The 63,949-nt window shown below is 38.6% G+C and overlaps 4 protein-coding genes across 19 annotated transcripts in view; 2 read left to right on the top strand and 2 right to left on the bottom strand.

Moving 5' to 3' along the window:
• The first annotated feature begins 3,948 nt into the window (after positions 1 to 3,948).
• LOC110828297 (tetratricopeptide repeat protein 5) lies at positions 3,949 to 23,510 on the top strand. 6 transcript variants are annotated; one of them, XR_002542621.2, is made up of 10 exons: positions 3,949 to 5,053; positions 5,484 to 5,625; positions 5,719 to 5,936; positions 6,996 to 7,238; positions 7,443 to 7,496; positions 7,782 to 7,967; positions 8,258 to 8,430; positions 9,535 to 9,679; positions 17,750 to 17,846; positions 23,435 to 23,510. XR_002542621.2 is itself a non-coding variant. In XM_087353630.1 (9 exons), the coding sequence occupies exons 2-9, from the start codon at positions 5,580 to 5,582 to the stop codon at positions 10,746 to 10,748; spliced, it is 1,185 nt and encodes a 394-aa protein (XP_087209756.1). In that variant the 5' UTR covers positions 3,949 to 4,883; positions 5,484 to 5,579; the 3' UTR covers positions 10,749 to 11,858. The 6 variants fall into 6 exon arrangements, 5 of the variants coding, with proteins under 5 accessions (XP_087209756.1, XP_087209759.1, XP_087209755.1 ...); XM_087353630.1 differs by lacking the exons at positions 17,750 to 17,846; positions 23,435 to 23,510 and adding an exon at positions 10,629 to 11,858 and having other exon boundaries at positions 3,949 to 4,883; XM_087353633.1 differs by lacking the exons at positions 17,750 to 17,846; positions 23,435 to 23,510 and adding an exon at positions 10,629 to 11,858 and having other exon boundaries at positions 3,949 to 4,883; positions 5,706 to 5,936.
• On the bottom strand, positions 13,097 to 34,836 carry tsl (membrane-attack complex domain containing protein torso-like). Of its 6 annotated transcripts, none has more exons than XM_022060893.2 (6): positions 34,393 to 34,836; positions 29,910 to 30,020; positions 26,130 to 26,362; positions 18,144 to 18,399; positions 16,342 to 16,530; positions 13,097 to 13,877 (listed from the first exon to the last, which is right to left on the bottom strand). In XM_022060893.2, exons 3-6 carry the CDS (start codon positions 26,327 to 26,329, stop codon positions 13,482 to 13,484), a joined length of 1,041 nt encoding a protein of 346 aa, XP_021916585.2. In that variant the 5' UTR covers positions 26,330 to 26,362; positions 29,910 to 30,020; positions 34,393 to 34,836; the 3' UTR covers positions 13,097 to 13,481. The 6 variants fall into 6 exon arrangements, with proteins under 6 accessions (XP_021916585.2, XP_021916586.2, XP_021916584.2 ...); XM_022060894.2 differs by lacking the exon at positions 29,910 to 30,020 and having other exon boundaries at positions 34,393 to 34,444; positions 34,593 to 34,836; XM_022060892.2 differs by lacking the exon at positions 29,910 to 30,020.
• Positions 34,837 to 36,615: 1,779 nt separating this feature from the next.
• On the bottom strand, positions 36,616 to 42,149 carry Septin2 (septin 2). Its single transcript, XM_022060828.2, has 9 exons — positions 42,017 to 42,149; positions 41,300 to 41,417; positions 41,066 to 41,208; positions 40,767 to 40,960; positions 40,380 to 40,491; positions 40,008 to 40,200; positions 39,395 to 39,522; positions 38,696 to 38,869; positions 36,616 to 38,458 (listed from the first exon to the last, which is right to left on the bottom strand). The coding sequence occupies exons 1-9, from the start codon at positions 42,044 to 42,046 to the stop codon at positions 38,276 to 38,278; spliced, it is 1,275 nt and encodes a 424-aa protein (XP_021916520.1). The 5' UTR covers positions 42,047 to 42,149; the 3' UTR covers positions 36,616 to 38,275.
• A 368-nt stretch (positions 42,150 to 42,517) lies between these two features.
• Positions 42,518 to 63,949, top strand: part of rg (A kinase anchor protein rugose) — a 400,245-nt gene continuing 378,813 nt past the window's right edge. Inside the window, exon 1 of one of the 6 annotated variants that reach the window (XM_087353730.1) lies at positions 42,518 to 42,878. In XM_087353730.1, coding sequence (XP_087209856.1) covers positions 42,720 to 42,878 — 159 coding nt within the window. In that variant the 5' untranslated portion in view covers positions 42,518 to 42,719. The remainder of the gene's footprint in view (positions 42,879 to 63,949) is intronic. The other 5 variants (XM_087353742.1, XM_087353732.1, XM_087353745.1 and 2 more) reach the window with 5 other exon arrangements.

Below are 63,949 nucleotides of genomic sequence, written 5' to 3'. Positions count from 1 at the left end.
TGACGCTTCTTGATCGTTATTCGCAAGGCGTATATGTGCAGTGCACAATTACATTTCCAGCTAAACTGATAGTGCATCATTGAATGTAACAAAAATTGTTTGTATCGCAGCTGTAGCAGTTGTTTTATTGCAAACATATTTTTACAAAGTGGTATCAATGACAAACATTCTGGCTGCCTCATATTTCATGTATGTTTGTATATTGGCAGTTATTACCAAGAAAGTAATTAGAAGTGTACTGTATCAATCAGAAAAAAGTTGCACCCTGTAAAGGGAACGTTTTTAGCCACCACTTGGTACAAAGAACTGTGCTAAGAGTAGCACATTAATGTAGCTTGCACAGGTGTTCATGAAGAAATGGTATTGCTCAAACCATAGTTCCTTTAGGCACTCTGTGGCTAGTTGCAATGATGTGTTTTTGATTGTGCTTAAATTCATGTAAATCTGGTGGCAGATTTTATTTTTAAGTTTCTACGTTCATTACAATTTTTGTTTGATTTTTAAAAAGTCATTAAGAAAATGAAGATATAACAACATTTATATTTCTATATTCCCAGGCATATGCTCAAGATGTTTAAACAATAGTTGCGGAATGATGTGGTATTCATTGCCTACAAACGATATAGTTGCTGGAAGTTTAGTAATGCGGTTTTGTTCATACTCCTTTTAATCTATCACTGGGCATCAGCTCATTATGTAATTTAATTATTTTTGCACTACATACAAATTTCACCAAAATAATAGAATATTCCTAAGTAAAATGTCTTTAGTTCATGAAAATGGAAATTCAGTACACAAAATATAAATTTTGTGGCAGCAGATTAAAAAATAATTAAGCATGCTAGTACACACAATGCACAGTGCATGAATAATGGTTATATTGATTTTATATTGTGGAACATATCTTTAATATTTTTATTTTAAATAGATGAATGATGAGTGATGACATGATACTGTCTTTATCACAGTATGTGTTGCCCAGATGTTTTGAGGCTGGATACATAACATATTCTTGAAGTGTAAAGAATCTGATGCTGTGCAAAATAGCCCCCTTATTAGCTATACACTTTTCTTAGTGGATTCCATATTATTGTAAGTCCTGTTTTATAATGTTCTTTATAGACTTGTAGTTTTTATTCTATTTCAACCACTGATTCAAAGGTTTCAGTTTATGGGTCAAATTGGGACAAATGTGGTAGTGGTTGTAAGTTAGAGATATGAAACTTTACTCCCCTCTTGAGAGAGAACTGTACATTGATGCATGGTATATAGAGAATGCATTGATGTATCTGAGATTTCAGGTTCTCACATGGTGAAGATGTCAGTATTCATCTTCTAGGTTGTAATTTTGTGTGGACTTGTAGACCAAGTTTGTCGATTCATTGGTGTATTGAAGATTAGTTTCTTTCTGCAAACTATGTACGATATATCACTACGTCCGAGTAGAATTCATGTTTTATGATTTAATCGTACTGAAAGACACATCATTCATTACCTATTTCAGATTTGTATATGTTCTTTGCATGATGCCTAAAATGAATGTATAATGGGAAGAGCACGTCTTTGTCTGTCTGTCTACATGTGTTACCTTCAGAGTTGCTTAGTGGATTTCCATTACAGTTAGTATTAAGTTTACGCTAAAGTTGTTGAACAAATTTTGCTTTGGTTATGTTGATTTTTAGAAACAGCTTGTTGTACCACAGATTGGTATGCATCATAAAAAAGATATTTCCTTAAGCTGTACAACTTTTACTTTAAGCGTTTTTTATGCAATGAACAGTTAACAAAATATGTTTGAAGTTAATTACTGAATACTCAGAGCAATTAGCTTTCCATCAGTAGGTTTATATCTTGCTCCAAGCAGGAACATCAAGTTTCTGCCATAACTTTCACATATTTATGTTTCGGTATAAAGATAGAGAATGTTTTGTGTTGGCAGAGGTTTTTATGTGGCACTGGGATGGAGGCATAAGTAAAGCTGGCGGAATCGAATTATGAGATATGTAAATGAGCTCTTAAGCAATCACATACTATAGTACAATTTTTTCCTTGACAAATTTGTATTGTGGTTGATTGTATCTTAATGACCAGAGGAGTTTGAATATGTTTATAATTTTTTTCTGTTACATGGTGTTAGCTGTAGGTTTTTTAATTCTTGTCATTTGCTAGACATTAGAGGAGGCAGTTCATGTTGTAAAATTGACAAGAAATTGCTACTGTGATTGTGGTGAATTTCCATATATGTTCAAGTGGTAATTTATATTTATGGAAGCAGCAAATATTCATGGTGTATGCTGCAAGAGGAAAAAATGCATTCTCTTTAATCAATATTACATTAAGCTGTGTAATTTTTCATAGTATTGGAGGAGGGGCTGCAGTTGCATGAGATAACACCAGTAGATTGATTTTATTCATACAGGTACTTCAGTGCTAAACGTGGGCTGAAAATCTTGTATCATGTTTTATATTCTCATATTGTTAGGATGTTGCAATTCATGGACCAGTTTCTATGTTAACCATTCATTGCAGGATAATTTTTCATTGAATGCCTTGTGTGTGATAAGACTTTAAATTAATATCCTGAACCAAAATTTCTTTCCTGATATATTTTGCTCACAGGTTACATGTCTGGGGTCTGTAAAACAAATAGAAACTAAAGATTTGTAAGGGAGTGTAAAACACTTTTCTCCTCACTGAAATGTTGAAAAAGGGGCACTGTTAGTAATACTTTGATTTTATACCAGGTATAATAAATTCATATGAAGTTTTTTCAGTCCCTTTTGAGCAGTTACAGATATTTTATAACACTGAAAAGGAAATAGGCTAGGAGAAATGTGGAAGGTAAGGAAAGAAAACGTACATATTGAACCACACCAGTAGTGATGCTCAGTACTCATACTCAGGCTTGGAGAAAGAAATGTTATTAACTTAGAATTGTTTCCTTGCCTGGTTGCAGTGGTTATGCAGAAGCTTTGATTTGTGTGGCAAGTTTTTTAGCCTGGTGTTTTGTTTCCCATTCAGATGCTTGTGTTAGATTGCCAACTTGTCGAAGAGACATGTCTTAGAATTTGTTCCTGCATTTTCCACCTTGAAATATATTATATCATCCACCTCATATTCTTCAACTTTTTGGAGTGGAAAGAAAATGAACCCCTCAGTAATTAAATTTCAAAGAAAATTATTAGTAGTATATAAAGTTTCTCATAAACAGGAGGAAAGTAGAACAAGATTTGCTGACTAACCTGTGTTGAGCATGTAGTACTCACATCATTGTTCTCTTCTTTTATTAAATGACTGATTGGGGAAATATTTTCCATAGTTTTTTTTTGATCTGGCTCTTTTAGTATATTTATCTAGTAGCTCTTCCCTCCACTACTGTTACAGATTTAAGAAGTGTGGGTACGAAGTTGTAATTTTTGTCATCTTGCAGCATATGTACATAATGGTTTGCTTGTACTTTGTACATTTGTATCCATATGGTGGATGGTTCATGGATCATTTGTCACATTGTTAGTGATAACTAATGAGTACTTGTCTAGTTTCTTACATGGTTCTTTTTTATTGGCTTCTACTTGCCAATAAATTAAAATCATTGAAGAGATGTTTTATTTCCAGAATTTGCAGTACTTCCAAACAGTCATCCACATAGTACCCTGTATTTCTCTGCAGCAGGTGTGTTGGTGGAAAGGTGAGTTGTTGGTGTAAGTATATGAAAAGCTTTTCTTTTTAGTACTTGGTATTTATTCATAGTGCTGTAACAATGTATTATTCACGCCTCATTTAATAAATCTCTTATGTACATGAATATATACTTCTGCTTATTATGTAAATATATATGATGAATTTAAATTAAGTACACATTTCAGATGCTGGACATGTTCATGTTGGGTGAAAAGTGGGGAGTACCTATTCAGAGATAGCTTTTTCTAATGGTATATTCCAATATCCTATTGCTGGATGTATGGAAATACATATGTTCTGTCTGTCAGACAACTGATTTCATAAAAACAATGACACAAGGTTATAATGTCAAGCAGACAGCTGAGTAGGTATTCCTACCTTTTTGCTTGAATACAGTAACAGGTCCCATTTCTAAAATAGTGGCACTTCACAATACAAGTTCTTGTACTAATTGTTATACACCATCATCAACCCTGTACTATTGACTAGTTATTTGTAATATATTTTAACTTTTGGAACCCTACTCATTCGTAAATAGTTTGATAACATTAACAGTTTGACTTCAAAATGCCTGTGAGATTGAATGTCCTAGTATATTATTGTCTAGAGTCATTGCTTGATCACTTTTGAACTCTTGTAAAGTGACAGCAGGCTGATTTTTGGAGTATGTTGTGAGAGTTGCTGTCTATGATATTTATCATAACTGCAGCTGTCTCAATGCCAATGGTATATCTACTTTGAGCATTTTGGATGTGTGAGGTGGTGTCTCCATTCAGAATAGCTTGCACAGCAGCCCCATATGCCATAGCCTCATCAGACTCAGCTGTTTCCCCACAGCGGTTTTATTTTTTAATTTTTAGGTCTCGTTTTAGCTATATGGATGTTGGTACTTTTAAGCGAAATGAGATTTTCAGGTTTTCAAAAACGGCGATTATGACGTGCACTGTTTTCTGGGATGTTGGGTCTTGTATCAACGTTAAGGCGAGCTTATTGCCTCATCGCTGTTGATAGAGGCGGTAGGCACCTCTGAAAAAAAACGGTAAATTTGTACTAGAGTACATGATGTAAAGATGCCAGCCATGTTTGTAACGTTGAATTGCACAAGCTTCATGTTGGTATTAATCTGCGATAATAAGTTTGAACAGCCTCGCTTCTGTGCTCAGAGGTGATACACGAGAGCTTGACGTTTGGTATGCTTGGAGGTATTTGTGATTATGATGTGGTGTTTGAGTTAAGAAGGTGAAGTTGGGGTGGTATAGTTTAAGATATTTGCATTATCTTAATTGTAAAACTTAAAGAAAATATGTCAGGAGAAGAGATCAGCACAGAGAAGAAATGTTGTGTTAGACAAGAGGCGATTGATACACTGAATGTAAGGAAAGTGCAGCATCTCAGTTGACAGTATTGTAAATACAGGAAGGTGTATAATAGCTTAGAATATTTTTATATTTCGTAGATCCTCATAACACTAAGCCAAGGATGTGGAGTATGTTGTAATATAAATAAAACTAACACAATCATTAATACCGCAACAGTTATGTTATTCCATAATTACAATCCGTTAACACTATCGGTGAAGTTACCAAGTCTAGTCACGTCTGTTTAGTACTTGACAGTTGCGTTAATTTTTTGTATCTCCAAGTATTGGTTTCTTTACCGTCTTAACAGTCCCATAAATGAGCTATTTATAAACCTGTTATCTAACCATATAGAATTTGCCACTACAGGAAGCTTAATTGTAGTATGGTGTATTTTTTGTCCTCATTTGGAATCACTATTGAAACTTGTGTTCTTTTTTACAGGAAAAATTAAATGAACTCTACATATATCGAGATCATTATTTTGAAAGACATTCTTTGGATAAAGCAGGCCAAAAGAATGATGATGTGGAAAATGAAATGAAAAATACATTGAATTGTTTTGAAAGTTTGAAAGGCATGTATGGTTAGTCTTTTGGTTGTTCATAAAATGGGTTCTGAGAACTTTTTGTCTTTAAGATAAATTGCCTTTTAAGTTTATAATAGTTTAAAATTTCAGAAAGTGCTGAGCAAGAGAATAGAACCATGTACCTATACCTAAAAGGCCGGGCTCTAAATGTGATGCCTCAGCACTCAAAAGAGGCTGAAGAAGTGTTGTCTCGTGCTGTTAAACTGGATCCTAAGCTTGTAGAGGCATGGAATGAGCTTGGTGAATGTTATTGGAAGAAAGATAACTTTGAAGAAGCCAAAAACTGTTTTTCTGGAGCTTTACTTCATGTATGCAACCCATGTCTAATAAAAATGTATTTTACTATAAAATTAGTAATTTAAGTAATAAGGTTCCGCATTATTGAATGACCTCTATTCTCATACGTCCTTTAAAGTACTGAGTATTTGAAGGCCTTTTCAAAAGGTTAAGAAATTAAGATTCTTGTTATGTATACTCATAGGTGTTTGTATGTCTCATTTTCTTTCCTGCTAAAGAAGAACTTGTATTTTTCACTTTAAGAGACTTCTTGCATGCAGTTCATTCAATGCCATCAACTCTAAACAGTAGTTGACAAGACCATCTTATTTTACTTGTATTTGTTAAGCTTGTTACCTTTGATAAGTACGTGACAGTTATGAATTCTTATGTTCCTACATTACTTTCAGAGATGGAGCATTTTAAAAAAAAATTTATATCTTAAATTGCTGAAACATTTCTGGCCCTAATCATGATGGGAAGTTTATTCATGTGCCAGTTTAAAGCTTTTAAATGGACATTCCATTTGCTATGCCTTGGGTAACTATTTTACTTTCATTTTAACCATTATTATATGAGACTAGGAGATTTAAACTCCTGTACTGGGGCTGCTGGGCAACTTTTGTTAGCAAAAGTACAAAATTAAAATATAGCAGCTTGTTACTTAGTCAGACATGGAAATTAAATATTTGTCAGAAAGCTATGTTGAGTTGACCTGGGATGACCTAGCCTCCTATTCATGTTATCAGCATATTCCACTTAATTTATCCCACATGGGCTCAAATATTTTCCTTACCACTGTGTGTTAAATTGACTGTAAGTATGTTTTTCCTTTAGAACAAGAAGTTATATTTCATAAGCACAGAAAGTGGACAAAGTAATTGTCTTAGTATCCTATGATTCTGATGGCAGATGTGATATTAACAGTTCTTTAACTTGGTGAAACACATTTCCTGAATTAAGACACCATATTTAATTATTCATAGTGGTGAATTTATAGTTTGATTCTTTGTATAAACGATGGTGTCAACATAAATTAGCTTTCGTAACTTAAGGTATTTTAAAAATCTTACAAACTCTTGTGTATGCAGGCGAGGAACAAGGTCTCACTTCGAAACTTGTCAATGATTCTGCGACAAGAGAAAGTAGCATCAGCGCAGCAGCGTTCTGACAATATTGAGAAAGGTGTGGCATATGCTAAAGAGGCGGTACAACTTGATCCTAATGATGGCACTTCATGGGCTGTGCTTGGCAATGCATATCTGTCATCCTTCTTCACACTGTCACAGAATCCTCAAGTGCTTAAGTCATGCATTTCTGCATATCAGCAAGCGGTGAGTTATATTAAGAAGCCATGTGACTAGCTGTAAACTGAATAGCTGTGGTATTCCTTTTGCATCTTTCCACCAGTTTCAGTTCCTCTGTCTGATACGAAGTTGTGACTTACTGTACTTTTCACAGGTTTAAAAACTATGTTACTCTCTCCCAATACAATGTTCTTAATTCTGATTTTAGTGATGGTATGTTTTCTTTCACAGGAGAAGGATATTGTGGCTCGCAGCAACCCTGATCTGCACTATAACAAAGCAATTGTGAGTGTCAAGAAAACTGTCATATATGCTGCAGAAATTATTCAGATATATAGTTCATGTTATTACTAAACATAGAAAATATTAATTTACAATATGAATGTAATTCCTTGTTTCCCCGTTAAATAGTTAAGGGCTAGTACATACATCAACAAACGTTTGCAAACAGTTTGCATACAAGTGTTGTCCATGTTTGCAAACTGCCTGCAGGAAAAATATTTGATTTATTGTATTTTTAATACGTAAATAATGTTACTATCAGTTATAAAGTTTTTGTTTTGTTAAAAGGCTTTGAAATATGAAGAAGAGTATGAACTGGCACTCGAGTCCTTCTCACGTGCCCAGGCCCTAGATCCAACATGGGAAGCCCCAAAGCAGAAGGAGAAGCAACTGGTCAAATATTTGGATAGTGTTCAGGAACTTTTGTCCCTGAAAGGGAAACTGAAAGGAAAAAAGTTACAACAGATGGTGCAGGTAAGATCTGGTCATGTTTCAAGCTTATTTTTTAAGCCATTGTTAGTAAGGAGAAAGAACAAAATCTTTTATTTCATATAAATTGATTTTACTCATGCACAACACTGTGTTAATTTGAGTTTCCAGTGCCTAATGGTCTAAGGGTAAGGTAAGTCCCACCATCAAAGTCTGGGTGTGCCAAAAATTATATAATAAAGGTAGAGAAATATAAAATCTTTGCAATAATGGGGTATCACTGAAACCAAAGCATGAAGAAGAATTTTATATATTTACTGCTTGTTTTGTTGCAGTCTATAGAACCAAGGCAGTTGGGACCATATGGTGGAGGGTCCTACACTACCAGAAACGAGACTGTTCAGTTGGAGCCCATCATCTTGAAAAAGCTACATTCGGGAATTAACCTCGAGAAAGTCGTTCTTGGAAAAGTAGTATGCAGTGTGCATAATGATGATGCTGTACCATTGTAAGTATGTGTATCTGGTCATTTGACCTTTGACTTTCTATTATTAAGCTATATGTTACAGTGTTTTTACACTGTAGAGCATGTTTGTGGTAAAAAAAATTCCCACTGAACTTCATGCAGGGATACAAGGTGAATGGGGCACCACTAAGTGTCATGGCATGACGTTAGTTACGTACTTTTGGGAGCTTGAAGAGTTTCATGCTGCCATGAGCTTTCATGGCATGCAATTTGTGTACAGGAACAACTTCTCCATTATCACTTCAGTTATTAGAGATTTCATTTTACAAAAATTCTCATCTTCGCGGATTAGACAATTTAATACCAGTCCCATCCTTAGAATATTTTGTAGGATTTCCTAGGTCTTCCACTTATTCTTAGCCGCTGTCCTACGTGAGCGATTAAATGTGAGCAGTGTGAGTTGCGCGGGTGGAGCGGAAATATCAAACTGGTTTGTGTGGCGCTGTCCTAGGTTCCAGCGAAGCCGTCAGGAGAGGGAAGCGGCCAAAGACCGAGATCAAATATTTTAATATTTTCGCGCGAGTTGCTGCGCTGGCCAGTAAGGCGCATGCTCAAGAAAGCTCTGACCGTGCAGTACACAGAAGGCACATGGGCGGGAAGGCCGTGTGCTTCTGTTGCAGTCTCTCATGTAGGACACAACAGGCGATTCCCCACTTCATATGACACCCCATGCTGCTTATGCAGCTCGGGTAGCTCGCTTGTTATCGCTTACGTAGGACATTGCCTTAGCTTTGTGAATTTTTTATTCCCTTTATTTTCTACCACCTGTCTTTGCCCATTAAATCTATATGTTGTTCGAGGCTTTTGCTGTACTTGCATGTAGTAATTTTTCAGTTGATCTTGAGTTTCTCTGAAATTTCAGTCAATTCATAGTTTGGGAATGTATGAAGCTGTGACTTGGTGCTTATGCACAGAGATAAGGCAATTGTTTGTTTGTTTGTTAGTGTTTAATTATTTACTTAATTTTTCTCACTTCATAAATGTACTTTGTTCTTTTGAGTTTGTTCTGTGAGGTTGAACTGCAGGAACGTGAATGTTTATTAAGTCATACTCTGTGGAATGAAGTGCGTTTTCTCTCTTCTGCAGCACATTCTGTCTGGTTGATAAAGAAGAAACCTGTATGGCTGTGACAGTTTACAATCTTGCACAAGGGAAGGGTGTCATCATTGGTGATTCAGTGGCCATACCAGAGCCTTACCTCACCGAAGTTCACTTCAAGTACAAACAAAAGGTGAGAAGTAGATGGATTTTTAATATTGGCGATTATAGTTTTGAGCATTGTCCATTTTGTGAGTTGGCCGCTTCTTTCTTCAGGTGATTGGTCAATATTGCACTGATTTTTTTTAATAAGTAACAACTCTCATACTGTGAAAAAGAGAACTTACTTTTAATATAAAAGTTGAAATATTATAAATCTGTAGTTATTAATTTAAATTACTTCAAGTAGGTGACAGCTGCACTGATATGTTAGTGATTTGAGAATTAGCTTGTACCGCGGACATTGCAGCACAGTGAATCGTCCAACTATTGTCACAAACTTAAGTTAGAATAATTACAAAGATGCTAGTGTTTGGATGTTACCTTTATAAGGTGCAAATCCTTCGTACAGAGAGGGCTTATCTTCTTGTGTATGCATCAGTCATCTCTTCTCTGAAATTGTCAAACGAGAATGATGTCCATGTTTTTCTTTCCTTGTCCATCCTACATATTCAACCCTCATTCTTGGTGATTTAATTATCATAATTTTATGTTAGGACTTTAAATTATTAAATTATTATGCCGGCCGCAGTGGCCACGCGGGCTGAGGCACGGACCTCGTGCGCCTGGCCGCTGGGACCGTGGGTTCGAGTCCCACTCGAGGCATGGATGTTTGTCCGCGTCTCTCTGTGTTTGTGTAGGTAGAGGCCTCGCGTCGGGCCGATCACTCATCCAAGGAGTCCTACCATTGTCCAAATAGATCAATCAAATAAATAAAAACCTCGACACCTACGGGTAAAAGAGGATGAGAGAAAGAGACTTTAAATTGTTGAACTCTTTATGTAGTATCCTTCACTCTCCCAATATTTATCATTCTCTCCAAATATTTTCCTTATTTTTTGTTCTCACATCATTTCAATTGCTAATCTTCTGTCAGAGTGAGGAACCAGAATATTCATTAATAGATTATTGTGACTTCCCAGGAATGGAATTTTTACTCTTTGCGGGTGGAAAGTCCAGTGGTGCTTGTGGTAAATGGTCGCAAAGTTGGACGAGATCAACAAGCCAGTGCGCAGCTGTCAACATTTAAGAGAACTGAATGAAATCGTTGTTGATGTCACATTTGTCATCTCTTGCTGTCTGTCAAATTAACAGTAACACACACTTCATAGTAACATGGGGGTAATTCAGCACATGAATCTGGGTGTCATATGATAAGCTTTCAATCCTGCAATTGCCATTTGATTGATTGTACAGTGTGGTGAGTTCCATGAAGTTGTGGTTTCCAGTGGACTAATTCTACTGTCCTCCGAGGAAAAGTATGTATGTGTAAGAGGGCACTCATGACCCATTTGAAGGTAGGATCTCATCATTCATCTGGAGATGCTGAGAGAAGGTGACCAAAGTCTCTTCAGAATAACCATTAACACAACTGAGATTGGAACAGGTACCCCTCAAGTCCAAAAGAAACACAAAACTGCTCAACTTTGTGTGTTTACGTATTACTTTATCTGTGATTTTTAAAGCAAAGGTGTCTGTTGTCCGTAACAATTTTTGTTAAGTTGTTCTTCCATCCTCAGGACTAGTTATTCCCTCAGACGTGTCCTCAAATTGTACTTTTTCAAAAAGAAAATGGTAAAATATCAAGATAGAACATTGACAGGAAAAGTCAAAACACAACAGAAATTTAATGTTTTTTATACAGGTTGGGGTCCGGAGTGGCCGCGCGGTCTGAGGCGTGGGCCTTGTGCCGCTCGGTCGCTGGGACCGTGGGTACGAATCCCTCTCAAGCCATGGATGTTTGTCCGCGGTTTTCTGTGTTGTGTTGTCCTGTGTACAGGTAGAGGCCTTGCGACGGGTCGATCCCTCGTCCAAGGAGTCCTACCGAATGTCTATAGATCGAGCCAACGAAAAAGTTGGGACCCGCAGTGCTCAGGCACTTGAAGAACGGGTCGTTCCCACTATCCAGTTATACAGATTGGATAAGATTTGAGTTTTAGTTGTGTACTTGGGTTAAGCTGTGAAAATGTCATCTCACAGGAGAAGGTATTAACATGTGAATGGATGGGCAAACTCACATTGGAGTAGATAATAGATACTCATTTATTATTTTAAAATGTGACAGGATTCTGGTGATGGTTTATTGCCGTAATCCCAAACTGTCTAGCTAAAGAATTTTTTTATAGAATTAATAAAATTATGTTCTTCATTTATTTTCCAGTACTTGTGAATTTTTTACCGAACTCTCTGATTTATTAAGGTTTATTTTTCCTGCATATTTCTGATCACTCACATGAAGTCATCTAGTATTTATTTTACCAGGCGTTTTCACTGTACTGCAATGCTTTATTTTTTACTTCACATGATTTATGAAGTAACTTATTGAGGATTATATAGAGCTTTGCTTTGAATACCTGTGTATTTTGTATATTTGGGAACAGATTCTAGTTATCTCTTGACTTCTTGTCTTTTCTGACGATTCATCAGTAGAAATTATCGATTAGCATAAAAATACACAAACAAAAACATTTTTTTTATAAATTTAATTTGGGTTATGCAGTGCAAAATTTTCCAGTGCATGAAATGTAAGTTACATATTTTGGTACTTGTGGGTTATTGGGACACATCGCTTTAAAAATAGGTTAGGTTAGGTTAGATTAGTTTAGGTTAGGTTAGGTTAAGTTAGGTTAATATGTGTGCATAAATGACATATACTTGAAAGTTATTATCCACACACATTAACCTAACCTAAACTAATCTAATCTAACCTAACCTATTTTTAAAGCGATTTGTCCCGATAACCCACAAGTACCCACATTTTATATGCAGTGTATGCCATAATTTTGAATTCTGAAATAACAGTTTACGATCCCACTATTACTATTACTTTTATTCCCCGTAATAATAGCATCCCCCCCCCCCCCCTTTTGTACTGGTTTATTTTCCAAGTGTCTGGACATGAAAAGTTCGCTTTGATAGGCCACCGTTTTCTCGGCATTATTGATGCATCCACGCTTTATGCATAACAGTTGTAATAATTTGTAGTTGATATGAGTTGTTTCACGTTCGTACCGCACACTGAACTCGGTCTGTTAGCACGTTAGCTCAGCCAGTCGTCATCATCATCCGTTAAACAATTCTGCACCACAGTTTATTGCTTCATAGTTCTGTTATTTATATTACCTTTCTTTGGTTCTTATAATTCCTATGGCACTTGTCGGTATTAATAATTCCGATTGCCAGCGCTGCTCTTAAAATACATTTTCACAAAAGTTTTCATAAGAAGGAAATGCAACATTCCAACAAACTATTAAAAGCAAAAGGCCCCGTCTTCATGTTATTTTTAACGACGCAGACATTTGTTGCTATTCCATCGCTGTGAAGAAGAGTTAGTGATGGAAATGGATTCCTAATTAACAAATGTTATTTGGAAGACTCTCATAAAATCATCTTGGACCGAGTATTTATGCTTTATTTATAATACGAAACAGTCTGTGACTATTTTTTCTCTTACATTTGAGCCTTCCCAAAATAAAAATAAAAAATCTATTCCCATTTCCAATGGGAACTCTGAAATGTTTGACCCATTTTGAGTGTTACTGACTTTAGACTTTATAATCGTTTAAATTTAGTTTGAAATCACATTACCTTCAACGGAATGTGACAGTAGGTGGCACTTCTGACTTAAATAGTGGAATATATTCTGGTCAGCAAAGTGAACCATTTATTTTTCCATTGCATCCTTTGAAAATTTTAAGCATCAGGGACCTTCCCCCCCCCCCCCCCCCCCCCACCACGCAGTTTGTATCACTTGGCATGAGGTCAAGACGTTCAGTTCACATGTTCACTTCCCACAGCTTCAGGTAGTTGTCTATGACCTCGTGGAACCATTGCTGCTTGATGGAGTCTTTAAATGCTGGTGAGAGCATCCTGAGGTTTAACTGCAGCAATGCCTCGTTTCCTAATAAGCTGTCCAGTTTTCGCAATAAGTTTCCATTTTGATGTAATTTCAACAAGCTCGTGTATGTAAATAAATAAAAATGTATGCGGAGGTTTTCCGTTGCCCACTCCTCTACCGTGGCGTTCCCACTTGCAGCTTGAATCTCCCCGATGTGCTCTGCACTCCAGGGTGAGAATAAACTTGCCAGTTCCACATTCGACAGATTTGACACGCCTTGTGTCCTCAGACGATCCTTGATGCTTCTGTAGATGGGAGGATTGTACACAAACACCTGCAACACAAATGGAATTTTATCTTTCGTTTGAGATTTTGTGACCAAACTGTGACAGGCATGTCTGATTTCTCCAGTGCATGCTACATATGCTGCCTCACTGATCCTCATTGTCCTGACTCTGTGTCGGTATTGAAGCTACTCATGTTTTTTCTCTCGATTATGCAAAAACGGAAAAGTGAGGTCCTAGCCTATTAGCGTACTAAACCAGCATTTTGCTGACCTGACTGAGGACCACCACGAAAACCTGAGTAGTCTAAAACCCGGCCGAGATTCGTAAGTAGCGATTTTTAGGTGAGTTAGAAATTAATGGTTGCAAACGTGCCCTTACTGGCTTCACCATGTCTGTCTGTCTCTGCACGTAAAGGGTAGAAAACCGCGAGATGGGTTTTCAACATGTCCAGTCTCTTTACTGACTGTTTTACCAGCTTTCACGCAAAGAGTGATTACTTTTGTATTAATTAATCTTGAAGCTGGTTCTTTGACCCGAGGCTGACATGCAGTGGATAGGCGTAGTTCAAGACCATCGGGCATGAAGGAACCTTCTGATTGCAGCACGAGTTCGGCCGCTGAGCACTGGCTGTTAACTTTCGTTATACTCTGCAATGGAACTGGCTATACCGCTGGCCGTATAAAACATTTTCTCGTTAATCCACCGATCGTGTCCTTTGTTCTTACAAATTGCGATGTCATGAAGCTTGTAGGGGGAGTAGTGGTAAAGCTCCGCGTATTCTTAACCGATTTAGGTGGTGGTTGGTGTCACTTTCCAGGGGAAATGACTCTCGAATAGGAGGTTGGAAGTGCCCCAGAGACTATGGAGCCCTGTCATTCAGCCTATGTTGAAAACAAAACAAATCTATAAGGTACTAGGAATTTCTGAGAAATTTCAGTGTAGTTTGGTTTGGAGAGTCGTAATTGTGTAAGGATAACACGGTTTGTAGGTACGTGGTAACGTAAATTGTCCTTAACCTCGTAAACTGCAAAATATTTAATTAATCTTCGTATGTTCTTGTATGCATTGCAAAACTGCATACGTAATGATAATTTTAAGTTGTCTCCGGAGTTGCATCTCACGTAAGAGAGGAAATGGTTGTTATTGTCGTCTTGGAGGGAGCGAGCGATTACGAATGCCGTCATAACAAGTCTACCTCACAAAGAAACGAAAGGGAAACTGACGAAAGAGAAACTTTGCGAAGCCAAAGCGACCTGCTGACCTAGTTGCGGAAATCAGTGCCGACTTAAATGCATATAACTGCACAATAAAAGGGCTGTGAATTAAGGGATTCTTTCATTTCATATTGAAAGTGTAACTCTCATTTGGGTTTACGAGGGGGCACGTTCAAATGAAATGCAAGTTTGTTAAAAAGATCCAAAAACTAATAAAAAGTAAACGAAATTACATAATTGTCTACCCTGCGTCTCAATTTCCTTTTAAATGTTTTGGGTTCTTTTACTGTAACGCGCATACGGTTTTTACGTTCTGTGTTCATCTGTCCAACTGTGCTCTAGATGAGGAGGTTTTTTCCTAACGTAATCAACATAAATTACGCGACGTACTTAATATAAAAGTTCACTTGAAAATGAAACGATAGTGTTTTGGGCTGTATAGGAAATACGTGTTTAGCCCATGTACTGTGGTTCAAGTAATTTTAAAGTGTGTTTGCTCGATTTTGTTCAAATTCGCACGATATGCAAGTGGTGAGAGAAATACGGTGTTCTTCGTGTTATTACATTCAAATAAAAGATGTAAAATAACTGTTTTCATGGTCGTCGCATGTCGAGGCTTCCTTTGTTTTTTTGCTTTGCGTGATAACATCGCGTTCTGGCGAGCCAGTTCGCCTTGAAGACGGAAACACGTTGGCACATCATTCCATCACGAATGTCGTAACATCGCCCAAAAGAGATGAAAGTGAGATGAACCCCACTACACATTTTCCGGATTCGTTCTTTGCAATTTTACATATCGCATCGGCATCTAAGTTCCTTTACTGCAGTACAAAATTGTCTTTGGAAAGATACAGATGTCATTCTGTTTAGAGTCATATTACTTTCTTCTCGTATTTCTTTAAATATTTGCCACAACAAACATGTTTAAAATAGAACTTGTGGATCTCTCTAAGATGCATGTATTCATTTAATCAACACACTTTTCCGAAAACCGGTTTTAATAAACTCGGTACAGTTCGATTTAAGTTTCATGTAAAGTAGAGGATACATTGAAGCGAGATAAATCTTATTATATAAGTAAGCTGCAACAACTATTAGTGGAAACCATAATGCCACATTTAATCGAAATCCGTTCAGTGGTGTGGGAGATAAGACGTACGTACAGACGGACGGACACAGTTCGCTTTGTGCACATTGTGAAATAACCTGGTGCCTCGATACAAAACAGGATTTTTACTTTTCATTTAAACTTTACACAATAAATCTTCTATTATAATTTACGAACAGACTTTAGTACCTGATACAGCGAGTTCCCCGTCGTGTAGGATGCGATGTAATGCGATCCGAAGTTTCGGACGAACTCTATGACGCTCGCTGCATTGCCGACCTGCACATTATCCACTTCTTGTTCCACGGCCTCGTCTAGCTCCAGATTCTTGGATGCTGTGCCGAGTTTGGCCGACTCCCTGTGACGGGACACTCTGACCTGGAAACACAATGGCCCGGCCCACTAAAGTCACTCTTTGTGTTCGTAGTGATTAAGTAATAAAGTAGTACGTTCACCTGAAGGGGCCTCTGTTTGTTATTTGATGTCTTTTGGCGTTCAGTCGGTTGAAGCTGTTTAATAATTTTCATACAGTTGCAAGTTGTAACGCGATTATGTCCGGCCTTCTAATATGTAATTAGTCCCACCTGGGACAAGAGTAAAATTAATTTTTCGTTCCAGCCTCAGGCATTTGTCAGGAAGCACCGACGGCCTCTTTATCACATCGAAACACGTTCAGTAAACATGGCAGTTTTCTTTTGAGCAGTTACGCGGCGTGTCATGCGTGTAGACGAGGTGGAATGCTTCATTCCTGCACAACCTGCCCATACATCTCTGCTTCGTCAACTTGAAGCACCACAAGTTGTCTCAACTGGGCGTTATGTTGTAGGGGTTGGCATTCCTGTGTAATGTTAGGTTTTGGATTGGAGTCTCGACACACTATCCTGTTTCAGGTGTTGTAATTTTCTACAGTTTCTCCAGAGAAATATTGTGCTGGCAGACCAACCTTAATATAATCAATAACTGCATTTTTCTTCATCATCGTCATCACAATTTCCTGGAAGCAGAATAATAGTTGTGTGTTCTCTGCAGTGTGTCAGAACACGACTGTGCCGTGAAGGTAATCTTAGGTTAGGAAAATACATGGTGGTACCTGTATGTTTAAGGTAGTAGTTTCTGTTAATTAATTAAACTTCCAAAATTGTAATAATTATTAAATTTAAATGATATAATTCCACGTGTCACTGCCTCACAAGGTGTGCGATAGCTCGGTCCTGAGTTGTGGGTTTTATCTCTAACCTAGCATTTGACTAGTCACGGAATAAAGGTAATTTATCCGTCCATTGTATAAAGTCTTCTCTTCATTTTCAATACTAACAATTCGAAGAAACTCCTCTCCAATAATGGATCTTCTTCCCATTTGACAACCGAATTAAACAATATGACACAGATGAAATGTTTTACTTTATTTCGTGACGTAATCTGTTAATATTTCTTTTGTTATTTTCCCAATTCCTTAAGAGTAGTACTTTGAAAGGCCACGTATTTGGCTCCGGTTATATATCGTCGAATGATAAAGTTAATAAATAATTAATTGGAAAGGATATAGAATGAAGTGGTCGTGACCTAGTTTAAGATTTTTTTTTTACTTTGTCTGTAGGGACTGAGAAAACCACGACAAAGCGTCGCTACGTTCGATGACTGAAGACTGAAGCAGGCACATTGTGCGTGGTGTACCCTTCCTCTGACGCGGAAATGTGAGTAGAAAGTAGGTTCAGATTTGTCCACTGAGGTGACAGATTTTTAAGTTTTCTGCTGTAGGATACTAACAGATGCTTGTGTAACGGAACACCGCGTTACAGCGCGGTTACTGCTGAGTGGTAATACGACGAGAAATGTTGATGAGTGCAGTAGACCGAATAATATGTAGAAATGTAAACAATGGTGATCAGCAGGAGTGTTAACTAACTTCAGGAAAGTCCTCCATTGGACTGTAATCTGAGACAGTTGAAACCAGCCCCAGACCAAAAGCACGAGTCCCCCGAGATACACACCAGTACGTAGCAGTGTTGTCCGGTGACGTAGGACGACCTGATGCCCAGATGCCGGGCTACTGCTGCACGACTCCAACTGGCCGTAAAAGCTCGCCACGGCTTGTCCAATCGTTCGAAGGTAAAATCGCGGAAATAGGCCTGCAGGAGTTGTCTCAGGTTGTCGCAAAATTCCATGTGGAAGTCTCCGTGAAACACGGGACTCGCGGAGTTCGTCATTTCGGTACTGGCCTGTAGGGGCGTCTGCAGTGACGTGTTCCTACGAGGAAAATGCATACGTTAGAACTTGACAGGGTATTGTGGATCTGTCGTTGAAAGGTGTCATGTTTCAATCCCGGTGTTGAATTCAGCTATCCCGAGTTTTCTGTCGTTTTCTTCAGTCTCTCCAGGCAAATGTTGGAACAGTGTCCTCAGACAGACCACGACGACCTTATTTCAAATCCTTACCCTCATCATTCATGGTCATTTCCTTCTTCACTGAATGTTATATAACTTATACATTGGCACACAGGAGAAACGTTGGGATAAAATGCCAGCCAACCACTAACATTCCCTGCAAACCTGATAGATCTTATCTCAACTTATTTAAAATTCATTTTAATATTATTCTCCCATTTTCGCCTGCAATTTCCAAGTGGCCTCTTTATCTTCTGGGTTACCTAACTAAATCCTGTATGTGTCTTGTAATGAAGACGTATTTGAGGTCTCGCTCTGTCACTCTCACCAATAAGGCCTTTAGCTCTAACCATCCGTTTGATGCTGTGGTACAGATGTGATACAAGCACTTGAGTGTAGAGAGGTTATTGGGGTGATGGGCTGAAAGCCAAGAAGGCATAATGCTGTATTCCGGGTACGTGCCCCCTAATGATTAATTTGTCACCACTTAATAACCAAGGGATCTTAATCATAACATAAATGATCTATGATCTCGTAGTTTTTATAATATATAATTTTATTAACTAATGTCCGGTCTGACATCTGGAACATTTTATCACAGTTTCCGATAGCGAAAGAATTCTGTAAGAGGTTATTAAATTAAAAAGAATACAATTTTTCATCAAAGGTGTGAGATCGGCCGCTACATAAATGGCGCCCATTGTAAGGGCTCACAGATTTACGATATCTTTCATGCAGTTTTTCATTAGTCTTAATGTTAATTTGCTGTTGGTAACAAAAGTGTTGTCGAAAATTGATCAGCACAGCAGAGACCACGCAACGGATTACAGAGTTCATAGAATTCGTTAAGTGTGAACCATACGAACATGGCTTAGGGCATAATATGTCGCTCCTGATTAAATTAATTTCAGTAAGAATTTCTAGAAAGTAGATGTTTTATTGGTGCCTCGGTTATGTTGGCTCGATAAGGACCGAAATGAAATTCTTCCGACAACTTTTAGTGTAAACCCCTTATCAAATCGCATTGAAAGCCGCTGAGTAATTTCGGAGACAAAATTGAGTATGAACAGTCTTATACTAGGTACCCGTATGCTTTCAGCTTATAAATTAACTTTTTATGAAAGTAACACATCCTCGTATAAATGTAATCCAACATACATTAATATAAAACGTTTCTGAAAAAAATACTGATGCGGATACATAATGTACTATAATACATACTGAGCACTGATTTAAATATACGCAGGTCGTTGTTTTTGATGTTGAGTGTATTACTCACTTCGTTTGCATAATACCGTTTTGAAATTTTCCTTTCGTTTCATTTTCCACTGATTACACATACGAGGACGTTACTCCAAAAGGGACATTACGCAATAGTTAACCAATGATCACACGCATAATATAACGGAGTTCAAGTTACGCTTGAAGGCTTTCCTGTTCTGTAGTGCTTATTTTATTTCTTCTTTCGTTTATTTAAAGACTCTGACGATGTTTTTCCGGATTGTGACGCCGTGTCCACTCACAGGTAGATTTGAACCCTGGTATGTACCTAAGAGTCTACACGGTGTCACCACAGTCTAACTCAGTGGTATTCAACCTTTTTTGTTCGCGTACCCCCAAATATAATTTCTCTTCAACTTTGTACCCCCAAATTTGTTGGAGTATAATGTTTACGAAGGGTTAAAATGTGGTAAGCTGAGAATAAATCGTGTTTGTCAAGCTTCTACGCGAGAAAAATACAAGAGGACACGAAGAGAATCGAGTTATTAAACAGAGACATTTATCTTCATTACCAAATTCTATTATTTTTATGGGTCGAATCATATTTTCATAAAATAAAATGCGAAAGGGAAGTACGTTCTTGGGGGAAGTCTTGTGAATCACGAGGCGCGGTAGGACGAACGTGTTAAGATCATCATCCCTAGATCATCAGATCCTCTGGCACGTTGACTGAGCCCACCTTATCAATGTTGTATGTTTGTGTATCTTTAATACATGACAGTTTTACAGTTTGCAACATAATATAGGTTTTTTACGTACTGTAATGTTAACTCAGGTCCAAATTACTTTCAACATAAAGTTTTCTGGTACAACATAGTACTAACATTGTTTCATAGAATAAACTGTATGAATTTACCCCCAAATTTGTTGGAGTATAATTCAAGTTATACATAGTATATAAGCTACATCTAAAATTAATTAAATAAATTACATTACTGATTATTCAGTGTTTATCATAAAATAATATTTTTTTTTTAAATTTCACGTACCCCCTAAGATGTCTTCGCGTACCCCAGGTTGAATACCACTGGTCCAGAGGACCATCGTCATCCTCACCGCCGTGATAACGTCAAATCCCACATTTAAGGACTTTGTTTCAACTGAATAAGTCATACAACATCGAATGAGAAATGAAACGATGATAAATGTCGAAGGAGTAACATGTCAAATGAAGTGGCCATGGCCTGTTTAAAAGTACTCCCCCCTCTTCTTACCGAAGTAATTGAGAAAAATCAAGAGAAATATCGGAATAGTCACTCTTCCGTTAGAAATATGATGGACAATGTTTATTGTTTTATTGCAAATGCCGAATGAGAATCGACGCAGATTCAAACCTGATACTCCCTGAATACGAATACATGATAACTGTTCATTCACGACTTCCGGAAATCATGCTGTATCAACTGAATACGTGATTTAGCGTGGAACGAGAAATGTTGATGAATGACCAGGATTTGTCTCGAAGGACTGGAGAACACGACGATGGAACTTTTCCAGGAAATCTGTCACAGCGGCCGGGATTCGAAGCGGATGAATACGAAGCACAGCCATCATACCACGACACGCATTTGGACGTCATTCTCCTTACTAGTTGTGGTAGGACCGTACAAATGCTGTGAGCAGTAACTGGAGGTCAGTAGAACTTGCACAAGAAGAGAACTGGTAAGACGAAGCAGAATGGCTCATTATATATGCAAGTTAAATGGAGCTTACAACACGAAACATCCAGAAATGAAATTTGAAGTAGGCCTATGGAATAATTGCAGTAAGATACTTATGAATTTTTATTGAAACTACAGAAAAAAGACTAATGAGTGTGACTGTGGCATTCAAGAATGAAATCTTGTTACACTGTTTCACGCAAAAAGAATATTAACATGATGCAATTTAAATGATTAATCATAGCTGCAATTATACACAGAAAACCTGGAATTAACAGAAAGTATCGGCAAGGAAGTGGCATGTAAGGATAAATAACAGCATATTTTAGGCATAATAATATTATATGTAAACTGAATGTGGGGGGGGGGGGTTGAGTGGTTTACATTTCTGATTAGTTTTCGTGAGACCAGCTAACATGACTGATGGGTTTCGTGGTTTTACTCAGTCTCTTCAGTAAAGTGCCAGGATAGTACCGTAATTTAGGTCCTTCCATATCCTTTAAAATTCATAATTCACCCAAGGTTTTATTATTCGAAGTTGAGAAATCTTAGCAATGGAAGACGTTTAATAAAACTATAAGAAATAAACGCCTTATAAATGTCCGACTCACGTGTAGGGAGAGAAATTATGAAATGAAATTTCTGTAGTAAACTTAGTGACTGGCTTTCAAAAAACTGTTAGTGGGATAGAGGCTTGCAAGCAGAGACGCGTATCCTATCAGCAGATAAAGTAGCGAATACGTCACGGTGATGAAATATAATAAAGTAGCCGACAGAGGCAAATAGTTGTTTATTTCATACTTCATTTGCGACACGTAGATAATTAGTGTCGAATGGAATCTTAAATGCGAACTTCATGGACTCTTCGGCGGAGAACCGACATTCCTGACTGAGGTATTTTGTTACTCTCCAGGCAAATCCCACGTTAGTTACAGGCCTTCTAATATAACAGTGGATGTTCTCTATTGTCTGAGGTGTATTTGATACACACGTCGATAAAATTGCCCGGTGTAAATTAAAACTGCAATGGCTCGACAATTTTTGTAAAAAAAATTTCCATCACGAAATTTAATCAAAACAGGTTTATCCGCTTTGGAGCTGCGTACGGGGGAAAAACCCCCGGACGGATGAGGCAATTTTAATAGGCACTCCGCGTGTTTTCTGATGTGCCTAATAAGACATCCACGTACAAATGACTGCTACAGATTGCTGCTCAAGGACAAGCTGGGGACCTGCATCATCAAATGACCTTGTGCTTGTATTTATGTTTTAGCTGGAAGTATTTATTTCACTTTCGCAGGCGTGACGTTATCTAACACGAAGCTCTGATTTAGGTCTGTGTTTCCCAAACGTTTTTGTCCGCAGACTCCTTGCATCCTTCAGAAATACTGAAGAAACTCCCAAAAGAACTGAAAACTCTTATCGAAAACGAATCTTTCCTGAGCCAGTTCCGTCGACTTCCCGTTCTCAAAACCCATCCCCCAACAAACATTTACATATTCTTCTCCTGTTTCGTCTTCCATGATGACACTGGTAAGGAGTTTCTTTACCAAAATTCTCTCCGTATATCTTGTTTCCGCCACTCGAATTATGAGTTTATCCCACCTAAACGTCCGTGGTTTCTGTATTATAACAACACTTCTGCTGTTTTATATTGTCGTAAAGCGTGGTCTCTTACTGGGATAGATCGTGCAGATGGAATGACGATTGTGAATTACGAAGAATGTAGAAGGAAGTGGTCGTGACCTACTTTGGGCACTGAATCACAGTTACAATCTGTAACTGGGATAGCTGTCACCTGAACGATACTCTACAGAACAGAGTGTGTACCACTGCACTACGATATTCGGTCTCTGTTACGTCCAGGGAATGAAATGAACTACAAGCCTTTCGCAATAAATCACATTTGAAAATATTTATCCTGAACTACAATATGGATTTTGTTTTTGTGTGCAGATCAAAAGTACAGCTGCCCGGAGCCGGCATGACCAGATACAGAATGTCACAGTTTTTCAGTCAAGAGGACCAATTGTAAGTACCCTCTTTTTTTATTGGTTTTTCTCTGTGACTTTTATTTCAGAGTTATTCGGTTTTCCCCTGCAAGTTACATTCCACCACTGCTACATATTCACTCATGTATCATGTGGGGGATGGACAATGGGGCTGTTAAAGGCCCAGTTCCACAGAGACATAGTCTCACCCACTGCAACAGTACCAAGAAGTTATTCTCAGGACTTATTATTACGAAAATTTGACTAGTTCTGTCCAAGATTAAGGGGCAAGTATAGCAAATAGCATGGTCCGGAGATAGGGATTAGCTCTATCTAGTGGACCCAACTGTGTAGGAACCTGAAGACGGAGATAGAGTCCCATCTCCGAAACGTCGTTTTACGTTTTATATTTACTAGACGATGGATAATATCCAAGAAAATTTTTATTCAATTGAGCATGGCTGTATCATCGGTTACGTGGTGTAATCGAATTACCGTTCGTGCCACATTGCTCTTTGCTAATCTTTGAAGCGTTCAACTCAAGTCGATAATTTCAATGGCTGTTATATACGTCATATATTAAACCACTTATAATTAAACAGACGACGAAGTAATTACACGCATAATTAACAAAAGTTGAATTCCAGCGATAAAGCACGTATGTGTATTTGCATAATACTATCTCGCTTGAAATGTTTGATTAGCGCGCGTGTTTGTTTGTGCGTGTGTATACACCTTGTTGAGATCTTTACGATGTCCGATCGAATTACGTGTGTCTGTATGCTAATGAACGGAGATCGTAAGTCGATCATTGGACTGTATGTTGAAAATATAGAATTTCCTTAAAGTAGAGAAGGAATTCGTAAATGGACTGTCCCCAGGCCTCTTTCATGCTCTCATGGTATGGTAATTAATCATAAAGGACAATTGGAACTATAAGTGCGAAATCTTATATTCAGATAATAAAATTCTTACAGTTTTTATGAATAGATTTTTACGTTAACAATGAAAAACATGGCGATAGCGCGTGGCGTCTTTCAAGTACTGGGATTTTGTAGGTGTGTTAGGCGGTGGTATGTACGGAAATAGAACATTAAATTGAATAATTATCGATTTGTAGTTCCTTCTGACACTACAGACTTGCACACTTGTGTGTATTAAAATACAAACGCCCGTCATACTTCGTACCAGAACTTCCTGTCACTATAGAATGCTGCATCCTTCAATCACCATTTAACAGCTCTCGATTGTTCCGGCTTTCTTCTGTTAGAACAATAAACGTAGCCACACAAAGAGCACGGGTGTTAAAATCGGAGCATTGACAGGAAATTGCAGTGGCCAAGCGACTGTAACTGTCTGCTACTGATACTGCATAGTGACTGGTGTTTATTGTTACTTCTGTTCGTAATGGAACTACATAATTGATTTTACGACAATAAATGGACTAGCCAGTAGCAATCAGAAGTAATCAACACATTCGTCTGCTAGCGAGACTTTGAAAAAAAAATGCTCTCAGCAAATCTTAGAATAATTAAGACAAATTGTTTCAAAAAAATTCTGCCGTCAAATAATACCGAATGCTACAAGATGCCAGTACACCTGAACAAGGTTATAAAATTTTGGAAATGTATTTTAAAAACGGTCCACAAGACAACCTTTGAATGTCATTACGTTAGAATTAACTGACTGGGCGAGTAAGTTAGGTAACAAAACTAATTGCCTGACTATTCGTGCTGAGTAATAACGATTTGGAAGGAAAGGCCATGACCCCCTTCAAGGTACTGTCCCTTGTTTTGCCTCGAAGGGCTAATAAAAGCCACGGAAATTATCATTCAAGGCAGCCTGTGAGATAGTCGAGATTCGAACCCGATACTTCTGAATACAAGTCAGGCCGGGAAATTACTTGGTTGATTGCAGTCAGTCAGTCGGTCTCTTTGTCAGTACGTCATGTAATTAGGCCTAGCCGATCAGGGAATTGGTTAGAAATTAGGTAGTGAAGAGAGTGATTTAGTTAGTTAGTTGCCCAGGACAAGGACCGGTGGAGGGCTTTGGTTAATTCGGCGATGAACCTCCGGGTTCACTGAGTCAGTTAGTTGGTTAGTGTCGGTCAGTCATTTGGATGACGTTCAGTGGGTATTGGTGGGCAGAACGTGAAATTCGCCCTCACCTGCATCCAGTGTTCGGTCTACAATGCGACCCGCGTAATTCGTTGTCACCCCGTGTGATGAAAAGTAGTTACCTTATAGAAAAAAACATGCATGTCGCTTCAACAACTGTACAGATTGATGAAGAACATTATTAAATCGAGAACTGGGACGTATCTTACTCATAACACTCGCAGAGACTCATGTGTGTCGCAAAGGCAGAAGTTAAACATGATGTTGAAAGGTTACCCAAGCAAAACCAGTTTCAGATGTGTTACCAATGACGAATTTAACCTGTTTGATGGCAGTAGGCCCAATATTTTTATTAAATTTGTCACGAAGTTCGAAATAATTCTCCTCAGTCATAAACTTGCTGTCTGGGAGTCACTGAACAAGGGCGAATGTGGCCTTAGGTCTCTAAAAAAATTGAGGACGCCTGTTCTAAAGCGACGTTTGGTTTGGGACAAACGGCGTAAAAATATGAGGCAAACACTTGCAGTCGGCAGCACAACGCACATGGCTGACCTGAAGATGTCCACAGTGGGCTCCCTGAAGATCCACTCGAGGTCCGTGTCGTTCCGTGGCACGACGCGCATGCTGATGCTCAGGTAGCCATAGCGACTGAAGAGGTTGATGCCACGGCCGAGGTGCAGCTGCTCGTCGCTGCACGAGGCGACTGCTACGGCTACCACCATCAGCATCGCCCGGCCCCACATCGCGCTCCCACAGCAAGGCTCCTTCTGCTTATGCTGCAACACACAGTTTCAACACCACTCGTAACATGGCGGCCTTGGTACGGAAACGTCACAAACAGACACGAGAGCCGCGGTATTTTATTAAGGCCTTTATCGCGATGTGAGTTTTGACAGAGAAGAATCATCTGGGCTGGTTTTCTGGTTGTATACAAGCGTTTCGGCGGCACACTTCGACCCTGAAGCTGGAGGCAGCTTCTATAATGTACATAAGACAATCTCAAATCCTGCATCACAAGACTCTGTGGGAAGACAGCACAATTCAACACAGATGATGGAGGCAGAATGTTTGTCCGAATCATTGGTAACCAGAGGACGTTACGGCGAACGCCATTACCGGAATGGAACCCCGGGTGTCCATTCCGTAACCGCACGCATGCAGTTTGTCCCACCGTTCGAGTTTCTTCAGGAGGCCTAGAAACAGCCAACATCAGATGGCCTCTCTGTGGGTATGACATTTGTCGGTTGGCGTCTCCTTCTGGGAATCAAAACAGACGCCTATATGTGTTGAGGGGGATTTCTAATAAAGTAATGCGGTCGGTGTCTTCATACTTTTGGGGGTGGGGGGAATAATAATGCCAGTATCTTGTGTGGAAAGTTGGTACTGACAGAAACCGTGTCGGCGATCAAGTCCTTTAAGACAAAGCGAAGTGACGTCTATTATACCTCCACCTCCACCCACACCAACATCCTTTCCCGTCATTAAAAAATGTAAGTTTTAGAACAAATGCATTCAGTCAGTGTCCTAAGGACCTCAAGAACCCATATTCTTTCTAAAAGCCTTGAGAATTGCACCGAACATAGCTGATTCGGAGACCACTATTCCGACTGAGATTTTTCGTGGTATTACTCAATTCCTTCAGGCAGATTATGGGATAAGACATTAAATTAGGCCACGACCGTCTCATTTCCATATACGTTCATCCAACGTTGTACAGCCTGATCTACTGACGTCGTCGTTAAATAAATCAAAATAAATAATTCGTTCTCTCTGTTCCTGTCTGCGGATTAAGACAGTCAGAGCGTCAACCTGACTATTCACTTGTGCTGTTCACTTCACCAAGCCAGTTTTAAATCGGGTTTAATACACCTTAATAGCGCAGATCGTCTTCACTGGGCTGCAGAACACAACGTGATAATCACTGCCCACTATTCATACCTGAATATGGCCACGCAACTCGCAATGAAACCGTAGGCACTAGTTATTTTTTTCTAACATCCTCATCAAACCATACGCAGCCGAACTTTATGCACCCTGCTTTCAGTCTGGCTTCTGGACCGATCACATCAAAGCTCGATTCCCGTTCATTTAACCACGGTTGTTAGCTGTTCTGAACATGTAACAACTGGGATAATTTATCACGCTCATTCGCCATGTCGAAACCCTCGATTGTAGATAGGTCGACTGAACAGTTGAGGTTAATGATTACAAGCCAACATTTCCTGTACGATAACATGTGTTTCCTTTACGAATTACAGGTTCTGAGTGCCACTGCGAGTGAGAAACTCCTGTGCAAATAACAATTCATAGTTGTTCCCCGACAAGCCTATTTAATTTATCTGTAAATTCATGAATTTGAGTTTGTTCGTCATGTCGAACCTTAAACATCAATTAAATACGTTAAGATATTTTATAGAAGTCACGTATGACGTAACTCGGCACCTTGAATCGATTTGAGGACTTCATCAAGGACAAGATGTTGAATGTCTGTGGGTTATTTTGTTGATTTACGATTCGGTGAGCCTATAATAATTAGGCTACGGATTTGACGACCAGGTTTCGACTCCCGGTAGGGTAGGATTTCTCTGCTTACCGTCGTGTTCAGGCCGGTTCTGGAGCTCACCAAACCGCTTCTCCAATGGTTGCTTTGATTCTTTCCTCAGGGGTAAAGTTGCCAGCTCGTGAAGCTCAATCAGTTCCGAATGTTTGTAACTTTACCTCCACTTTTCCATACGCCTGAATTGTGTGGTACTTTGTTAAATACCGAAGTCAACTTTACTTTTACCGTATTAGTCACAGAGTTGATACAGCTTCAAATGTCATATGGTTGTGCTGCTCTGAAGCAAAGAATAATGAAATGTTTTGAATTGCTCTAATAGAAGGGCTTGGAGCATTTTGGGAAAATATGGGACGCTGCAGTCATGGTGACCAATTTCGGCTGGGATTCAGACATAGCCCAAGTCTGTTTTGGCGTATCGTTACCGCTGCTCTATCTTAAACGAGGACAGTTTGTAATTAAGAATTCTTATTAAATCGCATGGATCGACGAAAATTAATAAATTGGCCTACTACAAATTTAATTAGAGGCGAAATTGCACACAGGAGGTTAATTTATGAAGAAGTGGATGTATGATTAAAAAACATCAAAATACACAACGAAGGGGACCTATACAGTACGATTCGTATGAATATAAGACACAAGGACCTGCAGTTTTAAATAGAGAGGCACAGTCAACAGCCTGAGGGTTAAAGCTGGTTACGTTAACACAGCAAAAAATCTGCAGTCACGACTTGAATGAAGGTCTAAAACCAGGAGACGCGTTATTACATCAGGCGCTGAATAGAAGAAAACGGAGAATAATATAAATATAAATAAAGACAATAAAGATCACTGAAGAAAACGAAATCTTCCCTCGGCCTGTCATCATCACAAAACCGTTCCTGAATATAACCTTCACTGCCTCGAAGACGTGGTATAAAGTCCATAGCAAATCATCAGACGCCTGAGAACACATTTCATGCAGTTCATCTAAAGAGGTCAAGGGACGAGCTACAGTAACGATAGAATATTTGTATGCAGCCTGTATTTCAGGAACACTGAGTAGATCTAAAAAAATGTCTCATACAAGAATCGCAGTTAATAATAAAATGAACATTTTGTGTTATGTACCATTTCTTCTCGTAACGTTTTGATTTTGAGATGATCGTAATAGTGAATGGAGTTCAAGAATTTACACAGACACACGGAAAGAAAGCCTCTGTAAAATTATCTCTTCTTATGTGTAACGAATGTTATAATGCAATTCACACAAGAAAAGAAAACGTGATATTAAAATGCATCTTGCATATGAATAAAACGGATATGGAGATGCATACAGATGAAGACATTAAGAAACAGTGCATGTAGGTGGTCATGCTCTGAGCGCTGCAGTCAGATACACAGTGGTAGCTCGTCGTTACAATCCGTTATCTTTAATTGAATTAAAATCATCTTGGTTTAAAATTGAATTATAAAAATATCCATAAAGCACACGAAGTCGTTTGATATATACGGGAACACCCCGGGTCTTGAGTTAATAAAACACAGACCTAAATTTGTAATGAATTATAACTAAAATGAAAGTATGTAACATCGCAAAGAACCTGACGTACTTGAAATTGTAAACATTTTCAATGCTGAAAAGCGGGCGACAGGTAGACGTATATCAGTTTTATTTGATCTCTGAGTTGTTTTAATTGTATACAAACAATACTTAATTAGATCTGTAACACTTGTTCCAAGGGATGCTTATAGAACTGCTTGTGGTTTCCATTCTGTATTACCGATCTGATCACTGGTGCGATGTATGAAGCTGTCTTCAATTTCTGCACCCGTTCAATCGCCGATAAGAAAACAGTGGACTTTTCTCTGCTTGTTTCTTCCTTTCACTCCTTCTAAAGAAGGGACACAAAGACGGAAAGTCTTATTATTCCGATGTATAATGCTTCAGAAACAAACGTGTGTCTCCGATGATACCGTTAGTGTAAATTGTGCAAAGTGTCACTATTTTTTTTCCCCACGAGGTATGGCCGAAAGTAATTCTGAACGAGATTCTAACGTTTTAAACTGTACTGAATATAACGGTCAAGCTCAGTGGCTCCGGTACGATTTACATAATAACATTTGCGGTTCAAACTTTCTAAAAGTTTAACACGAATGCAATTCTGTCCGAAAAAAGGACAATTGAATGCATAATACCTGCGTATTGTCACGCTGTCTCAACATGCGAACGTTGTACGGCTGTTATAAACTCTTGTACATCCTGACACCCGTTCTTCATTCCGTGCTAAATACCACGGGTGTCCATAAACTGAACTAGTGTTTACTGGAATCAGTAAAAAATATTGTTATCTATATTTGAAATGGGATATAACAGACTCCATGATGCAAAGTCTTTTTTGAGAAGTTAGTAGTCACTCATAAGACCATTTTCTAAGCTTTGTTAATCAAGTCCATGTCCTCATACGCTAGGTATTTAATAAGATGGTAAAGTTGCGTCATATTGTGATATAATAAATATATATTGTTTAAATCTTGTCCGTCTAATCACAATAAATTCTTATTAAATATTAAAATATTACATTAATTAACATTTAAAATATTTAAAATATTAAATGATGTTCTTTATCGATGGTCTAATGTAAATCGAATATTTCGATAAAGAACATCATTTAATATTTTAAATATTTTAAATGTTAATTAATGTAATATTTTAATATTTAATAAGAATTTATTGTGATTAGACGGACAAGATTTAAACAATATATAAGTATTTAATATCAATCTTAACATTACCCTCACATCTACACCCAGACCTCCCAAGTGGCCTCTTACGTTCAGGTATTCCTACTAAAACTTTGTACGCATTTCTTATCTCTCTTGTGTGTTACATGCTCCGTTGTCTCTTCGTCCTTGACTCGATCCTCCTAATAATTTTTGTAAAGAATACAAACTGTGCAGCTCCTCATTATATAACTCTTTCTTTCCATGTCCTTCTTATGCTTACTTTTACTCAGCACCCTAATAAGAGGAATCCATAGCCTATAGTAAGATTCCGAGGCCCGGCAATCTGTTATGCTTATACGAGTAGCATAATCTCTAGGATATAGTCGAGTACGCCACTCTGTTTCATTCGCTAAGATCAGCACCGAAAAGTGTAGGGAAAATTTCATTTTCGTTTGCGTCCGTCGGCTTAAGGCTTGGTTTAGATGAAGCTCAAATAGAACTTGATCGATTTTCTCAGAACTGGTTCATCTTACAAAGGTAAGACAGGCCTACACACCAAAAAAGGACTTTGTTTAAAAAAACGGTTTTAGGTACGGAATATAGCGACGTGTATTCTGGTAGATACTGACTGACGTTTCAGAGGAGCTTTCTGCCTCCATCATCAGGGCAAAATTCCATAAATAACTATAATTTGATACTTTTGTATTGTGAATATGGAACGAAATCCAAGGACGAAATAATGTTCAAGTCTGTCCCCCGTCCGTATCTGTGGTGCGTTTGACTTCGTAACAACGGATTTGTATCTGGAATAAACGAATTCTAAATCGAAAGTGGCGTGCGAAACGGCAAATAGATTATGTGGGGAAAAATGTATACAGGTCTAGTTCCCGTGGAATGCTCACTTTTGCGCAGGAATTGTGATAAAGGAATAGTCGATCAGCTGAGCATGTACCGATTAGCGTTGCGTTACTTTCACCGTGTCCCACTTTCAGCACGCCGCGGTGTGCCGGCCACAGTTCGTATTCCACAGGTTACCGACACAGATGTCAACTGGGTCGGTTCTTGAAGCTCAATATACTAATATTAACCCTGACTCATAAAAGCGAGGTAGGTACCAGTTCGAATCTCGGCTGAGGTACGTCTTCAGGGCGGTATCTTTCCTTCGGGCCTTCCAAATATTTCGGGAGATTTATTCAGTCTCTCCATTAAGTATCTCAACAGGTCACGATCGTATCCTTCCGAATATTCTCACACTCGCCATTGATGGTTGCCTACGTTCCATTTCATTCAACGCTACACAATCTGAGCGACTGAAACAGCATCCTTAAACAACCAATCATGTAGGAATTGCGTGCAGTGTTGCATATTCAGCAGGATCACTGTCAAAAGAGGTACCAGTACTGTATTTCTATACATTATTATGATCATATTTGCTTGTATCCCGTCTAGTAACCTATGTGAATGATTCAGCCTCGTTAGAATACAGCATTTCTTCGTTAAAAGTTAATGGCTGACGTAGGAAGGTAACGTTTATGGCGATGATCTTGTAGTCAGGAATTTCTCTTGTATTTTGAGACAGGCTCAGATACTCCGGAACCAGTGACAGTAATTATGGAGCACGTGAGAAACCAGGCGACCTTGACTCGCTTGGCGACTGACCTGTATCTCCGCGGAATTTGGAACATCTCTGCACATAAAGCAAATGTAACAAGTGCTGATACCGAATCTCTTTAGAGGCTAGAAACAAATGGCGGCAGAACTTAAAAAACAAAAGACTTTAGTTATTCTGTTTAATACAGTTAAAAACTGTTTCGGCTCTTGATGTTTGTAGTATATTGCATGAATTAATATGTTGGATACAGCATGAAACAGTTTGTTAACATACTGAGACTTTGCATAATGCCTACTTCAAAATCGTTCGATATGTATTCTGTTCCGATGTGTCGCCATAACATTGCATACGGTTATATCAAATTGGCGTGGCAAGCAAATCCAAGTCGTTAATCTGCATTTACGTGATTCTTTTAATACTACGAAGCACTCGATTTTGCTGAGACAGATATATTTGGTACCTCCAATGAGGGCAGTTCAGTAATATTGTGGTTGCGTATTATGAGACATTGGAGTCAGTCACACCAGGTTTTATAAAACGATGACAATATTTTCACTTATGGCAACAGTTCGTTAGCCTCCGTGTAGTTCAAAGGTCTTTGTTTAGCGTTTCAGCGTGTTCTCCGCTGCACGTCTCGGTTAATTTAACAGGCGAGAATATAAATAGTATTAAATATATATTAAAATTGTCCGTCAATCACAATAAAATAATATAAGATAATTAAATGGTTAAAATATTATCCTTTGTTCCGTATCGAGTACTCGATTTACATATGGAACATTCTCGACATGTTTCGGCTTTCATAGAGCCGTCATCAGGTGTATGTTATAAACTCTTAATTCAATTACTAATTTTTAATTTTCGTATAATTTCTTCATTTTTCACATTGTATCAACGTTTGTTGTTGTATTATATATCATTGATACAATCGTATTGTCGGAGTGATGTTAATGCTGCGTATATTGGTCAGAGAAGTAATATCGAAGTTGTAAGAGGAGAGATCAGAAGTACATCGTATCGGAGCGAGGTTGGTTATTGACTGTGTTATAAATTATATCGCAAACATTTTTCTCGTACTGACAAAGGAATTGCTATCTAACATATAGGACACTGCAGTTGGGAATAGATTAATTGTAGGATAAATACCGAAAACAGGTTCTTTAGTAATCAAAGACACGTATAGTGCGTTTCGTTCACACATTATGTCTGGACTTTCTTGTTTCCTCCAGGAACAGTGGAAATGTTTCGGTTGTAACGTCGAATTCTGGCCTAGGAGGGAGGTGCCCACCGCGGAAGTTTCCTCCCAAAGCAAAGCGGGCGGTGTGCAGTCTGTTGGCATAATACTGATAACGCGATTAAAGTAAAATAACCATGGAAGCCCTCACTCGGTGCCTCAGTAGAGATTCGAACCAAGTATCTGATGATTAAAAATCAGACGCAATCAATTGGTCGGAAGACCGTGTTTTAAAAGAAAAGAAATGCACATACAATTTTATTAGGAAAACTTTGACGTATGAGACCACATGAGAGTCATAGGCGTAGACGTGAGGAAATTAGTAAATTGGATATTAAAGAAGATGCCAACTGCAATCTTCTGGCTGAAAATAGGGATCGGTGTGGGGCTGTTATGAACACGACAATAAAAAATTCGGGTTCCATAAAAAGGCGCGGAATTTTCTAATTAGCCGAGTGACTATTGGCTGTCCTCAGTCGATTTAGTTTCTAGTGAATCCAGAAGACCTCGACAATTAGAGGAGGACAAGGCTTGGAATCGGGCTGTAGCGCCTGTTTGGAGCGGGAGGGTTTGAAAATGGAGGAACTGGAACTTTGAGGACGTAACACAATTTTATCTGATAGTTTTCATGCCCCCCTCACACACAACAACAACAACAACAACAACACAAAGAAAATACAATGTGTGGTCTTACCCTTCTCTGAACTCCACAGTTAAAACTTCATGCGGCCGCTAAGATCAAAGTCCTTTTGAAAAATCCAAATTGTGATAAATCACAGTACATTATAAGAATGTTATATCAGCAACGGTAATAATATTTGCATTGAAATCACAAATATTTTCTCTTCGTAAACACTATATTTACAACCACACTTGATAAGTGTTCACACTTACTTTCCGCACTGTGTGTAGTGTTAAAGACACGTAGCCTACCGAATAACACAACTGCAAATAAGAATTCGTTCACGCTTGTTAATAATACACACATCAGTTCTCGGAAGCTGCTGAGAGTAAGTGGGGTGTCATCCCTCAGGATTTACAAGTCCGGGATTAGCTGAATGGCCGGACACTACGAACAAGTCTGCCTCATGCCTTCATGTGTCCGAGATGCGGACTGAGGAACAGTCACGTGGAGAAAAGCAAGCTGGCAGGTCAGGCGAGTCATCTGAAGGCGGTGGGGGCAGGGCACAGAGGCAAGGAGTGGGTGTAATGAAATATAGTTTCATACTTCGATCATAGTATCCTTAGGACGAAGTCCTGTCTCTTAATATTCTTACATAAACACACAGAAACAAAATATATTAACAGGGCAAAGTACGTCGCCTATGTAAAGCATACACAACATTGTCGATACGTAAACAGCTGATGAAATTAATAATCGACCCCGAAAAATCACGCACAAGCTAGCCAGTTAAATTTCAATCTGCATGACAAATCATTTTCATCAAGTCGATCTTGGGTAAAGCTTACTACAATTCACACCAGAATAATTTATTTTCAGTGTTTTATTTAATGTTAAAATTTTTTAAAATATAATTATTTGTTTTGAGTGGGTATGAAACATGGCGTGTCACCCTAAGGGAAAAACGTAAAGTAAGTTCTTTTGAGAACAGTACTGAGGAAGCTGTGTACCATACGAATGGAAAATTTAATGATTAGTTAAGCATCTATAGTGTTTCGAGAAAAAACTGTGACCATGGAGTCAGATGGTTAGTTAAGATACGAAATAATTCTGCATCGCTAACACCGAAACCCCGTGATTCGACGCCATCCGAAACCCGTATCTTCACACGAGTTCGATTGCAACCTGTCTGTTTGTTAGGCGCTGTTACTAACGCATGCACAAATATGAACGGAAAATGAATCTGGAGAAATAGTTCTCGCTGAGGGTGAATGGACTTGTCATAGGCAAAGACCCAGAAAGATCATGAGCTTTATCGATTGACGATAAATACACATTTCGTCGCCAAAGTTTCACTTCCGTATAGAAGGGACCTACCATCACTGCATAAAACTTCATTTCCCCTCATATTCCTAGATACCGATAAATTTCTCTTTACGCTATATTTCTATATAGCTGGATATGTTGTATTCTAAGATTGCTCAGGTCTAAATACACTTTCGACCGAACATTATTATTAATATTGTATCTCTATATACAAGATCAAACGCACAGGATTCGAAATATATATTGTGTTTATCATTAACATATCTCTGAACATCAATTCTTTGTTTAAATTTTTATGTCCGTACCTGTACTAGTATGTGCAATATGAATTGCATAGAATTTTTGGATTGCAAACCGAAAATATCAGGGTACCAAGAATTTAAAGAAACAACAGCACAGAATGATGGTATTTCAAAACAGTGCTGAGCCGAATCTCTTGTTAGTGTTATTATTACACTACGTGAGAAGAATTCATAGTTCTCTTGCTGATGTTTAAAACGTTTTAAATTAGTGGAACTAAAAAAATACGTACTTCCCCTACGAATGAATGTTAATGGCTGTCACGATAAACACGTAATTGCCTACGCCGATAGGAATTCAGAAGCCATAAATTCTAAACGACCTTCTCTTATTATCAACGTATAATAGGCAAAATACTTCCGGCATGACATAATTTACGTGTTCGACTTCTAATTCCTAAGGGACGACGGACTAGATGGAAGTATTCTGCGTTCCGTCTGCGAGGTCGTCTTTGTCCGTCCGTATGTTTCCTCTCAATTGTGTTAGTGGTCTATACCAAGGTTGTGGGTCACGTAGGGCCAATATAGCTCCTGAATTACAAGTATCCGAAATATAACTGTAAATTTTTTCTCAAAAAAGTGCCAGGGCACCTCCCTTGTTCAACCACAGGTCTAATCTGTAATTGAAGGCAACAAAGACACTAAGGTATGCATTCTAATAAAATGTGCATTTGAAAGTATATATTTTATTTATTAAATTAATACATTGTTCTTTGCAACATTCATAGTCAGTGGATTCAAATTACAGAAAAACAAAATAAATGTAAAGTCCAGTTAAACCCCAAGACTGAATTTTCAGTAACTTTTGAAATACACTGTACATATGTTCCAATTAAAATACGAGAATTTATTTCATCATTATTATAAGTTTGACAGCAATAAATAAATATTAAATAACTACCTTAATTACAAACTTGGAACGTATAACTAGTTCCATAAAAAATACAATAATTGAAATGTCAATATCAAAGGAACCAGCGAAGAATTCGATGTCGGAAAAACTAAAGTTTATAAAATGTTGAAATAAAATAAGACCGGCTAAATATGAATGGCTGGAAGTAAGGATATTAATGAAACGCGTCAATAAATCTGGAAGACGCAATTAGGCGATTAACACTAAATATCACTAGTTCACATCTGCAAGTCTCGGTAAATTGATTCTGGATGAAAATACTTAACTCCACCTAAAATAACTTCTACTCTTGTTACAGGAGGGCAGTGGGGAAGAGAGACAAGAACTCTGGATGCTGCATACCGGAAGGCAAAGGTAAGGAATCGGCAGTCGCGTTGGCCTACGTGGTGACTGCACGACTTTAAATCCTTTTCTATATAATTCATATTTAAATGTTCTTCAACTGTTTGGTACTTTTCAATCAACACTTTGCTTCCTCTAAAAAACCACTATTTTGAAAGATGGCTTTTCTATATCCATCCTCACCGTTATTGGTTCTACGTGTAAACACGATTCCTAGATCTAGGCATCCCCGTTCTTTCTGAAATTAAAATGATATAGAACAATGGCAACCCTAACAATTACAAAATCAAAATTACTGATTGCCTACTTCACTAATTACTAATCTGATACAGTGATTTACTGCCTATAATCAAGAGAGACGTCAAATCGTACGAGAAGCAGAAAGACTAATTCATGGTTTACTTAAAAGTACATTTTCAGCTGTCAGTCATTCACTGTCAAACTCTAACGCAATTCTGGTAACGATTTTGAAAAGGAGGATGAAGTGGTTGTGGCCTATTTGAAGATTCTACTGTGTTCGATAACTCCTATACGCCTCACGGTGCGGTGATGCCTTTATCTTTATTTAGAATTCTGAAATTCCATCTTCTAGCATCATTTTATTTGAAATGAGTCCATGGCTTTAGAATTACAAAGGGGCAATAGATCCCAAGGACACCACAGATGAAGCCTAGTACTTTGTAGTATTAGCGAAGATACACGCTGAGCAGCAGCACTACAGCAGAAACACCTGAAAACATTTGTTCCATTGCCAAATTGCACAGTGGGAATACCACCAGAATATAAACAAACCACACTTAAAAAGTATAAAGCAGCAAAAAATATTATGTATCAAGAATATCCCCCCCCCCCCCCAATTATTACCCTCTCTCATGATTTTTGTTTTCAAATTTATTTTCCTTTCCTTCTGTCATATGGCAAACTACGTCTGGTCTGGAAACAGTATTTCCTTACAAATACGTATTGCATTATATTTCTGTTACTAGTACAAATATCTATACATAAAGTGAAATTGAAATAATACGACAAACAGGATCTGAAGGGAAGTCGCAAGAACGCTTAAAGCGACGTCAATCTACTTCTTCTTGCTTTTTCCGAGAGTCAGCGTGTGATGACTGCTGCTCATGTGTTGCTGCAGCAGCTGCTGCTTCCTGCGATTAAATTCCATGATATCGTCTTCGAGCTTCTTGCGAGATTCTTCCAGCTTCTTCTTCTCCTCAGTGTGTTCCTTCTTGAGTTTATCAAATTTTGCATGAAGCTATTGAACATAATAAAAGTTTATTAATTCGAAGTCTGAATGACAACTCTGGAATGAATACAACAGCATATACTAAAATTTAAATTTAATTAAATACCGAGTAGAATGACAAATGTTAGTTACTACAGAAGTTTCGTGTGATGCTTAGTTTCCATGGACTGTTCAGGTACAAACGCTGCCTGCTGATGGACATGCAGAGACCATTTTGGTATGACACAGTCTGACCAGTAACCATACCTCTTTCTCTGTTTCTTTCAACTCTGCCTCCTTCTCCTTTACACGAACCACAAACATCTGCCTCATTTCATCCTCCTTCTGCTGAAGTTCCTGTAGATGGTTGCTTCGCTTTGCCTCAAACGTTTGCTGGAAACTCACTGGCTTGTTTTCCGCATCTACATCACTGAATCCCATCTATTAACATACCAGGAATCACAAATTGCAAATAAAAATTCAATAACTACAATCTTATGAATAAAAAGTAAAGATGAAGGCAGAGACTTTCCTGTGTCCAAGCACCACACCGAGAGCGTGTAATGGGAGAGAGGACGTACAACTCCACACATTATTAACCTCAAAAATAGATGGAGATCACTCTTAAGCTGCTTTATCCATGGGGATATAGCACCCATTACCCATCAGAGAACCAAAACCAGCCTGGAAATGGTGGCAAATAGAAAATGGCTTCTCCTGCTGGGAATCACTTCATAGACATCCAGTTTGCTGAACTATTCCAACTCACAGCAGTCAGATTTAGCATGGAATTCAATAATAATTTAATAAAACAGCTTGTGAAATTATGGCATGCATACCAAACTTTATTTGTAAAATAATTTGTTTTAAATAAGTTTTAAAGCAGATGTGAAGAAATTATTCATTGCTCTAAAAATCTGTTCCAATAATTATTGGATTTAAAATATGTTATTACGAATATATCACCTGTTCCAAACGTTTCTTGCGGTACAATTCATAATGCCGCATGTGTGTCTTTTCTCGCATGTCTTCCATGTTTGTTCTGATCAACATTTCACGTAGTTTTACAAAGTCACAATGTGACTCATTCTCAACTGAAATAAGAAACAAACACAAATCACAAAATGTCACGCTTCACATTTCTGACGGTACAATAAATATTATAAACAAATTTGGTCCAGAACTATCTCTAAATTTTTCACCACCAGAATGGAAAGTAATATTTTGTTCAAATATTTTCAAAAAGCAAGGATAAAAATTTGTAGTCATTAAATACAGACCAATATTATGGGACGGGGGATGTGAATTCTGTCTCCGCCTCATCTAAATTTATTGTACTATGTATTTTACTTCAAATCCTTGTAATTAAATTTGGAACACATTCAGACCTGCAGTTCAGAACTTCTAATATGGCACATGGTTTAGAATTTGTTTCTACAGTTTATTTTACAGTTGGCAGAAGCTCTTCACAGTACTCAGGTACTGATATTGGGAAAAAATAATCATTGTATTGAATGATTGTGCATTACTACACTTCCTTGTTTGAAAATATAACTCGAAAAATTAAAAATTATTGTACCTTGTACTGTTCCCCAAGGATACTGTCGGGATCGCATCATTTTATTTCCGACACGCACAAAGTCTGTGCTTCCGACAACAGCAAATGGAACATGTGCATTCATTGATGTGTTAACTTGTGCCACAGTCTCATCATCAGTTGGAAATTGATAAATATGCACACCATTATTGGCAAGTTCAGAGTTAATTTTAGACTGTAACAAAACATAAATCAAGCTGTTATATTCACAGAATGATTCCTCTGTCCCAGATTACTTCATGCCAATGTAACTGAACACACTGTCAGCATGATAAAACAAATTTACTTATAAGGTATGTATACACTTAAAATATCAGTAAATACTAAATATTTCTATGTTATTTTAAAACTTACCTTGAATTTCTGCAGTTCAGTTTTGGATATAGTGTCAGCCTTTGCAATAATTGGGATGATGTTAACTTTTGTATCTAGTTTCTTCATACAAACAAGGTCAATAGACTTCAATCTAAAAAGTAATTAGGAGTGGTTGTTAGCAGATTCAGGTTTGCACAAGGCAGACCCAAATGTAAAATTCGGGTGGGTATTACGAATCAACTCTAAGACTTAGATCAGGTGTCTTCTGTAAATCAACAAATTTTATACTCTGTAGATGATATGTATGGGCTGAGGCAGAAGTTAAATAATAAATAAGAAAAACGTTATCATTGAACATACATCATGGTTCATACTGGGACAGCAATTGTAACAGTAGTTTGTATAACTATAAATCATTATGCTTACCCATGTCCAGTAGGGCAAATGAAGTAGAGGCACACATGAGTTCGACTATCATGATAAGATGAAATGGCCCGCTTAATCTTTAATTCCTCCTGAAGGTAGGCTTCAAACTGTGCATCAATGTAATCTACCACAGCTTTGAAACTATCCTCTTTATTTATCTGGTCACCATAGCCAACAGTGTCACATATAGTCAACTGCAACAAAATTTCATTTCACAAAAATTAAATTTTTGATAAACATATTCCTACACCCCCCCCCCCCCCCCCCCCCCCCATGTCTGCTACTGACACTGCCATTACCTTCAGCCTGACATTACTTTCTTGCAATTCATATGTATGAGCTTTCAGCTTCACAGTGGGAAGATTATGAGGACTTGGAGTGGATTCAAAACTGGTATTAAACAGTGAGTCCATCAAAGTAGATTTCCCAAGTCCTGTTTCACCTGAAAATTAGATGTACAACACTTTCAGTAAGAAAACATGTATTTCTATAAGTCCTTGTAAAACTGATAAACCATAAGACACAATTATTACCGATGCATAATATGTTAAACACAAATCCATTCTGCACTGACTTATTTACCAGCTGATCTGGAAGACTATCGAAACCAACATGGCCCGACAGTTTCAAGTTGCGAATGCTAGCCTCAACCTAAAACAGTATAAGAGAAAGCAGTGAGTACTGTGAATATGGTTTCAAAATGTAGGATCTTTAATCTGATGTCTGTAGGCTATGGGAGTTATATATGCCTACCCAGACACTGTAAAATTAAGAGACTTTGCTTCATTGTGAAACATGTCTAAAATTAAAGGTTACATTTGTTAACTGGAGTATTTAATCGGAAATTTGTTTGAATAGAACTACATCAATAATTCACCAACTACTAATACGAAATTTAAAAGTGCAACAATATTGTAGTAGTTTTACGCTCTTAGTTTCTTCCTCTTTCGCAATTACAAATACGGGAATATTAACTCGTAATACATGAGTGACATTTTAAGAGTGTTAAGTGCGCTATATGTACAATCCGGCTATGTTTAATAATACAGTGTATTTATCATATAGTGAATCTAAAACGCACAGTACTCATGTCAAAGTGTACCGCCCTGCACCTGGAAGCGCTCATTGTCAACACAAAGATTAAATACAAATATATTTGATCACATAATCAGTCATATCATAATTATTTTTTGTAATGAAATGTAAATATTTAAGGCTTTAAGTAAGTTTATGTAAATATTATGACGTACCCGACTCCTTTCAACATCAACGGCAGCCATTTTACCTCTTCTTCTCTGATAGGATTTAGTGAGGAAGGTAGCTAAACACTACGAATGACTATGTATGGTTACATTTGTTTGCTAATATAAAAATATTCTGAATAGTGAGAAAAACAAAATCTTTTTATGTATCAATAGAAGGGACAAATGAAACAGAAATTGTAATTAGTTTTTGAGTTATGAAGTTGGGACAACATTGTATCCATTTCCTCTTTATGTCCAATGAGATCTTGAAAATCGGATTGGTACTTCTGGAATGCATGCCATACGCCTTCACACTGGAGTAACCAGCTCGGTTGGTTTTCGTTATTCTATAGAATTTATAGTTTAAAATTATGAAAGTTAACATGACAATGTCGTAATTACGATTTTCAGAGTTTTGGCGTGCACAAATGTCAGTAGCACATGAGACGGGAAGAATGTATAAGACGTAGTATATTATAACTACTCTCATACACTCAAGGATCTAATAGCATGTAAACGAAAGCATTCATTTCGGTGTGTCATGAATGTGAAGCATGTTGTTGGTAACACTGCCACATGAGTTTCCAACATGGCAGTTGTGTTCGCGTATTGTGATCATGTGATGTGGATAAAACCGTGTTTAGTCTAAATGTAATGTGATTGTGGTGAACATTCATTGTTGTGGAAGCTATTAATTTTCTCGTAAACAATGACGGACCTTCAGAATCCGCCCATTAGTGAAATAAAAAGACCTGAAGAGGTAGTGAGAATGGCAATGAACGACAGCTTGAAATTTGCCGTCCTCATCGGCCTGATCGAGGTGGGACAGGTGTCTAACCGCGAAGTTGTAAACACCGTGCTGCATTTGGTAAGTACAAGAAGAATGCATAATTTAATTTTGGATGTCTTGTTTCTGGTTGCTGTACATACGAACTGAAAGTTTGATAAATAGGTTCGTTTTCAAGTGCTGTCAGGACTTTGATATGTAGTGTTTGAAAAAGTTGCCATTAATATACCTGTTTATTAAGCATTTATGTTGAACATTGTCAGAGGGCTGGTCACTCACTACTCACAAATGCATACTTCAAGACCAAGAAACTTCCGAAAACCCACAACCGGGTTGTAGAGCCAAGAAACAACAACGACAACAACTGTTGAACATTGACTGTTTGTAGTTTTGAGGTATGAATGAAATACATTAGCTTTTATTGTGTCAGTCTCCATTGTTGTACTGCCGTTAACTGTGTGTGTGTGTGTGTGTGTGTGTGATTTGTTGACATGAGCATACCCTGCCCTTCACATCAGTTCAAGAATAGAATGAAATTTATTTACATTTCATAGATCCTTCACAGCCCCATGCTAAGTGAAGGATGTCAAACATGTCACAGCACAAATATGATACTTCTTTCTAATCCAAATATATATTGCAATGACAGTAATTTACGGTTAACTACAGTATTACCGCAAAATTAATTACACAGAAAAGCATAACCACTATTGCTTACATGTATTTATATTAGCTGAAAATTTTTGGTTGAGGTATATTCTTCTGTGGAGTACAAGGAGTGAGATGGGAGACATTCTTTTCATGATGGCTTCAGACTTTCAGTAGTTGGAGGGAATATTATTGAATAGCTTAATTCCAGTATATTAAACTCCTCTTTGATATTTATTGAGACTAGTGGCACATGAAGGTTATATCTGTATCTTGTACATATGTTGTGGATATCTGAGTGTGTTTGAAATTTTTCAATGTTATCCGCTACAAATTATAATGAGAGGAAAAATTTGCTGGCTAATGGAAGAATATTGGATTTTTTAAACAGTTCCCTACATGAGGCTGTCCTTTTAGTGCCTGTCTTTATTCTAATAATATTCTTTTAAATGTAAATTACTTTTATGCTGTCCATTGAGTTTCTGCAGAAAATTATTCCATGTGACATGATCGAATGGAAGTAAGCAAAGCAGACTAATTTTAAAGCTTCTGTTTTCATGAGTGATGTGACAGTCCTCATAGCAAAGTATGCTGAGCATAGTTTAGTGAATATGTGTTTTCCAGTTTAAGTTATTGTCAATTTGTTAGCCAATAAATTTAGTTGTTTCTGCTTCGTCAATTGTTCTGTCCTAATACTCTTGGCACTTTTTTTTTGTAGTACAAAATTTCAATAAATTTGTTTTGCCAAAGTTTAATGTGAGTCTATTGGCATTAATCCATTTGTTCAAGCTAGCAAACACATCATTAATGCAAATTAGAAAACATTCAAGTTTTGGTTTTGAAATAATAATTTTAGTATCATCTGCAAAAGTATCGGTGTAGACTGAGAGTTAATGGTTGGTAGTAAATTATTGATATATATGATGGGGACCAAGTATTGAACCATAGCTGTTGGAAGTCTGATCACATCTTTAATCCCTTTCTACACATTGGTGATATATGATTATTTCTTAACTCAGCTTAAATTTTGTTTACCCATGATATTTTTTTTTATTTTAGAGGTGGAGTTTTTTAAGCATGCAAGTTAATACTGTATTTTAAGAAGTGGCATTAACTGCATTCCCTTATCTGTGCCTCATATCAGAGGTGCTACTTATTTCTTGGAGGCTTGGTGTGTGTTATGAGGATAACTTTACTGGTGGTAATGTGATAACAGCGTGATGCCATTCAGTGAGAATATTTTATCTTATCTTTTTTTTGGTTAAAAAGCTAAGATTAAGGATGGTACAGATATAATTTTAAACTTTTTTCTGAATATGAAAGTTTTAAAATGATTGAATCAAAGAGTATATTTTATAGGTGGAACATATGATGTGAATGGAGAAATAAGAAATTCACACAGCATTTGGTCTGAAGAATACTACTTTGAGTACACATGTGTGTATAATATTAAAATGGAATTTGGAGAGTTGGGTTGCAGGGATGTGAACCGGATTGAATAACTCAGAATGGTGTCTAGTGGTGGGTTTTTGTGATGAACCTGTGTATTGCATAACAACAGGTAATGTCTTTAACAAGTGAATGTTTATTTATTTATTGAGGAAGGAGGTAGTTTAACCATTATTCCAACTGCATATAGCTTGGTTACAATAGCTGCCAGCAATATTGGTTATTTTGCAAGAAGTAAACTATATTGTATAACAGTGTTCCTCATTTTGAATCATATAAATATATGGCCGGTCACAGCGGCTGTGTGGTCTGAGGCCGTGGACCTTGAGTGCTTGGACACTGGGACTGGATTCGAATCCCAATCAAAGCTGATGTTTGTCTACGTCTTTCTGTATTGTGCTGTCCTTTGTACAGGTAGAGATCGTGCGACGGCTGATCACTCATCCAAGGAGTCCTGCCAAATTTATAAATAGATTAAGTAACCTCCAAAAGAGGCAGCCAAGACCCACATCAGGCTGCAGAGCTATAGATGGTGATGATGATGTAAATATATGATGTCATGTTTCTTGAAACCACTTGCACATTTCTGTGCATTTGGTAATTTAAATAATTGATTCCGTAACATTTTTAATAGATTCTTTGTTAGGCATTTTTTGAAGAAAATTGTTATGTGAAGGTTGTGTACATTTTTCATCTCTATGCTTGTATGCTTATGTCCATGCTTTTAGAGGACTTGACTGATACTGACCTCTGGTGGCTGCAGAAGTTAGGGAGTGGCTGTTGGCAAGTAAATGAACAACAGACACCTTTGTTGTGGAGAGATTTAATCATGGCGATCTGTGTTTGGAAGTTAAGAATGAATCCAAGTCAAAATCTTTAAACAGGTTTTTAGCTTCAGATAACTTCGATGATAATGTGGACATCAGTAGCGCCCCCCCCCCCCCCCCCCCCCCCCCCTACTACCATCCTTCTGTCAGTGGAGTTATTCTCCATATATTATGTCTTGGGGTGCTTAATAAGTACCAGGGAAGTATTGTACACCACTCTCATTCAATTCAGTTCCACACATGAAACTACTTAGACTTTGTATAAGAACTGGTGACAGGCTCTTGTGAACGTGATGATAAAACTTTTAGTTCCATAACAAAGTGGAAAATTTTTTGACTTGCTGAAGTCCTTCCAGCTTCTCAAGAATGACTGTTCCGTTAAGTTAATTGGTTAGTTGTTCACGTGTTTCAACTCTGATGTCACTTTAAAGTTCTGAATTAAATGCATGGTAGGTTTGCCCAGAAATGTCTGTTTGGTCCAGATTAGTCCAATAGAAGCCCTACCTTATCTGTGGGTATTTTGTTAAATGTGCACAGAATCCAAATGTGTTCCTTTTGAATTGTTTGTGGGAAATGTATTCATATTTGGTTTGAGAATAGGAAATGTTAATGTATACTTTAATTTTTTCATTTATTTGCTGGTAGATTACATAAATATACATGTATATACACACATGGAATTTACGCTGTGGTAGGTCCAGGCCAACGCCTTCCAGTGCATGGAATGCAACATGTCCTGAACACTGTAGCCACATGTGGATGGACATTGATGTGCATGATGATACCCTTCATGAACATACCAGGACACTGTCTCTTGATGGTGGTGCGAAGGTCTTGGAGGATCCCACAGCGGAGCTGTTCAGCTGCTCTCAAGAGGGAACTAAAGGGCTATAGTTTCAGTTCAGATGAATATGTAAAGGGTGATGGTGCAGTGATTCCAGTGGCAGCCCAGGGAGTCCTTTGTATAGGGGTCCATTAGTTGGCACATCAGTGGGATTTCATGTTTGAAGTATCTACTGCCATATGTTTAATTGCTTGGGATTGTGTGTTACCACACATGGTCGTCATGTTGATATTGTTATTAGTACGGAATTCATGTTTTGAACTTCCAGTGACGTGGTGTTTGTGCCATCTTTCAAGAAATGGGGCATTCACCCGTCTTACCGACTCACCAACCGCAAGGTTGGTATCTAAATGAGGACATTTTATCGTATCTGTAAATGAATGTGTTAAAAATCATGCTAAATTAGGCCTTGGGCCAACTGTTCCAATTTTGCTCAGGGTTAATGTTGGGTTTATACGCTATTTGCTTCGGGTAACGCGTTAAGCAGGTGCGGAAGCCACTGTACAATCAGTAACAGAACCCACCGTAGAGTATCTCGCCCTTCCGGTTGTCGAAATAATTCTTATGTTAATGAGACGTTTCCCCGGGTTATACCTGTTAATTAGTGGCTTTGCAGCACAGCTTGAAGTCCATTATTTCTGTCTAAGTACGCACGAGCGTGGGGATTGCTGCTTTCGGTTTACGTCAGAGAAATTAATTTGTGGACGATCTCGGTGGTTTTGGGTCGCCTACAAAGTTATGTTGAAGGTTAGAATCCTGCCCGTGCTTGGGGTATCTGTACGATTTTTTTGTGTTCTGTGAAGATAAGTAGAGGCTAATCGATTATATGATGCTCGGTCTAAGGAGCCCTGCCGTGTTCGAATGGCAGCGATAAAATTCTGTAAGGCGGCTGTCTCCTGGGTTGTTGCGCCGTGTAGTCTGGTAGAAGTTTACCGACGTTTCAGAAGTCCTTGCTGCCTCCGTCATCAGGGCGATGAGACATCAACTTTGTTTTTTGTGCATAAGTGTAAATATTGCCGTTACGAAGTGTGTTCATTAACACCGGAGGGCGTTTCACTCGCATTACCACTTCTTCAGTATATACTGCCCAACAGAACAAGAAATAGCAGACAAACCCTGTCTTTATCCGCGACTGCAACATTTGTTCCAGCGATACAGCACATGTTTGGTTCCCGTAGAGAAGAAATATCCTACGAATCAATTATTTGTCAGAGCAAACAGTGCAGATTTATTGCTATTGTGTGTCGATGGTAACAGAAGAAAGGACAGTCAATTCCCTGTGAGTGCGACAGTGGACTAACGTCTCGTGGCTCTCGAATTTCTGCCGCTGAACCAACCGTTCGACATGAAAGCTCTGATTGCTATAAAGCAAGGGGTTGCGTGCGTTATTTTTAGTTCACGAGTCACACTTTTAACAAGTTTGTTGAAACGATTTTTCTGCGAGACGTACTTACAAGCAAAATACTTACTCTGTCATCCATCGGGCATCCTATGACCAGCGGATTTATTTAATAAAAAAGAAAACACATGCAGAACATTTTGTGGTAGACAAGCGATGTCATCTGTGTCACTTACGTTTTCCGATACGTGCCATTATAAAGAAAGAGCAGATGCTGTTAAAATAGTTAGTTTCTCTCATGCATGTCCCCTGTTTGACGCCTCTGTACAGCAGTCGTCTGATAGTTGAACGAGTTTCATGTTCTTTGATTCGTTAATGAAAGCAAAAGCCCTGCAGACATTACAACATTTATTTTTGTTTGACGATTATGTCTGTAGACAGAATTGACGTGGTTTTACGTAGATGTAAGTTTCCTGTTAGATTCTGAATGAACACGAATTATTATGAATGGATGAGATCTAGTGATTTGTTTAAAAAAAAAGTGGAATGATGTGTATTTTGTTATGGAATCAGTTTATAATCACATTGAGGAATCCGAATGCACTGGCTATTATAATCAGACGCTTCTGGCGACTGGGGGAGAGGCAACCTATAAATTCATTTCATTTTGACAGAATAAATTTGTTACTTCGATCTGGAAACTGATATATGACAGATCAGTCAACCGCCGGTTGCAAGGTTGTCCAAACAGGATTTGCCAGTTTTTCATTAATTGCAATATATTTATTTCTTTTCAGTTGTAGAATAAACACAAACATATTGCTGTTTTCAATGAAGTGCGAACTGAGGGTTGTATAAATGAGCTGTTAATGTAATTATCTCTATTATATCGTCAAGATTTGCTGACGGTCATAATTTGTTCATTACAAGTTATAGCTCGAAGAGAATAGTGAGGGAAGAGTTGCTAACTGAGTTATCAAACGGCCTCAGTTTTGTTCCCACAGATGGAGATACTAGGATTCGGACTTTTATAGCAGTAACAGTTAAAATGACGGTTCCGTATTTAATAAAGAAAACGATGTGAAGACTGTCTTTATGGATCTGAATCTGGATCTGCTGACGCGATGGCAGTCTGCAGAAATCTGTCGGGAGGTGCTGATAGTTTCTGCGCGAATTGGCAGCTTTCGCTAGAAGGAGTAAGTTCTGGACAGTGTGAAGGAGTTGGGAGAACCACCAACAGCGGTACATCACTTGTTCGCGTTGGTAGAAGGGTGATTTCCCACCCTGGTGAGAGATAATCGATAAACCCGACCCCACCGCTCTCTTTCTCTCTAGCTGAGCAAGGGGGGCCAGACAGCTCTGCTGTCGTTTCTGACTTCCGAGCTCCGTCCTCCATTTCGAGAAGAACGGCGTCTGATACTTCTGCGGGGATCGCAGTCGGGAAGTCAAGGGGAGCTCGAATATTTGCTTTGTCGCGTCTGTTAAAAATTTGGATTTGTAGCTTTGCTGCGCTGACAGGCGTAAAAGAAAAGTAGGCAACCGAGATTACTCTTCTGTTTGAAAAATGGAATTCATTTGTCTTCTGGGTTGTAGCCGACGTTTCATAAGTCCTTGCTGCCTCGTCCATCATAGCGAGGCAGAAAGGAGGATCTCTGCAACGGTAGACGTCAGTCAGACCACGCGGCGCTACAACCCAGAAGACCGTCATCTTCGTACTTGCCGCCGTCAAAACCTCAGATTCTGCAGAATCCATTTGTTTTGTTTATCGTCTATGTAACGATGCTTTACCAACTTAAGGTAGGATGGCAGAGTGATGAATCGGGAAGGAAATGGAAGCAAGTAGTGTTGAGTTTCGAAGTAGGGATCTTATGAATGCAAATTATGACTGCTAAGCTGACCATTGCGACTTTCGGAGTTTCATCCTCGCTCTTAATTGGCCCAGTTTTAGGGGCCGTGTGACCGCCGTGTTTCGTGCAGTCTTACTGACCGACCGGCTTCAAATTGACGGTTGGGATGTCTGCTTTTTTCCCAGGACCGCATTGAGACCGTGTCTGAGGTTCGACCGGTTCTCTTTCGGACGTGTTTCGAATAGTTGAAAGGTTTTGCAAATAACTCTTCACCTTTCCGTTGTTTGGTTTGCATTTCGGAACTCATTCTAGTCTGTTCTATATATTCTTACCCAGGGTTTGTCTGTGTTACTCTCTAGGTTTTATCTATTGTATTGACTGCCATTTCTAGCTTAGTCTTCATTTTACGCCTTGTAATCCTGGGGTCTCGGGTTCGATTCCCGGCGGTGCCCGAATTTATAACTTGTGTTGGGCAAGGCCGTGGTCTATGCAACACGGAGTTTTCCTCCGGGGGCTTCCCCGGTTTCTCCGTGGCATCCCAACAATTACTCCATTTACACACAGAAGAAGGCAATGGCAAACCACTTCTGGATCATCTGCCAAGAACGTATATGAACAGGTCCCAGTCCGAGAAAAGGATGGAAGGATCCTGTTCATATGGACCTTTTCGTCAGACAGAACACTAAATAAAAAAAATACGTACATGCAGGAACCATCCGACTTTTAAACTTTTATATTAGCCTGTATTCATATTATTAGATTAAATATAATACATATATCTTGTCGTAGATTCATAATCTTGTATATTCAGGACAGTTCCAGCTCTATTAAAACTTTAAACTTTCTGATGTGAATTACAAAAAAAAAGTATATCAAAATAAAAATTTTAACTTAAAAATCGTTCACGTAAGCTGGCTATCTTAATATGAATATGTAAAGGTCCAACTTTGTTAACTAAACCTATAATGATCTGTTTACTTTTAAAGTGTAAGCTTATTTAAATTTCGGGCAATTGTCTTCGTGCTACGTGGTGTTGACTGATGTTGCATGTACACTGATTTCGCCGTTTTATTGGAACAAGCGTCTTAACAATTATATTCTGAACTCTAAAACATACCACGGCAATGGAGAGTACAGTTTCTGTTAGAATTTAATGCCATCGTGTAACGTGGTTAAATTAAAACACTGGCCTACACATTAATTGCACAAAATGTATTATATAGTTTTTGAGTACAGTAACAGCTATTGGTGTATTAAGCACCTTATATTGCTGTGACAACACAGAACAATTAACTAATTTCTGTGTTTGACGAACGACATATGGGGTGGTAGCTTCTGGAGTTCAGCGCGTAACAGAATTGACAAATCCTTGTTCATAACTGCTGTTGCATATGCAGGGAAGGCGCCAGAAGGCTTCGAAAGTCTTGTCAGTGTGCTAATTACGGCTCGCAGGGCGTTCCCATAACTAGCCAGCGTGTCAGCGGTCGTATTCCCCTGACGTAACTTTTTTTCATGTGAATTCTATGCAGCTTTACTTTACCAGGCGGGGTTAAAGTAGGTATAGTAATTTGAAGAACTAGTAGATGTATGTTATTTTGACGTTTGAGATGTTTGACACATCTGAAACTCACTTGCTTCTCGTTTTTAAAATTATTCTGAATTTTGAAAATTTTCGAAAATTAAAATATTAATGATATTTTGCCAACTTTGGAATTTTTTTAAATTTTTTTTGAAAAAAAAATACTAGTTTCAAAAATTGGCAAAATATGTCTAAAAGTTGAACATTTTCGAAATTTTTGTAAAATTTAAACAAATTTTAAAACTTTTGAAAATTTTAAGTTTCCAAAATGGGCTAAGAGTTTCATGAAATTATAAGTTTTCGAAAATTTTCTGAATTAGAAAGATGACCTTCATGCGAGTCATGTTGGCAAGGGTTATGTATGTTAGGTTAGGTTATTATTCGAGTGCAGTGGGGTGCGTTTGAAGGGCTCGGTGCTGTGATTGTGTTACTCAACTCTTGTCTCTTCAGTACAGAGGACGTCAGCATGGCTTGCAGGGTGACGCAGAACAATGCGGGATTTGAATGAACTATCTTCACCGTCTTTGAGACCGTAGTATTCCTTTTGAAAGTTCGTATGCCTGCGTTGTAGGCCTAGTTAATGTGAGGTAAGTTCTGAATTGTTTAGGTAACGCATGATGGGCGTATTTTTTTCTTTCCTTCATCCCCTCCCCACTTCTTACCAGTTCGTATAGATTTGTCTTTCTTTCCGCAAAACGGTTGCAGTTCGTAGTCTTCAAGTTTTTGGATTGCATCAACGGGCTTCAGACCGCCGGGTTGTCTGACCGGCGTGAATGTATTGTTTTGATTGGTAAGAAACACTTCAGAGACCAAGGCGTTGGTGGGAATATGCAATTATATTGGGCAATCCTGTAGTAACAAGTAGAAACGTTGTCTAAAGGTACAATTTGGCTGCACGCGACAGAGAAATAACTCCTGAAATTATCTTCTTTTAATGATAAATGATTCTTTATTAACAGACAGAAAGATCCTTCTTCACGTCTGGTTTTGAATATTGAACTCATAGGTTTTCTTTGTTTCTTTCGCAACAAATAACACAGCAACACATCTTATTCTTATTATTCGAGTAACCTTTTTAGAAGCATTTTTGTACTCATTTTTCACAGAATATGTGCACGTATGTCTCAACGAAACAAAGAAAACAAACACTTTGCCGCATGTCTCGGTCGTCACCTCAAAAGTGTGTGGCGACAAGCTGCGATGTGTCCGTCTCCCGTCTCTGTCGCCTGCCTCGGTCGCTTGTCTCTGTCGCGTGCAGCCAAATTGTACCTTAATACTCTTGCTTTGAGGTCGTTTCCATTTCGGATGTAGCATTGGCGTGGGCCCGAATTGCAGTGCGTGGCGTTGCACGAGTGTCGTTGGTTTTTGTTGGCTCTGTGACTCATTTGAGGCCATCGTAACAGCAGGTGATGGCGACGTTCACGAGTGCGATAACGCATGCTAATCAGCAGAGGGGTCACAGCTAGGTTCTTGTGAAAGTACTTCCTGCCACAAAGCCAAATACCTATTCATCTATTGGCATATTAATTGCTGAGGTGTTAAACGAAATACACAGTTCATCATACGGACCTCTGTACATGCTAGCATGTGTTGTGAGAATGAGCAGGTCAACACCTTAAATTTGTTACTACAGGTACTGGATTTGAATATCTCCACTTTAATTACGGTATAGTACGTTAAGGTATGTTGCTATTTCTACTCTCCATACTTTTATCTATTCAACATTTGCAATAACATTCGATGCCATATAAACCGTGGAGTTTAAAAATGATATTTGAAGAAATTGGTGTAATGCACTTGAAAAGACATTGTAGAAAGCACAGTTGGTTCTGTCACTACATTCGCTTCCAGATGTAATTACCAGCTTTGCTATTATCGTGTGTTTAGAATGGTTTCGTAATTAAATGCATGCAATGTTGAGTAGGTAACCTGCAGGGAAGACGGGACACTACGCAAAACGTTATTAATTAAAGTGATTCTTAAGGAAATGGCGTTTGAAGGTGTGGCCTGGATTCATCTGGCTTATGGTAGTGTCCAGTGGTGGACGCTTAGTGAACAGAGTAATGAATCTTCGGTTCTGTAAAAGACGAGGTATTTCTTGACTTGCTGTGCGACTGTTAGCTTTTCAGGAAATGTCACGCTCCTTGAAGTTCACAGGTTTTCAGTTTTGGCTCGAACAGTGATGGGGAATCACGACCTTTTAGAAGAACGCTGTATCATCGCCATTGTCAGGGTTTACTTCCGGATCCATAATTCCGTTCATCGTTTCAGGAGCGTTCCCAAATTTCGTGTCCGTCACGTTCGTATTTTAATGTTTTATAATGCCTATAATTTCTTTTCTCCCAGGATTGTTAATCCTGATATGCACTGATCTAATCTCGTACGTAGTTTGTGATTTGTGTTCTGCGTCTTCGTTTCGTAGGGTATCGGCTATTGAGTCGTCGTCGGCACAGTGTCGAAACGCTGTCTGAGAAACTTGATGTTATTTTCCTTCTTCCTTCTCTCTTATTACGTGCATGCACAGAGTGTAACGAACTTCATCTCAAGCAACTTCTTAAGACAGCGGTTGATACAAAGTAGGAAAATAATCGAACTGCAATTGGTGGCGATGGAATAATGATATGTCGCGACGCTTATTCAAGTTCTTCATTGATTCGGGTCGTCAAGTTTTCCGACTCGACGTGGAATCGACCTGTTCTGTAGAGAAGACCTGAAAGTCCCTGGAGAAATGATTGACGTGTTTGCTCAATTAAGGAAATTTGTTGGTAGTTGGTTCCGTCGTCCTGCTGTCAGAAACGCGATAATAACAGGCCTGTATCGATGTGGCCTACTGCTCCAGTATTATGGTACTGGGGAACTCTGTCAAGTGGCCGAATGTTGATCTCGATGTTTCTATTCTGTCAAAGTAGTCTTATTTGCAGTGTATAATCAGGAGGTGTTATTTTATTACATTTCTCTGTACTGTCTGTTGAGATTTTAGCAGCAAACAGTCTTTAATATAGACTTTAATTGCGTAATATATATGTTTATTTTTTCTTGGTTTTTATTAGTTTTATGTATAGTTTTTAAGGTCGTGTCACAGCTTGGGGCGGTGTAAGCGGCCGGACTTCATTCCCGGGGAAGTCCGTGCAGAACTTTGCGGTGCAGAAAATGCCTCTAGGAGGATTTCTGGTTTTTCCTGCCAGTCACCATTCTCCTCCGGGTGGTTCCTACTATACTAGTCGTCGCCCCTGACCCTGAGCTGAGTGAGAGGCCCGACCAGCCAGCACGGTTTTACGAACTGTCCTTGGTCGGGGTTTCTTTCATCCGGCACTTCGCTGCGCTCTGAGTGATTAAGTTGACGGTATTGCTGTTTTATTTTGCTGTTCGAAATTATCTTCGCCTTGTCTTCACATCTTTGTACTTTAAAGTGAACTTGAAATTTGAATGAACCGCTATTTGGCCACATTCAGATGTTAGTATTACGATTTGTATTTCGAAACGGCCGTGACTTCGACCTTTCACGTTGGTCCTTTGGCGGACTTTGGTTGTTCCCTGCTCTGAAGCAGTTGATGCGGGATGCTACGCTGTTTTGTTCGTGTAATGACGGGTGATTCAGTCATGTGTAGTGACTGCGACATGGGGACTTACTGATAATAGTATCACCTGTTGGCCTGTTGACGAGACATGCCATCGATTTGCCGTCTTTGTGTCGCATCTGCCCTGCAGGTGGAGGGCGCCGGTGTTATTGTTGATAAGTACACGCGATCTGGCTTTTGTTATGCCCGTTCAGGATATTTCTACACCGATACGCAGTTACTCTGAAAGCGCACCAGACCTAAGGGCAGTTACAATGCAATGCACAAATGAAGCGTTTTGAAATATTAATGGCCTCAAAGAGATGCTTTATAGTCATTTTTAATCTTCGCTTTGTGATAAATACACTAATGGGAAGGCCCAGGAATGTCTTAAGTTGGGTTTGACTGGCCCAGGTTACATGGTCCAATGCTGGGATCCTGTCAGCACTATAATAAAGTATCGAGTTTAATGAAATGTGACGAATATCTTGGCCACATAAGCGACTATCAGGTTATAAAGGAAGGGTATGTTCCTTATGGTTCAGATTAATTGGCCGCTTCGAGATGGTTAGATGTGTTTGTGGCGTTGTAGTTAATATCTAATGTAATTGCTCAGGAGTACGCAGTGGAATGGAGAAACTTTTATAACGCAGAACTTTACAAATTATATGTAAGTTTTTGAGTTCAGAGTTTAGTATACCGTCAAAACTTTTCTGTTGGGAGTATCATGAGACATTTCAGCATTGGCTTTAAAGGGTATGTACAGGTACTTCGTATTTCTTTAAGCTTTATGCTGTCATCCTGTTCTCCGTATGTTTTGTATAAACGTCGCTTGCTTCGGGGTGTACACCATCCGAAACTGGGTCACCTGCCTCTGTGTTGCATGCAGACGGACTGAGGTATCGATTGGCGGAGGCCTGAGCCCCGTTGGGCGCCGTGACTCTCCTATTCCGTTTCATTCATGCTCTTATTTTCTCGTCCTGTGAGTTTTACATTATCGGGTAATTTGCATTAAGTGCATACCATGAATGAAAGTAGGAGGTCGTGTCTGTTCATACGCATATTTTATTATCTTAGAAATGCTGGATGGATTTTGACGATGTTTGGTACATACGTTCACAGTAGAAGATGTGCGAATTTAATTTTAGTTTGTATCGGTCCAGTATAACCCTCAATTTACGTGTAGTTTAAATTGAAAAGCAAATTTCATTAAGAAGTCTCATCTTAAAAACATTTAGTACTTGGTTTATCTTTTATTTCACGTATTTTAATGAGGTTATTCTTCATTGAAATAAGGAACAGAAATTTATGAAGTCTGTATTGTGATCAGCTTTGCCTGCAGCGCATTGGGAAAGTATGTGCACTTCCCTGGAATGAACTTTTCTGAACTTCTAGGCTCTTACTCGGATACAGAGCGGCTTTGGAGCGCATTTGGATGACATGCCGCTGACAAAACAAAATCTGTACGCAGTGTTTTTATAAGCCCATCGAAGATTCATAACTTTTATATTAATAATTGTATTTTTCAGTAAGAAATTCTGCAATATTTGTTAACCTTTGACGTCGAAGCTCGTCTCGGCAAGGTTTAAGAATTTAGTCCTTACCGAAAAGAAACCAGAACTGTACCATAACAGAGATAAACTTGGTAGTGCTGTGTAAGGGAATAATCGTTTATTACAGTGAGAATTATACGAACGCCATAATAAAGAATGACGAGTTTCTGACTGTTGTAGCAGCTGAGAAGAACACTTAAAATTTACTGGTCAGTATGGCCCAACTTTTACTTTTAAAATGCCTTTCTCACATTTAACTTGATTTTTTTAAACATATTTTATATTATATTAATGTTTATTAAAGGTTTTTAGCGAGATACGCCATTATAATTTGAGAAATGTGTACATGAATCACGACGAAATCCCTTACAAAATATTGAAATTTCAGTATTTCGCGAGTCACAGTTTGGGAAGTATTGCTCATAGTGTAAATAATTATAGTGCCACAAGTTGTTACATGCAAAATCTGATAAAATTAATTGCGGATAATCACGCAAAATCTAAAATCGATACTTACCGCCACTGACCTGTTGCGAATGCGCCTTGACATTAACAAGGTTCATTGATTACTGATTCACTGAAGGTTTGTGACATTGGTCGATTCATTACAGCGCAGTTATGTCGGGCTTTGGTCATTGTCTGGGGTACGAGCAGGGAGGTGGCCACGGTTGTGCTCCCGTCTCAGGGCGATTAACGTCAAGTCTTCAGATTATGCTGAGTCACCTGTTCCAGACCTCTGCCCCATAACACAATAAAAAATGTGTGCCAAACAGATTTGTGTCTATAGACGGGAATTAAGAGGCTTATGGTGGGAATCCACGTGAGGAATTTATGTCAACTACTGTGATTAACTAACCTTGGTATTTGTTCATTCTTTCCAAGTAGTCTGTCCTGTAATTTAATTAATGTAGGTATTTTCAAGTGTTGCAACATATATACATTCCCTTTTATAACTTTGTAACCCTTCCAGTGGAGAAATTCTGGAGATAATTAATACATTAGCAGTCGCATTGTTCAGGAGTGGCTGAGTGGAAATACAGGCTGCTGCATTGTTATCAGAGCTGTCAGCGTATTGAGCGATGTTGGGACAACGTTAACGGAAGGAAAATGTTGACATAATTCTCATTTTTCTCTGTATAAGTGGTAACTATCCACTCTATTTCTTATAAGTAGTATTATGGGTTTTTGTTGTTATTGTCTTAATAATGACGTTTATTCCTCTGTTCCATGCACCATCCTGCGTTTCGATCTCCAGCTGTTCACTGTTAGTATGAGTGTGAGCGAAGAATACAGACCACAGTAGGCCTACTTACGTTGTGCTAGAGATCGCTGTCGAAAGTTGTGTTTTGTTTTTGGAACATGTGAATTACCAGTCAAGACCGCATTGAAGGCGCATGTGTGAGCCTATAGTTAACCTCCTTGGATTTTAAATATTGTTAGTAGGTTAGCGTAATTAGATTTGGTCTTTGTTGATTTGTAGGAGAACAGCTGACATTCATATTAACAAGAGTAGTTGATATGTGAATGTATGCAGTAAATTTGAGTCTTTTTTGTAACTGATTTACACCCCTAAAGTGAAATTGTACATATCTTACTAATTACTTCTGCGTTGTATGTGTTGTTAATGAGGTCAAAGTGATCTTTATCGAACACATTAGTTATTATCACAAGTTCCTCCACGTGGTCTTAAAAGCTTTAGTATTTTACCGACGCCTGAATTATATCCCCTTCCATCGTTGATGTTGATGTGATAATGAATACGTCATTGATTGAGACACCACCTCGCTACCCCCCACCGCCACTATTAAACTTAGCTAAGACATGACGACGTGGGGAATTTAACCAATCGATTTACAATTAGCTGAAGTATTGTCCCTTATTACGCCAATGGGTTTGGTATTAATTTATTTCCTCAGAGCGAATGGCGTGTCTGATGATAGATGGGTTAATTCATGCTGCAGAAACTTTCTAAATTTTCTGCTTTTTAATACTCCGTGTTATTGGTATAGGAACGCAATATGTCGGGCTGCGTATTGATGTATTTGAATAATTTTCTGTTCTTGTGTCCACCCCATCGCTCACACACGCGCGCCATTAATCCACCCTTTACTCACACTCTTTCCGTTAAACCATTTACCCATCCACTAACCCACTGACCCATGTCTCAGTACATCCATAAAAACTGCTCCGTCTGTCATGTCACCCACCTCGCATTCATCAATTGATTCACCCACAATCCGTGAACTCGGACACTTACTCACTCGAGCAGTTCATTAATTTATTAATTAAACAGTAGCTGCCGTGTGGCACCAATTTAATTTAATAATTATAAATCCACGCATCTGTTGAGAGAGACAGAAAACAGCGTATTAGCTGCACACACGAACAGATGACAACTGAACATCGAAAACTTCACAAGAAGTAAGTAAAGGCTATTCAGAGAAGGAAGGCGAGAAGATCTAAAGGAATTGTAGAAGGCAGAATTATCGAAGAAGAAGATACGGATTTGAAACTAAAGATAGAAAAGTTTAATTACATTAATGATACTTTAAAGAAAACATCGAGGAAGAAAGTAAGGAAACCCACAGACGTGAAATGTTTGTGAGTTTATGTCAGTGCCTTGTTTATTGTATGGAAGTTAATGTTGGATAATGCAGGAAAGAGAGAGAGAGAGAGAGAGATAAGTAGACTAAAGCAAATGAAATTAGATTTCTTAGAAGTGTTTGCTGGACGCAGGAGAGCAGATAAAAAGTGAAGACATTAATGAAGAGGTAAGTATATATGTTTTTACTTTAATGCTAATGAGAACGTAGACATCTGACTAGGAAGAAATGTCTAGACCACTCACAGAGTGTGTAAGGTACGGGAATATTAGCGTTGGTTAGGAATATCAACAAGGTTGCACGCTCGAGGAAGTAAAGACCCGAATTTGCAACAGAAATATGAAGGAAGAAGAATAATTAAGAGTTACCACTCACGAATTTAAACTCCAGGGCCAGTGATAGAGCACACGTGCCAGTGTCGATACCGCTGCCCACATTTCCTAACTTGTTAATTTTGTGGTTGGAAAACGTCAAGTCATGTGCACCAACCACTATTACTCATTCCTCAACGGTCTAATGCTTTTAGCATCAGAAACAAAGCTTCATACAAATTTCAGAAGTTATAACTCAGGAATGGTACCTGAGATTTATCAAGCGGAAATCTCGTACATTCTCCTCAGAAGTGAGGTTCACAATTGAGGCTGGGATAAAGGATTACATGCAGAAATACTGAATGGACTGCAATATTCACTGATTCATAATATTCAAGAGAGGAGCAGACATAACGGGGACCGTGGACTTGGCCGTATTATTTGTTTTCCAGCGCCTGCAAACCCGAGTGTTGGAAACGGACTGAAATTGCAATGCAGTCTGTGTGTACCTCTGGAAATACTGCCGAGTTATTTAACTTTTTTGGAATTGATATTCATTTATTACACACCTTTTGTTTTCGAAGCTAATGAAACTACGGACGGAGCCCGTGTTTTCGCTTGTGTTTCGTTAAATATTCACAGTAAAAAAGAAGCTGTCCCATTATACATCGTGTAGGTGCTTAGAGGGAGAGGAGTTATAGCTCCTTCTCAATCTTAACCTCGGCACTAGGTTGGGGTGAGTGGTTAGCATCACGCCCCGGCCGCACTTTACCCCCGGGCAGGGACCCGGGTACCCATTGGATAGGAGACTTGGTGGGCCCCAGAGCCGGCCTGGACGCAGAGGCTAGGGGGAACCCTGGTCATTCAGTCCGTAGGCAGTCGCTATACTGACTAAGCTACCCGGCTCCAAATATTCACCGTATGGGCATCTAAACTTTGTAGGTATTTTTGAAAAAAATAAGTACGGTTTAGGATTCATGTTAAACAAGGGTAAGTTCAGATTGGTATACTGTCTCTAGTAGTACGGTCAGTGCTCTTCGAAGGACGGTAACAAGATCAGGGTTGCGCAATGGATCCATCAGTGGTCTGAGTGCCAGGGGAGACCCAGTTTGCCTTTTCTCTCCCACCTCAGTTCAGTACCGATACAATTACCAAGGGTTACATTACGCATGTTAGAAAGGAATTACCAAGCGTCGCTGCGCCTGGTGTCTGGTTCGATTCGATAATCTGACAGGAGGTCGAATATGCTGAGGTGTTTAGTGGTTTTCCTCAGTCTTTCCAGGCAGATGTTGTGGTCGTGTCTCAGATATACCAAGCCGCTTCTGTAAACTTTTTCTATTTATCATGCCCATTCGGTGTTACATAACATTACATGATCTTCAGAAAAGTAAAAAAATATATCCGATTTACTCTGCAGCCTGTATTTAATATTTATATTTCAGAAATACTGCCACTTCAGCCACAAGTTAATGTGTAAATTTTGAAATTACATTCCTTTCTTTTTAATCAGTAAACTTGATCTGTGGGGACATTTCTAAAATTGTTTTTCATTTCGCGAACTTTTTGAACTCATTCCTTCACGCTGGTACCGGGAATTATTGTTTTCTCAAACAAGAAGTGGCGAAATATGGCCGTTCTCAGGCGTTTGCATCGTATTGTGCGATGAAAATGAACAGAAAAGTAAATCCAGAAAGTTTAATTAGCAATTACCGCCTGGTGTTTTCCTGATGTGGCGCTCTCGGGCTGAATAATATCACATTCATCCGAGTAAGATATATGTGCTGTATATATAAATCCATTTATGATACGGGAGGATGAGAGGAGAGGGAAGGATGCTCAAGGCAAGCATATTTTACGTCACCTTACAGCGACATCCCATCTCGTACCATTCGGATTACCTTACGGAGCCTGCGCCTGTTGATTGAACTGAGGTCTTGTGACCGAGTCCTTTTAACCTCTGAATTCATTAAAGGGACTGATTTAACTGGGGAGGAGGAGAAGGTAAAACTTCCCAAAGTAAAGAGGCTGAATGGAAGAGTTGGATTTGGTTCCTTGCTTTCATTTCTATGCATTTACGCCCTAAAATCGCTAGACTAAAATTTCTCTATGAAGGATATGTGGTTTTCTTTCGCGAGACAGGTGAATGGTCGATTTGCGCGCTGTTTTAAATTTTTCCTACTACTGGCAGCGAGGAAAACAATAGAATCGGTAGTGGCGGCTATCCAGGTCTTACTCTGATTTTCACTTAGTATCAATTCTTGGGATTTAACCCAATAAGTTTTGAATTCAAGGATAGTATCCTTATTTTTTAAGCAGTTGTTGCTTGAAAACATTGCTCAAGTAATAGATGCGCTGTTTGCAAGCGTTTGGAAAATGGGTGGTTCAGCAGCAGAGATGATTTTTGCTGGAGTTGTGAATGGGGAGAGATAAATAATCAAATACAGACGTAGGGTCGACCGAACCTTACAAAAACATTTTGTAGCTGTTGTGATTCTGCACCATGTTGGTCAGGCAGAGAGCGCCAAGGAGATAAAAAGAGATTGTGTGTGTGTGTGAGAGAGAGAGAGACAGACACAGACAGACATGAAACCGCTGCAAAGCAGAAGGGAGAAACAGATTTTCTAATGACAGTTTTCTGTGAAGATCTCCCAAGCAGCGTAGACATTTTGTTATGTAGATTAAATTTAAAAAAAAATTCTCATGGTTTTTTCAATTGGGGTCGAGATTAATGTGTTGGTTGGGGACAGAGCAGCGGTAAAGGATTTCGGATAAAAAGGAACTAGCGGATTTGGAAGAAGATTGAATTGCTGCATGTGGAAAGAGCGAATGCTACGCAGTTTTTTGAAGGAAATTAACGATCGGTGTACCGTAAGGAACACAGCGCGATCTTCTCGCGTATTCTGAAAGAGCGACCTACTATTCCTCCATCTTAGATATGTTTTGGATATAAACACAGTTAAATTCTGTGGTTTGTGTGGATCATGATTTTAACTTGGTTAGTTATTTGGCTGATATCAAGCAGGTTTACTAGTCAGTCAGCCAACTCTGTGATACAGAGGCTTCCTTCAAACGTTTCTTTGCTGTTTAAGAAATTCAATGCTTGTATGGAACTCAGACCCTCATCACAGTATTCGCAAAAGCTGGCTCGCCGTTGTATCCTACCCTGAGCTAGTGTAGGTAAGTTCAGTTCCTCATGCCCTGTTTAAGATCCGTCATAATATTACTCTTCCATCTATTCCTGTGTCTCCCAAGTGGTCACTTTACACTTGAGGAATTTTGTATACCGTTGTTTTATATTGTTCTAATTTCCTCATTCGTGCTTTGTTTCCTGTCCGTGTCACCTTTCATTATTTAATCTCTGTAATAATATTAATCTAAGAGTGTAAATTATGACGCTCCTGATTGCCTGTTTTGTGTAGTTGTATGGTATGCAATGCGATGTTAAAATGGCCCTGAATGACGTGAAATTCTTTGGAAGGACGTAGTCTTGGCCTGTTTTTAAGATTTTATCCCCGCATTAGCCTTGAAGGACTGAGGAAATTTACTAAAAATATTCGTATAAATAACCAGTAACCCGGCTGAGATTCAAACCCGTTATGTCCTGAGTGTTACCGTAAAAACGGACTTCGTAGTCCAGTCTCCTTATCGTCGATGCTGCTTTATGGAGCGTCGGTGTGCAGATGATCGAGTGAAATATGAAGGTTTCCTTTGTGTGTGTCAAAATTACGAAATGCCATGGCTGGAAACGTAATTCATTATGAGAGGAACATTAGAAGTTCCCAGGAACCCGCAAGTATTCGTGACACACCGACTGTCAGCGCATTGTCGCTGTTACGTGTCGCTGCCGCTCAAATTGGAGTGACGTTGCACTACCGTGGGCTCACATCTGTGACACGGAATTTGTCTTCGTGGTTAGGTCAAGACAAGAGCCGAATGTCGTATTTTGGAAGAATTTATGATTGCTTTAAAATTTTTTCTTGTACATCACATGAAATGTATTTGATTCGATCAGTCATCTTCATTTTCTTCTTACGATTTATTCATTTTCCACAGTTGATCACCTCAGCTTCATCGGTTTATGTTCCTTCATCAATGTATTAATGTACAACGGCAGCACTTTTTATTTGTCTTTTAACGTAATATCTGTGTTACACATTTTAGCAGCAAGTCCTTTGTATTTTTTCTGTTTTTCATTATTTCGTACCTGATTCCACCCAGTCAAGTTTTAAATGTTTCCTCTAAAAGATCGATTTATTTGAGTTGACAAGCTATCGCCGAATGTGGCGGTCTACTTCATTTTGGGCAAATACCGACTTCGGATTTCGGCGTGGCAGATCGAATTTCATGTCAAAAAATTTCTTTTGTGATATTCCTTAATCGTTACCTTAAATTAAGCATCTGTCCTCCTTCCACATAATTTCCAATTTATAGTTTACTTTCATCATACTATTTAACGCCATGGGCTGTAACCTGTGGAGCTGAAAGGCGTAATTAAATAATCCGAAACGTAGTCAGTGCAACCGATCATGTTAGCGAAGCGTTGTCGCGCAAAAATTGAATTCGGGAGGCATCTGGTTCGATACTTGGCCGTGCTA

Source organism: Zootermopsis nevadensis, unplaced genomic scaffold (genome assembly GCF_977971745.1).
Source record: "Zootermopsis nevadensis isolate Lab colony 2312 unplaced genomic scaffold, Znev_1.0 Znev_ptg000022l, whole genome shotgun sequence".
Lineage (NCBI taxonomy): Eukaryota > Metazoa > Arthropoda > Insecta > Blattodea > Termopsidae > Zootermopsis > Zootermopsis nevadensis.
The sequence above is the reverse complement of the archived record's forward strand: the minus strand, read 5'-3'. Positions and strand labels throughout refer to the sequence as shown.

Bases quoted from the DNA above. Each gene is read 5' to 3' on its own strand.
- LOC110828297 (XM_022060889.2), top strand. From the start codon at position 4,985: ATGTCAGGAGAAGAGATCAGCACAGAGAAGAAATGTTGTGTTAGACAA. The intron at 7,497-7,781 runs GTGAGTGTCAAG...TTTTGTTAAAAG, and splicing joins TGCACTATAACAAAGCAATT to GCTTTGAAATATGAAGAAGA. The intron at 9,680-10,628 runs GTGAGAAGTAGA...GTGACTTCCCAG, and splicing joins ACTTCAAGTACAAACAAAAG to GAATGGAATTTTTACTCTTT.
- tsl (XM_022060893.2), bottom strand. From the start codon at position 26,329: ATGTGGGGCCGGGCGATGCTGATGGTGGTAGCCGTAGCAGTCGCCTCG. The intron at 18,400-26,129 runs GTGCGTTGTGCT...TTTTCCTCGTAG, and splicing joins GACATCTTCAGGTCAGCCAT to GAACACGTCACTGCAGACGC. The intron at 13,878-16,341 runs GTACTAAAGTCT...TTTGTGTTGCAG, and splicing joins CGGGGAACTCGCTGTATCAG to GTGTTTGTGTACAATCCTCC.
- Septin2 (XM_022060828.2), bottom strand. From the start codon at position 42,046: ATGGCTGCCGTTGATGTTGAAAGGAGTCGG. The intron at 40,492-40,766 runs GTAAGCATAATG...ATTACTTTTTAG, and splicing joins ATTTGCCCTACTGGACATGG to ATTGAAGTCTATTGACCTTG. The intron at 38,870-39,394 runs GTGATATATTCG...GTATGTTAATAG, and splicing joins GCAAGAAACGTTTGGAACAG to ATGGGATTCAGTGATGTAGA.